Source organism: Rhea pennata, chromosome 1 (assembly GCF_028389875.1).
Source record: "Rhea pennata isolate bPtePen1 chromosome 1, bPtePen1.pri, whole genome shotgun sequence".
Taxonomy (NCBI): Eukaryota; Metazoa; Chordata; class Aves; order Rheiformes; family Rheidae; genus Rhea; species Rhea pennata.
Genome location: NC_084663.1, coordinates 85037528 through 85103529, shown reverse-complemented (window position 1 = coordinate 85103529; position 66002 = coordinate 85037528). Strand labels below are relative to the sequence as shown.

The following is a 66002-nucleotide window of genomic DNA, read 5'->3' as shown; positions in this document are numbered from 1 at the left end:
ACATAATGTTGGCCTCTCTTTAGAAAGAGAGCTTCTCTCCAGATCAACATCTCATGTTGCTATTTTTTGGAATTAAATTCTGTTTGTTAAAGGTATTTGTCCCAGTCTTGATTCTTTGTTATGTCTGTAATTGGGTGCTGTAACATATAATCTAAAAAAAAATCATACTATGCAAGATATCAATGATATCTTGAGGCACAGATAGGATCAGCCCTCCGGCTTATTTGATGGAAGTTTCACAGCCAAAGCAGAGGTCCACCTCTGGCCACACTGGAGCTGCTGCACACTACTGATCAGCATGTATACAGGAGAACCTTTCACAGATGCAGAGTCTATATTCCTTATTTTGCCAGATGTCTCATTTTCTGTGCTCATGTGCATATTGTGCTCAGAAGCTCCTGATCACCCTTTGATTTGTGATATGAAGGAAACTGTTCAAAGCCACAGGAGTCTTACCCAGCTGATTATATGAAATTACTTCTAAACATCAGCAAGAACAGGAGATAAACAGAACAGTACAAGTTGGATTGTATAACCTAAAAGAACTAAGAAGTTGGTTAGTCTTCGGAGTTTCAGATAAAGTTGTGGGTTGACACTAGCAAGTTGATTCAGTGGAGAATGTGCAACTGCCCAAAGCTACAAGCAGGAAGACTGTATCTGCCACACAGATCCCCAGAAGTAGCATCCTAACCTACTCTAGAATCTAACTTACAATATATGCCAACCATAAACACAATGTTTTTTAAGGAAGATTTAGAGGGAAAAACATCAGAATTTGCCCAAGAGGAAGAGAGTAAAGCAGGAGGAAAAATGAGTCAAGAATAGTGAGGGAGGAAAGTGGTGGTGAGGAGGAAAGACAATAGAAGAGAAATAGGAACACAGTAAGAGAGGATGGTTATAATCATGAGGAAAAAAATGGAGAAGTGTAACACAGAAACCTTTCAGAAGGGGCTAGGAAGGAATGGTGAATCCCATGGAATCTTTAGCTTTGGAGGGAGAAAAACAGGAGAGCTAGAGGAAGGGGAAAGGAAGAGAACCATGATGAACTTATGATGGCGTGACAAAGTACAACCAATTTCCCACCATGCTCTCTGCACTTAGTGAACAGGAGCAGCCGATAGCCATGTACTGTGGCTACAGGCACTCATAGTTTTCTTGGACCTGAAATGACTTGTCCTAACCACACTGCACTGTGAGGGAAGATGCAGAAACCATCCACTTATTCATGACAATTTGAGCAGACACCTGCCTATTGAATCATATCACTCAGCGGCTACATCTCCACTCGGGGGTGCTAGAACATAGTCCTGACTAGATTTACAGGAAACTATGTCTTATTTACCGTGAAGTTCATAGAGGAATCATAGAATTGGTAAGGTTGGAAGGGACGTCTGGAGATCATCTAGTCCAACCCGCAAATGAGCAGCCCGTACAGGGATCGAATCCACAACCTTGGCATTATTAGCACCACACTCTAACCAACAGTGCTAAACCAAGATGAGCTTCTCAAAGAAGATTTTTATTCCTACAAACACTTTACTACAATAACAATGTGTCTGCTATGCAGAGGGGCCATACAAGGAATAACAGCACAGACAGTGGTAACAGAGGAGAAGCCCTTTGAACAATCTCAGAACATTGTTCAGTGGGATGTCAGGTTTGCCCAGACAGTGCAACTGACCCTATTGCACTGAGCAATATTGAAAGCTTTGTGCTAAGCCACAGCCATGACAGAAGCCCACAGGCTCGGCTTCAACCCAGAGAAAAAGATATTTGGAAGCTATAGAAATGGTGATGTTGGTTTGGAAGGGACCTGTGGAGGACATTGATGGAAATCACCTGCTCCAATCAGAACTACCTGGTAGAAACTTGCAACACAGAAACAGATAGTTGTGAATGAAGAACCTCTACTGAGTTCCCAGGAACTCAGCACCCTGCAACTGTCAACACTGGAAAAGGTGGCCTGTGGAATGCAAGCTCTGCAAGGCAAGGTCCAACTGTTAGCAATGTCTCTGTATCCAGAGAAAGATCTCTTGTATCTCAAGCGACCAGATTCCAGTCCTGTTCATCACTCAGTGTCCTCTGCACTTACTGTTGCAGATCCCAGTCAAATCAGGAAATGTTGCCCATTCTCTTTTCCACTAGTAAAACCTGTGTGTTTGGTCATGTCTCTCCACCATAATGCATCGCTACTTTCTCCAAATTTTCTTTTTCCCCACTTTCCATTTCACTTTCCACATGCCCAGACAGTGTGCCTGAGATATGTTCATCTTTTGAAATTCCTCTGTGACTACCATGGAAGGTAAAGCAATGCAGCTTTATCACGTGATGCTGGTAAGAGTTTGTCAGGTCTGAGAGCTTTGTTCTAGGATTGTTTCTTCAGCAAGAAGGCTGCAAGGAAATACTAGACCTCCACTATAAGCAAAGCTACCATTTGCTGGTCTGCAGTTTTCCCCTTTTGCAAGTTTTCTGTCACTACTTTTCCACAGGAGACAGATCTGGACTTCAACAATGCTTGTTCCAAACAGTCTACTAAACATTAGTTCTCTTTGCAGCCAAAAATATCACAGTAACTCCTTTCATTGTAAAAGGAAGGTAGCCAGGGTGTTCCTTGAGGAAAGACTCCAGAGAGTAAGGGGGGAAAGAAAAGAAGGACATTTTACATGAAAGCTTTAAAAATATAACCTGTAACCCTGAAAGCAATTTCTCTTCTTCTTTATGTCTTTATGTTAACAACTTTTAAAAAAGAACTGAAAGCTGATTTAGAACCAAATATCTCCATTGAGATAAGCTCCAAGAACCTGAAACACAAAGTTAATAGCTTAAAAGTGGGCAAACTTTTATTGATACCATTACAGCAAAAGAACAATGCTAGAGATCATCTATGCTGAGCTTCTAGCCACATTATGTGGAACCATGCTTTCCTACTGTGGACTTTCTCTTTGGAGTCGCTTTGCTGTTAACTTATGCATGCATATACACAGCTATGAACAAGCAGCCTACTCATCAATCTGTTACTCACAGTTCAGGTATTTCTTGGTTTGTTGGACAGAGTTTTCTGCAAGCTCAGACCTGTAGTAGGGTTCATATGTTCCAATACAGGTTGAGTTATTACAGTTCTGTCTTTGATTTAGTCAAATACATTATCCTCATTATAAGCCTTGACTCCTCTGTGGGTAAAGGGATTGCAGTGATTCAAGGACAGTCACTGTTCTTGTGTTGGACAGTCTTTGTGAACTCACCTCTGCTCAAGTGCCTTCCTCGATATACAGCAGGGGCTAGAGGCTGCAGCCTCATAGCTCATATTCCCAGAGACCCTAGCTCTCTGAAATGCCAAATTATATTGCAATTAAGGCAGCCAAGCAGGTAAGTGTTGCAGAATAGGGCTGCCTCAGTTCTGCTCAGTTTTTCCTGCTTTCCCTGCCATCCATGCACTCCTGACCCTGAGGCTGGTACTAGCGATAAACTTTACCCTTCAGGGAACACATCAGAGACAAAGAGACAACTAAAAGCTGATGTGATTAAGAAATAAAGTATGTTTTTTCTTCCCTTTGATCTCCTTGAATGGCTCACTCTGGGGTCAGATAAGCGCTACGCAGAAATGGATGCACTGTCCCTTTCAGCAACAGAGAGGCATGGTATCAAATTGGCTGTATCAAATAGACATGCTGCCAGTCTTGGGAGCCTTTACAGGGAGTAGTGCTGACATTCCATCTCTGATCCCTATTTCCCTTCTTATAGTACAATCCTGCTTCAGGGCATGCCCTGTCACATCTGCTTAGAGTTACATTTCTGGTCTCCTATGTGATTTGTAACAGTCCTTAAGTACCTCTCTGTCTCCATTCAGATACCCAGAGACAGGATAAGTCTTCCTTTAAATGCCATAATTTGCCTGCTTATGTTTATGGATTTAAAAATAATGCCCTGGTCCAACATAAGAAAGCCAGAGAGCTCTGGTCTCTGATTGCTCAGAGTTCAGATCACAAAGACGGTAATAGACGTATGTCTTGTACAGCCTTGGTACCCAAATGCTAGGTATCATCTAGAAAGAGAAATGATCTGAATCATGGTATTTCTAGTCATATGAGAGTCCATCCTTTTCATCTCCTTGGAAAATCATTTCTATTTCCTCACATGTCCAATGAAGTTTTAGCTGTGAGTAAGTTAAGCTATGCTCTGAAGATATGAAGAACTTAAAAAATTAATGATAACAAAAAATCAACCTAACAACGAATCTTCTCTCCCTTCAGGGTCCCAGTGTTTGTTGGGTTTCACATTTTGATCATTTCCATAGTTTTCTCTGTGAAGATGATTTCTTACCCTTTGGCCAAAGAATGACTCGCAGTCATTCTGTAGAACAACTTGCAACTAGGGAAAAATAACCCTACACACCAGTGCAAGCTGGGGGCTGACCTGCTGGAGAGCAGTTCTGCAGAGAAGGACCTGGGAGTGCTGGAGGATGACAAGTTAACTATTAGCCAGCAATGTGCCCTTGTGGCCAAGAAGGTCAATAGTATCCTTGGGTGCATTGGGAAGAGTGCTGACAGCAGGTTGAGGGAGGTGATCCTGCCCCTCTACTCAGCCCTGCTGAGGCCTCATCTTGAGTACTGTGTCCAGTTCTGGGCTCCCCAGTCCAAGAGAGCCATGGAGCTAGTGGAGAGAGTCCAGTACAGGGCTACAAAGATGATCAGAGGGCTGGAGCATCTGCCCTATGAGGAAAGGCTGCGGGAGCTGGGCTTCTTCAGCCTGAGGAAGAGAAGGCTGAGAGGGGATCTTATCAATATTGTCTAAGTACCTGAAGGGAGAGTGTCAAGGGAACAGAGACAAACTTTTCAGTTGTCCCGTGTGACAGGAAAGAAGAGGCAATGGACAGAAACTGAACCACAGGAAGTTCCTCACCAAATGTGAGGGGGAATTTCCTCACTGTGAGAGTGAGAGAGCCCTGGAACAGGTTGCCGAGAGAGATTGTGGAGTCTCCTTCTCTGGAGATCTTCAAGGCCTGCCTGGATGCAACCCTGTCTAACGTGCTCTAGGTGACCCTTCTGAGTGGGGAGGTTGGACTAGATGATCTCCAGAGGTCTCTTCCAACCTTACTGATTTTTCTGTGATTCTATGATTCTATGACTCTGCGCATCGCTAAGCTGTCTCTGCTTGTTTATGAGTCAACTGGTGCAAACAAACCAAAATCCTTCTGCCCAGATCTGAGTGGGTCAAACACAATCTAGATGAAAGCTGGAGGTTATCTAGTCTAATTCTGCTAAAAACCCTGAGATCCTACCTCTAGTCTTTCTGCACCCATCAGAAGCTTCTTCTAGAGAATGATGCTTGAAAACTGCTGAGGAACCAGGTATGATTGCAAATATTATGGTACCCACCTGCTGTTCAGTGACCCCAGCCTCCTACTCCTGTCCCTGTCAGTAGAAAAGATTGTGTGAGCTTCAAGGAGGGGGGAAGTCAGGCTAGCACAAACTACTTTATTCAGGTATGTACACTTAACCTGCTACTGAATAAAAGCCTTTGTTTAATATAATTTCAATGAATGGCCAGCTGGAAGCCTGGGCAGATGAAAACTGGTATGAAATGCAACTTCTTTTGAAAGTGCAATTTACATCTTGTTAAAGATCTCCAAAACCCCAAGCAATGTGTTCTGGGCTGGGAGGGAGTGGCTGGGACAATGCCAACAGTATCTAGCAAAATCTGCTTTTTATAGCTTTATTTTGCCTCTAGAACTTCCCTCTTTTGCCTCTAGTACAACTAGTCCTGTGACCTAGTGAGTTTGTTCTCATGGAGCTTGCATCATGTCAAGTTCCTAATGTGGGAGCTCCAGAGTTAGCTCAATCCCAATGCAAGTTAGATAAGATGAACTGTATTTCATGTTCTCTTAGAATGAGACTTGTATTTTGTTTGTTTGTCAGGGGTAAAAAAAAGTGCTTTGGGCATTAGTACTCTTGGCTTGGGCTTATTGTGATACTTCTGTGTATCTTTAACTCATGAAGCTGAGAAATATCACTACCTCCACATTATTCAGTTTTACATCCTTTCTCCCCAAGCATTGCTACCTAAGCAATTTTATGTATAGGTGTTTTATGAGTTCCATAAGAAGCTCTCTATTTTTTTTTAATGATGTAAAAAATTAAATGCTGCACATTTGCAGTAGAAACATATCACATGTGATAACAAACACGTCACTTTGCTATTGACCAGTTGGTTGTCCATTACAATTTTTTTCCTTATGAATGCCATCTTTTTTGCGAATGACTGAGTCGTCCAGCTCTAAGTATAGCCTTACAGAAAGACAGTTCATTCCTGTAGAAAAAAAATAATGAAATTCTTACTGTAAGCAGTAAGAAATTTCTAGAAATGCCATAAGCCTGAGAGAGGGAGAGAGGGTCAAATGATTCTCACTCTTGATGGTTCAAACAAGTCTTTAGAAGTCATTTTAATTAGGCTCTTCTTCATTAGCATAGGACTCAGCTTTTGTTTCCTATCTCGGCCAGTAAATAAAAATGCTGGTTTCCACATTGTTTGAAAGTTGCCTGGAGTGGACTTTCTCTTCTGTTTCCCAGGGCAAGAAAGAAAAGGGACATTACTCAAAAAGTAATTACTCAGAGTATGCAGTCTGTGTCCTCCCACAAAGGCACCTATGAAGACCTAAGGCACTGCAAAGGTGTAACAATCTTCACTCTCTTTTAGATTTCAAAAAAATATGTGAAATCCTTGAACCAGAGGAGATTTTTGTTCATATTGCAGAGGAAAAGATGTTACAGTTGCCAGAAACTTCACATAAGGAGTTTTTAGTATCATGAGTCAACGGGTTGTTTTCCGTCCAGCCTCAGAAAAATGTTCAATATTTTTTCATTAGATGCCAGGTACATCATGTTTGTACTCAGCTCTTTAGTTTGTACACATGCACCTGTCTTTTGAGTGTGTATGAAATGGCCCACCTGTTTAGAAGCCTAAATAATAATCTGATTCTTTTAGCAAAAACACTTGGCTACCAGGTAAGATTTTAGGAAATGCCTCCAATTCAGTGACCATTCCAATAGATTCCTCAGCTCAGCCATCTTGTGGAAGCCCTAGATTGGTTCCTGAAGCTATGCTAGACTTATGGCTGGTAGATTTGTCCTGCTCAGGAACCTCTTCCAGAGTAAGAATATGATTCGTTGTTTCACTTTTACTGATTTCTGTCTCTTCTGCAACTCCTTCTTGTCTCCAACAAACAAGTTGTAGAGTTTCTCTTTCCTTTAACCTTTACTCTTTCCTTCTTGTCCAAATTTTCTTTGCATTTATTAGGGAAAAGCAAAGGTTTATTCTCAAGAAGCCCCTGGAGAGAGAGGGTAATTGACTAGATATAGAGGCACGAATCATAGAATGAGGAAAGGACAAATGAAAATAGATCTCCAGTATTTCAAAGGGAGATCTGTATGCCCTTCTTGGGCATCTGATCTAGAATAAGACTCTGGTCTGAAAATCAAAGTGCCATGACCCTAAAACAATCTTACTTTATCAAAAGTTAGCTAGATCACCTTAGTATTTTCTGAACTGTCACCAGGATGTTGTTTAATCTTAAACCTAATCCATGAAACTTCTTCTCTTTGCTCTGAAATAAGTGGAGCAATTGACTGTTGGAGAAAATACATTTCTCCTGACTACAGCCATCATTGGAATTATTCAACTAAAACTACTAAACTAACATCTACTCTGTACCTTCTTGCATGGAGTAACAGGGAGTAGAAAAGATATGTCTGATATATATGCCAGTATAGTATATTCTTCTAAGGACCTACCTTTTGGAAATCAGTCTGAACTATTCCTCAAACCAAGGAACTCTTCCCCGACATCCCTTCTCATGTTCCATGATGTCTTTAAATCTCCAGCCTGCTTGGCTTTCCCAGGCATTTTCTTTCTGTAGCTGTATTAAGTTTTGCTTTTATTTCACTATTCAAAGTGAGGTTTCAAATAGCTTTTGGTACCAGAGAGAAAACTTCTGGAAGAGTCAGAAAAGGCCTGGGTAGCCCCATGACATCTGGAAGAGGCTAGAATTAGTTTAAAGAGAAATATTTAACAAGCCTAGTGGTCATAATTCTTGTCCCAGACTGACTACCTATTATGAGGCACATTTTCAGAGATACAACTAACAATAGAACAAAGTGACAAGATTGTTGTTGAAATTGTCATCCTTGACAATTCATTCCTTATGTAGGGGCTAATCTCTTCTGATAATCAAAGGTAGGAGTCATGTATATCCAAGAAACAAAGAAGAACATAACCCAGAATATTTTATTTAATTTCTGTGCCTTATATCTCCTTCTTAATCTTCACTTAGTCTTCCTTCTTTACAGGATCATGTCTCAGATCATGCTAGTCTGCCATCACTGTTTGTTTGATGTAGAAGCAGTAGGAGAGTAACTTGAACAATGCTAAGTCACTGAATCCCCTCCAAGCATTCACACTCAACGAAACCAAGTGTCAGCAAGAATAAAAAACTCACCAGAGAACAATGAAAAAGTCGTAATAGATGTAAAGCTCAACTAGAAGGGTTTAACCAGTGAAAGGTCAAGGGAAAAAGGCATTGAATGTACAGTATCTGCTAATGATCAAATTCTGCCCAAATGAAGGCACTTCTATTACTGTATACCTTCTTTACTTCAGTCTTTACTGCTAAGGGCAGCGCTCAGGAATCCCAGAGCCTGGGGATGAGACAGAAAGTCTGGAGAAAAGAAGACTTTCCTTTAGTGAAGAAGGATCAGGTTAGAGATCTTCTAGGGAAACCTGACACCCACAAATACAATGGGCCCTGATGGGATGCACACATGAGTACTGAGGGTGCTGGTGGATGTTGTGGAAGAGCTAGGCTGATTTCTATCGTCTTTGAAAGGTCATGGAGAACTGGAGAGGTGCCTGAAGACTGGAAGAAAGTCAATGTCACTCCAGTCTTCAAGAAGGAGAACCCAGGAAACTACAGACTGGTCAACCTCTCCTTCATCCATGGAAAGGTGATGGAACAGCTCATCCTGGACGTCATCTCCAAGCATATGGATGTGGGGTTTGTTAGACACTGAGCTAGGCGACCTGTCCTTCAACTGAGACTAGAAGCAGGTGTGCTGTGAGAAACAGAACAAGAATGCAGAATATGAACCAAACATAACTGCGGTGTCTGCTTGTGAGAAAATTCTATCAAGGGACATAACCAATCGCTTTAGTAGCTGGAGCGCGTGCTTGTCCCTGTATACCCAATCACTGCGCTGTGTATGTCTCGTGCACAACTCGTGCTTGCTGTATCGATATATATATTTTGCCTTCTGATATGGATAAACGTCTTCTGATCAGAACCTATCAGGAGTCCGTGCAATCAATCCCTTCAAATGGTGACCCCGACGTGATAGGGTCGAACAAGCGCTGACAAGAGCGTCCGGAAGGGACTCCAGCTGAACGAACCACTCGCAGCAGGACTGCAGCAAGAAGCCTGGGCAATCACCGTTTACAGGTGAGCAGCTGGAGCATAACTATGGGATCTAATCTGTCGACAGAAGAGGAAGCTATTGTTAAGTTGTTACTGCAGATATTAGCTAAGAAAGGTGTTAGTTATGATGAGAAAGTAGTGAAACTTTTACTTAAATGGTTAAAAGCAAAAGGGGCCCTGTCCACGGTATCGGCGGTGTTTGATCTCAAACATGGGAAAATGCAGGTCAGATGATTTGGGAAGCTGCATCTCGGGGGGATTTGACCGCCCGGGACATAATGATGACTTGGCGTTTGATAATAAAACTTTGCGAACGTGGCAAGCTGAAAAAAGTGAAAAGACAGATGAAACTGCGAAAGCTCTTAAACTCTCGGGAGACCATCCAGCCTCGCTGTTAAATGCTAACTTCATAGATTTCGATACAGAATCGCCACCGTGGGTGCGTTGTGGTCCCCCTCTGCTGCTGTCTATCACGCAGGAGAAAGGGGGGGGCTGAGGCACCTTGTCAATCAGAGACCACTGCAGAGCCAACAAGGACGGATTTAGGGGGGTTTGACCCCCAGACCCGTTGGGCACAATTGCGCCGTGATGCAGTGGCCGCCGGGGATGACCCGTGCCTGGCATTCCCAGTCCAGGTCCAGCAACAGGGCCCTAATGAGTGGGTTCCTTTTCAGTGGGATTTGATTAAAGAATTACGGAAAACAGTGACCACGTGAGGCTTATCCGCTCCTTTTTCTCAATCACTGCTAGAAAATGTTCTGACGGGACAGCTCTTAACACTGTATGATCTCCGTCAACTGGCAGCAATGATTTTAACCCCAACACAGAAGCTTTTATGTGACAAAAGTGGCAAGATTTATGTTATACTGCTTCTTTAGAAAACTTAGATAGACCCGTCAGCGATCCATGTAAAACTGCAGGGTTGATGCAGCTCTTGGAACAAGCGCCTCTAGAGGACCCGTGGCTTCAAGCCTGTTTAGATCTGCAGATTTTAAGGCAGTCTGCGTCTCTAGCCTTACAAGCTATGTTAAAAATCCCAGAGACTGGGAAGCCAGATCATTCTTTTACAAAAATACTCCAAGGAGTTGCGGAGCCATATATGCTTTTAATTGACCGTCTCCGGAATGCATTAGATAAACAAGTTGATAACCGAGAAGCAAAAGAGGCGCTGCTATTAAAGCTAGCAGTAGAAAACGCTAACACAGATTGCAAAAAGGTCCTGCAAGCTATGTCTCCAAAAGCCTCCCTAGTCGAAATGATAGAGGCTTGTAACAGAGTCGACTCCAACGCTCAAGTACGACCCTGGCAGGGCTGTTTATGCTACCTGGTATGATTGATGCTGATTATGAAGGGCAGATTCATGCAATGGCATGGACTCCGTCGCCTCCACTGTTTGTGCCCAAAGACACTCAGATTGCCCAATTAATATTGTTTAAAGCTATAGTACCCAGAACAACTGACAAGAAAAGAGGATCTGCTGGGTTTGGCTCCACAGGAGCCCCAGCCGTTTTTTGGGCCACTGATATCGCACAGCAGCAATCAATGCTTTCTATCACGGTGCATAATACACAGCATCACTCGTTACACATCAAATGTATTATGCTTATAGATACAGGAGCAGATGTGACTGTCATTTCCTCATCGGATTGGCCAGCTACTTGGCCCACAGTTACACCAGCCGTGGGCCTGGTGGGCGTTGGCAGATTGTCTAACACCTTGCAAAGTGCCTCAACCTCACCGACTAATCACGTGGGGCCGAGGGTATGCTTGTGTTTCCACAGGTCACGGGCCGCAATGGGTTCCGGCACGGGGAGTTCGACCCTTCCTGGCCTCGTCCTCCTCGCTGCCATCATCGCCTGCAGTTCAGCATGGCTCTCCGTCTCCCCATGCCCAAATGTTTGGGTCACCCTCTCCAACATGACAGGACAACAATCTTTATGCCTATCACTGGCAACACTGACCAAGCCGTTCACAACATGTCTTGTGGGTGTACCCCTCGGAAGTTGGAGCACGGTGATCCATCTCTCGTCACCAGTGAGTGACCTCCTCAAAACCGCTCAGACGGCGGTTGACAACTGGGATGGTTGGGCGGCCCATCTCCCGCCCACCCCCTGGGAGCCACAGGAATTGGACATTCCAGGAACTGTGCGAGCAGATGCCTGTCTCTATTTTAATTACACAGGCCAGAACCTTCATATGGAGGAAAAGAAGGTGATCAGGAGCAGTCAGCATGGATTCACTAAGGGGAAAAAATCATATCTCACCAATCTGGTAGCCTTATATAATGGAATGACTGGTTGAGTAGATGAGGAATGGATGTTGCCTACCTTGCTTTCAGCGAGGCTTTTGTCTCTGTCTCCCATAACATCCTCACAGACAAACTGAGGAAAGCTAGTTGAGCACATAGTTAGATGAAATGAAAGCTGTCTGCGTGGCCAGAAAGCTCAGGGGGTTGTGATCAGTGGTTCAGAATGTGTGGGCTAGATGATTGGACAGTGAGGTGGATCGAGAATTGACAGAAAGGCAGAGCTCAAAGGGTTGTGATTAGTGGTGCAGAGTCTAGTCGGAGGCCTGTAGCTAGTGGTGTCCCCCAGGGTTCAGTACTGGCTCCAGTCTTATTCAACTTTTTCATCAGTGACCCAGATGAAGGGACAGAGTGCATGCTCAGCAAGTTTGCTGATGATACCAAGCTGGGAGGAGTGGCTGATACACCTGAGGGCTGTGCTGCCATTCAGAAAGACCTGGACAGGCTGGAGAGTTGGGTGGAGAGGAAACGCAACAGAGTTCAACAAGGGCAAGTGCAGGGTCCTTCACCGAGGGAGGAATAACCCTAGGCACCAGTGCAAGCTGGGGGCTGACCTTTTGGAGAGCAGCTCTGCAGAAAAGGACCTGGGAGTGCTGGTGGATGACAAATTGATCATGAGCCAGCAATGTGCCCTTGTGGCTAAGAAAACCAATGGTATCCTTGGGTTCATTAGGCAGAGTATTGCCAGCAGGTTGAGGGAGGTGATCCTGCCCCTCTACTCAGCCCTGCTGAGGCCTCATCTCGAGGTCCAGTTCTGGGCTCCCCAGTCCAAGAGAGCCATGGAGCTAGTGGAGAGAGTCCAGCGCAGGGCTACAAAGATGATCAGAGGGCTGGAGCATCTGCCCAATAAGGAAAGGCTGCAGGAGCTGGGCCTCTTCAGCTTGGGGATGAGAAGACTGAGAGGAGATCTTACCAATGTCTATAAATACCTTAAGAGGATGGTGCCAAGGGGATGAGGCTAGACTCTTTTCAGTGGTGCCAAGCAACAGGACAAGAGGCAAGGGGCACAAACTGAAACACAGGAAGTTCCATCAGAATATAAGGAAGAACTTACTTACTGTGAGTTACAGAGCACTGGAACAGGTTGCCCAGAGTGGCCTTGGAGTCTCCTTTTTTGGAGATATTCAAAACCCACCTGGATATGATCCTATACAATGAGCTTTAGGTGATCCTGCTTGAACAGGGGGGCTGGACTAGATGATCTCCAGAGGTCCCTTCCAACCTCAACCATTCTACGATTTTGTGATTCTGTATTCATTGTGCTCACGAGCCTACCTTCATTCTATATTTGAATACCTATTGAATAGAATCCTAGGGTTCAGATTTCTGATACATTCCATATCAAAGGAATTTTCAGTGATAAGCTATAGCAGTCACTGATTTAAAAATAAAGCTTTTTTGAACACCTACAGCATTGGTATAGCTAAAAGGAGTACATAATGCACTTATTATGGAAAGAACACATACTACAGATAAGTGAAATGTGAATTAAAACCTCTTTTCTTCTGCTGCTTTTTTCTTTTTTATCCTAGATGCCTTTCTTATTATCTTCTCAAAATTATCAATTAATTAGGGGGCAGGTTTAGCTCAGTTGGTTTGCGTGTGGTGCTGCTAATGCAAAGGTCATGGGTTCAATTCCCGAATGGGGCTATGCTGAGGGTTGGACTAGATGATCTCCAGAAGTCCCTTCCAACCTTACCATTCCATGATAAAATGTAAAAGATTTAATATTTAAGTATGATATTTAATGTCATACCAAAAAGAATGAGTCATATGTCTTAACTTAGAACAAACCACTTCCATTCTAGCCCATTTTAAAAATGGAGATCAATGAAAATGAAGGAATAAATCATGATTCCCTTATATAGAAAAGCTGAGAATTCTGGGTTTAGCTCTGCTCTGTGCTCAAGAGGGACTATTCTTAAGCTTTTCTGTGAATTGCTCTCTTTATGTATGAATATAGTAACATCACTCAAACAGCAGGCTGATAAATCCATTTACTGAGCAGCACCCAGAAGGTAGAGATTTCTGTGTCCAAGCATCCCTCACATTATAGTGAAAAGTTAGCTTGTGGAATGTGATTTCCCTCTGGGGTGCCTGTCAGCCACTTTTCTTTGGTCAGGCAGATCATATAATCGCCACTCTGAGGGGCAGAATGCATGTGAATTTTCTGGCATAGATAACTAATAGGTAACACTAAAATGTTATGTTCTAAGAAGCACTTCAAGTTCTAGGTCTTTTACATTTTCTATTATTGAAAAAACTAGCAATATCTTTTGATATTTACTGAAAACAGTCTTGATCCCCCCCCCTTTTTTTTCTGTTGATTTCGAATGTTTTTGCAAGTACATAGTAAATACTGCAAACTTCACTGAGACAAAGCCCGGGAGCATTTGGCGACAACTTTCTATCCTAGTGATCAGGACACTTATCCACTGAGATGAGAAAAATGATTTCTAGTCTTTGCTTCAATCTGTATTTAAATTACCTAGGATACAAGAAGGGAAACTGAGGGAGCTCCACCTCAGGATGCTCTCCACCTAGCGAACAGTATGAGAAATAGGAAATATACAAGTTCAAATTCATGCTATGTCAGATTCAGAACGAAGAGTTGAACCACTGTCTCAACAAACCCCTGAATACTCTCTAGATTCAGGTTAAAGCTACAGGGTGTTCTTAGCTCTTACTACAGACTGGAATGTTGAAATAGTCATTGAATGAAGTGTGGGACACAAGAGATCTTCTGCTTATCTAGTGTCATTCTTTTGCTGCCTCAATGAGCAGCTATGCTTAGCATGCAAAGTAGAAAGTTGCAGATGAAGAGCCTGAGAATCACCTTCACCCTGGGGAACTCAAACAGATGTAAAACTCACTTTATTTCTACTTAATTTTTGAGGGGAAAGAGCACAGTCATCCTTCCCTTTTGTGACTCTGGGCATAATAATGTATGTGCAGCTCAAGTGGTTTAGCAAATATGCAAATATCCAAAGCTTTACCAAAACTGTATGTTTTTGGAAAATAAATTATTCCTCCAAAATAATAATAAAGAAAAAAAAAAGTACTCCTTGGCCTCACCTTTAGAAATGTTGTGTTAGCTTTGGAATACTTAGGAATTTCTTTTTCAAAGTCAGCTGTCTGGATTTTGATATTTAGAACAGGAGAAAGATAAATGGTCTAATTATAGGATCAGCAGAAAGGAGTCATAACATTAGAGCAGAAATAACAACTAGTTTAAATATTTGAAGAAAAAATGAAAAAAAAAACACTGCAAAAACGGTGTAAAAATGCAGAGCATGAGAAATGTAGGCAGTGTTGGGTCCTAAAATTGCACATTTTCTGGATCTATTTGAACATACAAGTCCTAGACACATTCCTATTACTTCTATGGCTAATTCTTGAAATATAAAATTCTGCCAGTGTCAGTGGAGGCCTCACAAAATAGCTTAAAGAGTCAGGTCTATTGGTATATACTGCAGGAAACAAAATGATGGAAAGCCAGAGCAAAGGTGAGCCAGAGAAATCAAGAAGTCAGCAAAGTGGGTCGACCTCAACCCTGCAGAGCTGCCTGTCACTAATGTTTACTTCACTGACTGCTTCTGGCGCTCTCTTGCCCAGTCAACTCTACTCAGCAGGATGCTTGAAATGTTTGTAATGCAGTACTTAGTAAAGTCAATAACCGCACCCTGAAGAAGGGAGTCTGATCCTTACGTAAAGGTTATTTCAATGGCTGTGTTATAAGGACATAACACAGGGAGAATTAGTTTCCTGTTCCAAACACATAAACCTTGGGTTGTATGAATGGGAAGGACAAGTAAATAGTATCGCTTCAGAACTGCAGGCTGCAGATACATTTTTTTTAATTAATGACATTTAAAATTAATTTAAATTCAATTTTAATTGAATATACACTTTAAATTAATACATTTGATGTTATTAATTCAAAATAAATAAAAGTTAAAATCAGTTAAATTTAAATATATCTGATTTAAATTGCAGTTTTATACAATAAATATTAATAAAAATTGTATATGCAAATCAATCTTTTAAACATGAAAACCTTCCAGAGTCATTGTCCCATTTTGCAGAGTCAATCTAATCATGTGACAGTCCCCAGCAACAGGTTTTGCCAGCATCTTACCTTCTTGTGCCATAGCATCCCTCTGGTATTCCACTCCAGGATAGTTTCCTGCTGTTTCACAGTGTCTACAATCTGCATTTGCCATTTCTAGAAGGGAAGAAAGCCTTAAAATAAATAACAACAGTTTCAGAGACACAGATTTATCTTTTCAGGTTCACTTAGAAAATTTTTGCTTAATGGCAAAAACTCATTTTAGAAAGGAAGGTTACAGACACTCCTGTGATTCTGTACCAGTCTAGGTGCCAAGAAGAAAAGGACATAGCCTTAGAGGGATTTACTCTCTATCTAAAAACATTGCTCATTGTTCACACAGGTCTGCGATTTTGTGAAATGATCTTGTTGGAAATTATCACTGACAGAAAGAGTTTTTTTAGAAAAGTCTTTTCAAATACATCTCCCTGTATTTAAGTTTGAAAAACAGCAGGGAACCTTCCCCTAATCCTATTCATCATCACAGTTAATAGGGATCCTTGGCCCAGTATCCTTAAGATTCCTGATTGCTTCATTATTTCCTCCACTGAATTTCTGACTGATGTGTCAGAGATTAAAGAGAGCTCAAGTCTTATAATTCTCATCTGATAATCAGACTTTGAAGGGTGACTGGAAGTTATACCACTATGGTTCTGTTTCTTTTGATTTCTTCTAACCATCATCAACTTTGTTTCTTTTGGTATGTAACAACTGAGTAATATTTCCTTAGATGTTGCCTGAACCTTACTTAGAGAATGTCCTTATTTTGTATTTCAAAAACAAGCAGTTACCAGCCATGGAAGAGGCAGGTATTACACTGAGCCTTGCATGCCAGAATCTATGAAGAAAACACGTTTGGAGGACTCAACAGTGCCTGGTAGCTCCTTCAAAAGAAAAAAGATTTATTATGATTTTTTTAATTATTTAATTAATTCTTAATTAATTAAAAAATTATATTAAAAAATTATGTGCACAGTATCTTTAATAAAGAAATCTTAAAATATTCTAAATTCAAAACAGTTCCTGAGGTATAACTGCCAATTCAGTTTGAGTGTAAATCACAGACCATATCTGCTCAGCTTAGCTCTATTGAACAGCTGTCATTCGTTTCGTTATTGCTGTATCCACCCACTTCTGGAGTCTGGATCCTACTGAAGCCAATGCCAATCTTCCTCTTGACTTTACAGTATTTTGGAACGATTTGAAGTCTGCTGAGCTTTTACACAGGGACACAGGACTGATACGACTAATTGCTCTCCTGTCATAGCCACATTTGCCATAGTTTTGTTCCAAACTGACATGCTCTGTCTTAAAAGCAAGTGAGTTGAGTCATATTTTGTTACTCTGATTACTCTGGCTAAAAACGTGCTCCAGAAACTTAATCCTGTCATTTATCATTCTTTTCTTTAAGTTCCAGTGTAAGAAAATATTACCCATCTGCTTCCATTTCATCCAACATCAATGTGCTGCAGTCCACCTAAACATAACAGGGAAGACTCTCAAAGCTTTCCTCAGAAGGGTGAGCAGCCAGAGTTTTGCCACTTACAGTAACAGAGTTTCCTCATACTTTGTATATTACTAAAGTCCTTGTGCTCACATCAAACTAGCAACTAGGAGTGACATTACACATAGATGAAGTCACACTTTCCAGTCCCTCACTGACCTCTGCCCAGCACCTTCCAGCAGATGATCTTTCCTATTACCTTATGAGCCAGTAACCTTAAAAAATATCTAGTTTATTGAAAAGGAAAACTTTGCAACAAGGACTGTCTCTTACTTATTTTTTGCCTGAAACAATTAAAATGGAGCCCTAAGCCCACTCAGAAGCATCAGATGTTTAGAAAGATAGTAGAAGTTAATAAGAATTGACAGCTCTTCATCAAGGAAGCATTCTCAGCTTGTTCTGTACCATACTTAGCAGTTAATTACGTGGCTGCAAACCTAGTACTGAAGAGGAAGCAGGAATAGCCATTATGTGTGAGGAATAAAACCAGATAACTTGTTAGGCATAAGGACAGAAATGGGAGACACAACCATAGGGTCTCCCTGGCGAGCATCCTTAAATTAGTGCAATTAATATATCAGGTTACATGAGAGTATTGTGGTGCTGCCAAACAGATAATAATAACAGATAAAGGAAGAGAAACCTGCAGGCTCTGAATAACATTTACATATCTCCCATAATGTAATTAGAATTGATTCAATTTCTAATATGTCAAGGTGGAAAAACAAAACCATCTTTGCAATAGATAAAGTGTCTTTGGAGGCTAGAAATTGGTCAATGGCAAGTGCTCAAAATGATGCCTTTGTACTCTTCATAAAGAAACTGCAACTTCCAACATTTACTGTTACCAAACAGAGTACTCCTAAGTCTCTTTTGCTTTTTCACATTAGAGTCCTAGTGATACCATGCCTATACAGAAAACAGGCTTGAAATAAATAAGAAAAGGCAGTATCTGCTCTTGAAGATGTAAGTTCCATTTCTTGTGTTTGTCATCTTCTATGAACTCCTGGTTTTGGAAACATCATAATTTAACAGCTTAAAGTGACTACATCAAGATCCACCCTTTCCTATTCAAAACAGCTGGAACAGACATATAAACATGAAAATATGTCTGAGAAATGAAGCTGAAGGCCTGGCAAATGGTATTTAATTTTGGCCCAGGTCCACACAAGGTTGCATTCATGTAGCTATGTCTGAAGAATTACGTAAAGACATCACACTCCTCTACAGCTCCCTTCTGACAGACTGTCCAATCTGCTCTTCAGACAAGTAATTTGTATCTGTTATCTGAGAGAGCAGCTAATAGAGGCAGCTGACAGATGTAGTAGACTGCACAGCAGTTCAGGTAGAAGGGTGCAAAGGAAGAGTCCACATCTCTGTCCAGAGAAGCACACACATTCTCAGTTATTGTAACAGGACATAGTACACATTCCTCAGTGGTTGCTGGAGTTGCTGCCTCTGCCATGTCAGAGGCTTCAACTCAGACAGACTTTCTGATGAAGACTGTAACTTTGTAAGCCTCGGGCTACAGAGAGCCTCTCCATGCGACTGAGGCTGACAGTCATCTTTCCTGTAGGTGTGCTGTTGTTGATGGGTTGTATTTCCAAGTAAAGGAGACATAGGAGGAAATCAGCAGGCTATGTAGCATCAGACAGGATGAGTGAGAGACAGATAGGATATTTTCAGAGATCTCTCAGCTTGAAGAGCATCAACTCCCAACTGCGGTGGAGATGCATGTAGAGTCTGTGCCTTTACTCTGAGGAAGGTGAAAGCTGGAAGCTGGTGACTTCTCGTATGAGGAGGCTTGAAGGTCTGAATCTACTGAAGAGGTTCGCTGCCTTCAAAGCCAAGGAGGAGCTAGATGCACATTTTAGTGAAGCATCTGGGTTGATGAACTCTGAGCCATGTAGAAGCACCCAAAAGAAGAGGCAAGTGATAGTAGAGGGTGATTCTTCACTTCAGGAGAAGAGGTACCCATCTGCCAACCTAACACGCTGTCTAGAGAGGTTTGCTGCTTACCAGAAGCTTCTGGGAAATCAGCATGCTTCAATACCTCTCTGATGTGTCTGTACACAAATGAAAGCAGCATGGGGAATAAACAGGAGGAATTGGAGCTCTGCATGAAGTTGCAGAAGTATGATCTCACTGTGATTACAGAAGCAAGGTGAGATAGCTTATGATTGGAATGCTGTAATGGACGACTACAGACTCTTTAGGAAGGACAAGCAAGGAAGGTGAGGAGTCACCCTTTAGGTGAGAGAGCAGCTGGAATGTATGGAGCTCTGCCTAAGCATGGATGATGTGTTGGCCAAGAGTTTGTGGGTAAGAATTATGGGGAAGACTAACATGAGTGACACTGTTGTGGTTGTTTGCTACGGGCCACCTGATCAAGAAGAATTAGACGAGGCCTTCTACAGACAGCTGGAAGTTGCCACACATTCACAGGACATAGTCCTTGTGGGCGTCTTGAACCACCCCGATATTTTCAGGAGAGACAATACAGCTAGGCACAAGCAATCCAGGAGATTCCAGAAGAGTATGGATGACAATTTCCCGATACAGGTGATAGAGAATCCAATGAGGAGAGATGCTCTACTGGACATCGTACTTACAAACAAGTAAGGGTTGGTCAGAGATGTGAAGGTTGGGAGTAACCTTGGCTGCAGTGACCATGAGATGGTGGAGTTCAGCATACTTTGAGGAGAGAGCAGGCCAAAGAGCAGGATCACAACCTTAAACTTCAAGAGAACAAACCTGGATCTCTTCAGACACCTGCTTGGAAGAATTCCATGGGCTAGAGCCCTAACGGAAGAAGAGTCCAAGAAAACTGGTTGATATTCAAGTACCACCTCTTACAAGAATGGTCCACTCCAACAAGCAAGAAGTCGAGAAAAGGGGGCAGGAGACCTGCGTTGATGAGCAAGGAGCTCTTGGCAAAACTCAAACAGAAGAAGGAAGTACACAGAAAGTGGAAGCAGGGACAGGCCACTTAGGAGGAATATAGGAGCATCATCCAAGTATGTAAGAATAGGACTACAAAGACCAAGGCCCATCTGGAGTTTAATTTGGCAAGGGATGTCAAGAACAGCAAGAAAGGCTTCTTTAAATACATTGGCTACAAAAAGAAGACTAGGGAAAAAGGGAGGCCTACTGCTGAATGGGGTGGGGGCCCTGGTGATGAAGGATGAAGAGAAGGCAGAGTTACTGAATGCCTTCTTTGCTTCGGTCTTTACTGCTAAGACTAGCTCTCAGGAATCCCAGGCTCTGGAAACCACAGAGAAAGTCTGGAGAAAGGGATGCTTTCCTTTAGTGGAAGAAGATCAGCTTAGAGATCATTTAAGCAGATCTGACATCCATAAATCCATGGACCCTAATGGGATGCACCAACAAGTACTGAGGGAGCTGGTAGATGTTGTTGCTAGGCTGCTCTCCACCATCTTTGAAAGGTCAGGGTGATCAGGAGAGATACCTGAGGACTGAAAGAAAACCAGTGTCACTCTAGTCTTCAAAAAGGTCAAGAAGGAGAACGCAGGCAACTATAGGCCAGTCAGCCTCCATTCCTGGAAAGGTGCTTTTGAGTAGCTCCTTCTGGATGTCATCTCCAAGCATGTGGAGGAAAAGAAGGTGATCAGGAGTAGTCAGCATGGATTCACCAAGGGGAAATCATGTTTCACCAATCTGATAGCCTTCTATGATAGCACGACTGGTCGGGTAGATGAGAGGAGAGCAGTGGATGTTGTCTACCTTGCTTTCAGCAAGGCTTTCAACAGTCTCCCATAACATCCTCCTAGGCAAGCTCAGGAAGTGCAAGCTAGATGAGTGGACAGTGAGGTGGATCAAGAACTAGCTGAAAGACAGGGCTCAAAGGGTTGTCATCAGCAGCACAGAGTCTAGTTGGAGGTCTGCTACTCCAACTAGAGTAGTGGACTCTAGTCCCCCAGGAGTCAGTACTGGGTCCAATCCTGTTCAACTTATTCATCAGTGACCTGGGTGAAGGGACAGAGTGCCTCCTCAGCAAGTTTGTTGACAATACCAAACTGGAAGGAGTGGTTGATACACTAGAGGGCTGTGCTGTCATTCAGAGAGACCTCGATGGGCTGGAGAGATGGTCAGAGAGAAAGCTCATGAAATTCAAGAAAAGCAAGTGCAGGGTCCTGCACCTAGGGAGGAATAACCCTATGCACCAGTATAGGCTGGGGGCTGACCTGCTGGAGAGCAGCTCTGCAGAGAAGGACCTGGGAGCACTGGTGGACAAGTTGACCATGAGACAGCTGTGTGTCCTTGTAGCCAAGAAGGCCAATGATATCCTGGGATGAATTACAAAGAATATTGCCAGTAGGTCAAGGAAGGTAATTCTTCCCCTCTATTTAGCCCTAGTGAGGCCACATCTGGAGTACTACATCCAGTTCTGGGTTCCCTAGTACAAGAGAGACATGGAGCTACTGGATAGAGTCCAGTGTAGGGCTACAAAGATGATCAGACAACTGGAGCATCTCTACTGCAAGGAAAGGCTGCAGGAGCTGGGCCTGTTTAGTCTGGAGAAGAAAAGACTGGGGATCTTACTTTTATGTATAAATATCTGAAGAGAGGGTGTAGAAAAGAGGCTATGCCCAGACTCTTTCCAGTCATGCCCAATGATAGGATGAGAGGCAACAGGCAAAAACTGAAACACATGGAGCTCCAGTTGAACATGAAGAAAGACTTCCTTAGTGTGAGGGTGATAGAGCACTGGAACAGATTGCCCAGAGAGGTTGAGATACTCAAAAGCCATCTGAACATGATCCTAGGCAACCTGTTCTAGATGACCCTGCTTAGCAGGTGAGCTGAGCTAAATGGTCTCCAAAGGTCCTTTCCAACCTCATCCATTCTAGGATTCTATGCTATGTCAATTGAGTTTGCAGATCCATTAAAGGGTTTTAGGGGTACAATTGTGTCAGCAAAGCTTTTGTAGGTTTTTTTGTCTGATGACTGAGATCCCACTGTTACCTAATGAAGGGAAGGAGAGGTAAATAAAAGGGTCTAATGGAGAATCCTGAACAGATTTAGATTAAATCTGTTTTTACAGTATATTTGTGAGGCATTTCTGCAAAGGGAAATAAGAAACAGGTTTTCCACTTAGCAGAGAAAAGTCATTGCAATATGAAAGCCTGGAAGAACTAATTCTTTCTGTGTGTGATTGGAATGAGTTGTCACCTGAAATTAAAGCAAATGCTTCTACATATGGAGTGTTGGTATAGCTCAGAAGAGAGGACAGCTGTGCATAGCTGCGGAGGAGGAACAAGGAGCTTATTTTTCCTTATGGACTGAAATATGAAAGAATATGTTAGGCAATTTTCAGCCTGCTAGAGAGAGCTATTTTAGTCTCAATTGCCATGTTAGTCATAAGAGTGAATATATGGCAACATCACATGTAGCTTGTATAAGCTTTTGGTAGACAAGATTTCCTTGTTCCAACCATGAGTTCCAACCAAGATTTCCTAGTTCCTAGTTAGCATGGAGCTTTAAGGAAAGAGCATACAGCCAATCTAGTTGTCTCACCAAAGGTGAGGAATGCTATGTTTTAGGAACTAATTATGTTTTGGGAGTTATGTATCAAATGTTCCCGTCTTGTTAAGTTTATTTCTCTCCCCTTACTCTTGGTCTTATACCGGTGCAATGACAGCAGTCATTTCTACATGCCTTTGACTGACACTTTTGCCAGAAAAACTGCACAACAAAAGTTGTCTTACTAATTTAGCTTATACACAGTTATTAATGCTAAGACTTCAGCCTCTTCTCATAGGAGGACAATGTCCTAATTTTAAAAGCAGACTCAGGAAGGCTTATCCACACTCACAAGAGTCCCTAGAACAACAGAATTATCTGACTCCTTGCAACTGATGAACCATTCATTACACCTCTCACACTACTGCTTTCTCCAAGAGTGAAATCATCATAGACCATTGAAGTAAATTGCAGCATCACCACAGGCAAACACATACTCATTTTGTTAAATGAAATTCTATCACTCATCAAAATCATTGCAAGCTATGACTTTTATTCTAGAGATATATATATTTTTCTTTAATGAGCTCACCATCTTCTTAACTTGCTGAGATGCTAGAGAGCTTTGCCAGGACCCATATGTCTTGGAACAATGAAAAAAAAATCTTGCATGGTTGACTGGAGAGCCTGTTGGCCAAAGAGAACCTTACCTCTAGTTACCATGTTTCAGCATTGTTTTGCGGACACCTGGACCAAACCAAGCATTTCGACCTTTACTATGCCTGAACAAATTGTTACAATCTAATCTGCCTAAAAAAGGGTTTTATAGGAAGCAGTCATAGTCAAAGTCACAGATTGCTTCAGCTCTTTTTGGTTACTTTTCCTTTCTGTAATGACTAAGTTACTTTGTGTTGATCCTCCTTAGAATGCAGTAATTCACCCATTTATTAGGAAGGTGTCAGTGCTTGTCTACATCACAAAGATACATCTACAGCTCTTGCATAATTACGCAAGTTGGCTTTAGACTGCCAGCTAGGGTGCTGCAAGCAAGGTAAGTATAGAACTTCTCAAATGGGTTTTGCTAGAGGTCATGCCACTGTCTACTAGCTATTTTAAAGCTAGCTCTGATGTGCTGTGTAAACTCTCATAGGATTGCCACTCTCCACTGCTTCAGTCAAGCACAAAGAATGGTTGAAGGAGAACAATAAACTTCAGTAGTAAGAAGAAGTACCAGAAAACATTTAAATGTAAGCACCTACAAACACTGCAGAAGAGAAAAAAACAGGGATGTCTAGAGACCATTGGAATTTTCCTCAAGCCATTTTATAACTCTTATGGGGGGGGGGGGTGGAAGGGCTCTTTGCAGTGACAGTAAGTGACATTTCAGGCCAGGTTATTCCTTTACACAGAAATCACTGTGATCAGGTCTCCATGAAGAAAATTTTGCAAGTGAGTAGTATTAGTGTAATTTATAATCATAACACAGCTTCTATTAGCAAAGATAAGCTTTTGTTGGTAGAATAGACCGAGGGTCTGAAATAAACCAAACCACAATCATAAAGGCACATTCTTTTATAGTTCAGCTATAAACTATAATCAGCAGAGTTGTTTGAGTGGAAGAAAGCTATTTTCCTTAAATACAGTCTCTTGACCTGATGATGAAGCAACAGCTCTAATTTCCTTTTAGAATAAGATAAATGCATGCATAAATGAGGTAAGTGGAATAGGTAGGGCTTGAAGAGTAAGGAGATTCAGTCAGCAGCAAGAACAATCTGGTATTCTGAATGCATAACTTTGATGATTTTGTATATATCTGTCATGAAAAGAAGCATTTTGTTAAATTGTTTTATAAAATGAGACAGTGTTTGCTTTTACTGAAAGCTAAACAGTTCTGTGTTATTGCCAAAGAGATGAGCTGACCTCTATTTTCATTTATTATGATAAAGTATAATGGCATTTATTTCATAAAGGCAATTTTTCAACTGCAAACATATTAGTCCAATAATTTTTGTATTCCAGAAAATTGCATTTCTCATTTTTGCTTATTTTACAAATACACTTACTATCTCCTTTATGGTTAGCAGGGAGTTTAAATTAGTCTTGTGAGTTATGCGGTTATGGGATGCATGGATCATTTCTGTCTTGCATTTAGTTACCATCCAGAAGGCAAATATGCACAGAAGACACTGTGGCTAATGTCAGTTCTTGGAGATAAGAGTGTGGACTTTTTAATCAAGACTGGAATCTAATCTACATTTGGGCCAAAAAACTGTACACTGTAACAGAAGGATACACACAGCTAACTCACCCTATTTGTACAACCTTTGAATATCATCTAACCCACTTGATTTCTTGATTAAACTTTCAAATTTCACCTCAGAAAATTACTCTCTGCATAAGGATGTTGACTGCAATGATTTGTTACCATATTTTTGCAATAAATTCTTGAAACCTAGAAAGAGCAAGCATATGCAACACTGATCACTGGACAGTGTTTACTTATTTTACAATTTCAACTCAAGTTCAAGTCTTTGTCAGTGAATTTCTGTTCTTGAGCACTCCTAGTGCCAGTATATCTTTGGAGAGAAAGACAAGCCTGATACCAGTGAAGCTCATGAACTATTAAAGCTCATGGAAATCCTCTTTAATAAAAATGATAGGGAGATGGGCTTTCAGAGCAGAACATCATAATGTGGTCTGCAGTAGAATTTAAGCAACCACAGCATACCACGGAGATCACTGTGGGACCAATAGTTGCTGCTGCTCTGTTCCAGCTTCATGTGGTTTGATATTCTTGTGAAAAATTAGACATCAATGAAGATAGTTACACAGTTGCCCAGTGATGCAAAGAGTAATGTTCTCTGCATTACATACTGTGAAGTAATAAAAAATGATAGTCACACAGTAAATCAGGAGAACAGAGAAAAGCAAACTCCTATGCAGATGCTTTATCTATGAAAACAAATCTCTCTGGATTCAAATCTATTTTACCATGTTGCTAACATACCAAGAAGAATATAAAGAAAGGAATCACAGTTGTTAAACAACTACTTTCCAGCACTGCTTTTTTTTTTTTTTTTTTTTTTTTTTTTTTTTTTTTTTGTGAGCAACAGAAGAAAGAGGACTGGTGTTTTATTTTCTCTTCAGAACAAGAGAGAACAAAAGGAGGATCTTTATTCTAAAATAAGATCATCAGCTGCAAACAGTTTTACTTTGCCCAAAAACCTATATAGCCTCCATAAAGATGGGAAAACTAGAATTTTAGGGCACTGACAAATCTCTGTGAACCCATCTACTGATTAATATCATGCTGAAATTAAAACAAAAACAAAAACAAAAAAAACTCAGCAACACTGCAAAGAAAAGTTCTCGATGTCCAGGGTAGAAATAACTAAGATCTTATAGATCTCTTTCTGTCTTTTTTTTTTTCGTATTACTCCATTTCATCATTATATTCAATATTCAGAATAATTATGAAGTAAGAAAAAAGAGAGATCATCAGATTACTTCAATGAGAAACAAATGTTTAAATACAGAAAATTAGTCTGCTTCATTCAACCTGTGAATCCAATAGGTGAATGCTGAGAATGCTAGAGAAAACCCTCAAATATTAATCTAATTTGACACAGATGTTCTACTTCGGATCATTTCATGCTTTTCTGTGTCAAGCATCAGTGTAAGAAGCAAAGCCTCTCACCTTGAAAACAAAACCATTACAGATATTTTGCACAAACATTTTGAGAACTGTTGGACAGTTGGTTTAGGTGAAAGGGGAGGTTCTTGAAAGCAGTGGAATAAACTAGGATCTCCACCCCTTGCTGCAAATATAAAGGAACTAGCATCTAAGGAAGGAGCCAGGGAGGAGTTGAAGAGCAGATTCTTTTTCTCTGGAGCTCTTAGTGAGAAATGTTGCAGGCAATGCAGTATTTCTTGGGAAAAAAAATCATCTCTTCCTTCTGTCTTCCTGGGAGAAAAATGTGGCTAAAGTTTCTTTTGGCTGTTTTCCTCCTGCATATAACAGCTGCAAAGGAACCTGAGCTGTAAGAACTAGCAAATTATTGCTAATAGTATTCACTGTAAGGGTTTAAAGATAGTGCTAACTGGTGTCACTGTTTTTACTTGAAATATTAAATTTTGCTGTGACTCACCTTTTATATCTGAAGAGCTAAGTTAAACTGGGATGTGGGTGGCAAGTGAGTGGTTCTCACTTAATACCAAATAGATCTTCTGCCTATTGCAGAATTTCCTTAGAAGGTGATGTTCAGAAAAAGGCAATAGCAACAGTAATAGCAGGTGAGTCCACAACTCAGGTAATGGGCTAAAGGACAGAACTGGGGGGCAGTGGCAGAGCTGTGTGGATTCTATGTTTTGATCTAATCAAACTGAGCAATGAAAAGTAAACCTTGAAAGTTTTCCATTTGTTTCTTGCTGATGAGGCTGCTTTTCTAATCTCTATGATGTGATCAATGTGCTGTTTGGATCTCACAGGCAGTATGTCCTGATGGTGCCTGCTGTCCTCCAGAACAACTCTCCAAGTCAGGTTTGCTTGCAGTTCCTCAACCTCAATCAAACGATATCTGTAAGAGTCATCCTAGAATATGGTGCTGTTAACACTACTATTTTTGAGAAGACCTTGATGGGAAGCAATGGCTTACAGTGCTTCAACTTCACGGTAAATTAATTTTTGTTTATGTCCCAATGGAAAAGTCATAACAGAGAAAGCACATGTTGGAATACCTGATGTCAGATGAATATGAGGAACATAGGGAGGAGCAAAGAATATAGACCAGGGAGCAAAATAGAGGACAAGCAATGAAAGGATTAAGACACACTGAAGGAAAACAGAAGCAAATGAGAGAGATGTAGGGAGAGATAAGTAGAGATTTTTAATAGGTAGTAGAATTGTAAGAACAAGGCTATAAATTGAGCTGTCCAATTGGTTCTTGAGCTAATGACTTCAAGACTAGCAACATCTCCTTTACTTTTTTGTTTCCTCACAGATTTCTCCTGCCACTTCTGACCTGTTAGCTTTCATTTCCTTCTTTGCCAATGGCACCACAGTCAGCCTGGAAGAGCGACGATCAGTGATGATTTGGAACATGGAGAGCATTGTTTTTGTGCAGACGGACAAACCCATCTACAAACCAGGACAGAGTGGTGAATAGCAAGTTTTACTTAATAGTATTTTCTTTAGGAAGCAATTTCTTCAGATGGAATTTCTTTTTTAGGTGTTCTTCAGGTTGAACCATGATAGCCTAGACTAGATTCAATTTCTTAAGAGTTTCTGTTAAAATGTATGTGAGTGTTTGCTGTGGAGATCAGAGAGACACTTTTAGGATGGCCAGAGAATGTCATTCCAGGGCCTATTCATTTTCTTTGTCTCTTCTTCCCGGATGAAGGAAGAGGGAAACTTTTACTGCCACTATCTCGTTACTGATGACAGGCCAAGCAAGTGAAAAGAAGTGATTAGATCACTGCTTACACACCTGGTATAAAACAATGCTCCCACAGTCTCCTGACTGTGATACCAGTCAGCATCAAAGACAGTCTAAAGAATAAGAGTCATATCCATGATTTAAAAATGAAATAAAACTTCTTTAAAGACAAATTTGTGCTATTTATCCTCTGAGTTCTGAGGTTTTCAAACTGTATACTTTCATGGATATTTTTCCTGTGAGAGTTGGACACTAACGCCATTCCACTATCTATACCTTTTATCTGACTGTAGAACAGACCTACATGTATATAAAGAACTGTTTATTCAGATATGCTCCTTAGTTTACTGCTAGGCTTTCAGATTTCTAGACGCAACTGGGATCCTGTAGGAAAAAACAGGAGGGCAGACAAAAAACATAGCAGTTTGCCTGGATCAGGCATATTTTAATTTGAGGATGAGTTTTATCTTAATACATAGCACAAAGGAAAGATTTCCAATCAGAATTTGGTGGCAAGTTCACCTAAGGAGTCTCACAAACATGTCTTGATTAATTGTCAAATTGGTTTTAAGGTGGGGAGCGCAGTATATTAAATTAAATTCTGAAAAGGACATTTTTGAATCATGTTTTCCTATTCTTCATTGTGCTGTAATTCATAATTCTCCTTTCAATTTTTCTTTTGTAAATAAAAGAAAAGTAAGGGAAAAAAACTAGTTCAAGATGAGAAAAAAATGAACTAACAAGAATTACACTTCATTAGAGAAAACTGACACTCCAGCTCCAGTAATATTTGGAACTTGCATATCTTCAAAGTAATAAACCCTATTGTAAAGAGGGGAAATAAAGAGGAAAAAAATTTACACAGAGCATTCAGACAGCCTTTGAAAGAATTATGATTGTCTATGATTGTCACATGAGACAACCTGATTGCACTGCAGTCCTTATTAATCAAGTCATACCCTCTTTCTGATGCTAAGCAAACTTTCATGAAAGAGCCTAAGAACTCAGTACATGTCACTCAATATAGGATTCTTCTGTGCTCAAAGTTTATCACTTGCATCTTCCGCAAGGAGGAGTGTTAGAAGATCCAGTGAAACTGCAAGTACTGATGAAATGAAAACACGTTCAGCCAAACAAACTCCAGCTAATACTGACATCTTGCTCCTTGTCTTTCCAGTGATGTTTCGTGTTGTTGCTCTGGATTTCAATTTTAAACCTGTTCAGGAGATGGTGAGTGAAAAGAAAGCAGAAAGCAGATTTTGCAAGTTACTCCTTCCATTTTTTAACTTATTGAGAGTGACAGAGCACTGGAACAGGTTGACCAGAGAGGCTTTGGAGTCTCCTTATCTGGAGATATTCAAAACCCGCCTGGATGTGATCCTGTGTAATGAGCTCTAGGTGACCCTCCTCTCCTTCAGTTGTAATGCTGAAAAGAGCAAAAAGCTGGTGCTAAATAAGCAGAATGAAGATATATAGATCAAAGAAACTCAGATCATAGCTCATTTACATCCCTACAATTCTATTTATTCAAATGCTCCTGGCTTGCACTAAGTTCAATATGGTCAGAATCTGCTCCAGAATTCTCATTTCATCCGTTCCCTTTTTGAAGTCTTATTATTCAAGTATTTGACCTAACTATAGTAACAGATGAGGTTCTTTTATAACTGGTATTATATTATATTATATTATATTATATTATACTGGTAATTATTCTTTTTATTCAGTTCTTATAATCCTGAAAGAAACTTAGAAACTTATTTGTATTTGTGCAAACACCTAATCTCTTCTCTCTCTCTCTCTCTTTTCTTTCTTTTTCTTTTTTTTTTTCTTTTTTTTTTTTACTTTTTCAGTACCCCTTGATTACAATTCAGGTAAGAGATTTTCTCTTTGTAATGTATTGTACCTATAAAGATAAAATCTAGAGCACATGTGCTAACATCAGTTTGTGTATTTACACACACAGACAAACTCTGTTCCTGAATAACTTGCAAAGATTAACAGTAATGCCATAGAATTCAAGAATGCTGTCTGAGCTTTACTGTCATGGAAAAGATAACTACATTCATCACAGTCATGAATGTATGACTGTGCATACATTCATGCATATCTTTGACTTTCCTCCACCTCCTTCAGTTTGTTCACCTTGTTTTGGTGTGTATCTTTTCATAATTCAAGGCTGCTGAAGATTATGAACAAATAGAGGCAAGGGATACAATTGCTAGCTATGTTAGCATTTACATGGCACTTTGTGGTGTTTTTTAAAAAACAGAAATAGTAGTCCAAATCTAGGTATTCTTTCTGCAAGACTTGATGTTATATAGTGAAGTTAAGTCACCTTTTTGCATTTTTTTAGAGAAATATAATTATTTGGAGCTTATCTGCATCTTTTGCAGTCAGTGCTCTAAACAGTTCAACAGTGTGAATGAGTTTTGTTTAACCAGTCTAGCATGAAATAAAATCAGAGGCAAATAACACCCCACCGAATGTAGAAAAAATGTTTTCTTCCTCCATTTTGGAGCTGGAAAAAAAAATGGACTGTTAAGGGAAAAGATTTGTGTAGAATAAGCTGATCTGAAGGGAAGCACAAAGAAGAAGGAATTTTCTTTCTCTCCTCCTTTTACTAGATATATATACTAAAGATTGGGGAAGGACAATATAGTGTAACTTTCTCTGGTCATTGAGAGTTGTTTCTGGGATGAAAGAGGATGGCTAAATCTGAAATCAACAGACAAAAATATAGTAGTATGTATAGGATTACAGTGGTGTAATTTAGCTCAAAGCATATGCAATAAACAACTTTCCCAAACAATTAAAGCAACTTGCTCTGTTTACTTCTTTGTTTCTCGTTTTGTATGTTACTAGCAAAAAAATTCCAAGGGAAATAAACTGTGAGCCTATATTCTTTTTATTTCAGGATCCAAGGGGAAACAGGATCTTTCAGTGGCAAAATGTGACATCAGAGGTGAACATCGTCCAGATTGAATTCCCATTAGCTGAAGAGCCTATCCTGGGAAACTACAAAATTATGATAGCAAAGAAATCTGGAGATAAAACAAATCACTCGTTCCTTGTGGAGGAATATGGTAAATGTCATCCGCTGTTTTTATTCAGAGTAGAAACATTGCTAGAGATAAGACCCTACCATTCAATCTTTTTTATTGCTAATACTTCCTTAAATTATTGATATTAACAGCTAGAGAAAAAGAGTAAAAGGCCAAAGAAGATAAATTAACCATTTCATACAGATTCAGCCAGGGAAAAAAAATGTGTAACAAATCAGCAAGCTGAATGAAAAATTCACTGTGACAAACTAACCGTCTCTCATGTCCACAAATTTCTTTGGTCACACCTCTGCAAGACATCTAAATATTTCAGAATTAATCTCAGAAGCCCCTGACTTCCCTCCAGAGAGTTGTTAATCTAGTTAAATGGAGCTTTTAATCATCATGAACCTTCATGGATGAAGGTATTTTCTCGATCATTTTGACACCTCAGTTCTGAGAGCTCTCACTCCATCTGTGACTAATGCTGATGATATATCCTTTTCTCTTTCATATTGGGAGGGCCTGCAGCCTGTCAATGTGTTGATGGTTTTCTTTTCTTTTTTCTTCATCCTAGTGTTGCCAAAATTTGATGTTATTGTCACTGCACCAGACAGCCTTACAGTCATGGATACTGATTTCATAGTGAAAGTCTGCGGAGTGTAAGTACCACATACAGAATGATTAGGAAATATGTTAAAGAACAAGAAATTCCCAAAGACAGGGAAACAGAAAGGGCTTAGAGAGAGAAGAGTTTGGTCAGGATTGCCTTACTGTTTGGAACTTCCATCTACTTCTGTTTTCTCACATCTCATTGTATTTTCTGAATATTTTTTTCACATTGGTGTTTGCTGGATTTCCCAAATCTTTTGAGGGGTCCCCAGCTATAGAAAAAGGTTTCCTTTCCCAGTAACCTACAGGAGAAGGAAACCTTTATGCAGCAGATTACTGTTAAATTCTAGCAGTGTTCCAGATGGCTTTACTATTCCGATAGCCTAAGTCTTGCAGAAGGAGCTTGGTTACTCTTATACCAAGATCTTGTAATTTAGAATCCAGCACTAAAATTGTGATCCTCTAACATATGTTAGTTTTACTTTGATTTCAGTGAGTCCAGGACTCACGTTAAGCTGCAGAGTAGAGAGAATAGTCAAAATTTGTTTGATAGACATGTCTAGCCATCATGTTTATAGATATATTTGTTTTGAGGCTTAAGTGGTGGTTTTGTTTCGTGGGTTTAGAGGTGAAATAAAACTCCTCAATATTTCACTTTCCAAGTTATATTACTGTTCTGCAATAGAAAGAGAGTAAGGAAAAAGACAGTGAAACTACTCCAGTCTCTGACTTCCCAGGTCAGTGCTCATCCTGGGTCTATCCCTGCCTAAGTTCACTTAAGCCGATTTTTCAAGCATCAGTTCATGGGCCTATTTCCTCTTTCACTAGGTACACCTATGGCCAACCTGTTGAGGGGAAGGTCCATCTCAGCACATGCAGAGATTTCGATTCGTATGGACGGTGCAAGAAAAGCCCAGTTTGTCAATCATTTACCAAAGACGTATGATACATAATGATTACTTCTCTCTGTGCTTACCCTTTCCTGAGTTCTCTCTTCTCTCTCTTTTCTAACTGCACTTTTCTTTCTTTCCCTGATGCTTCACTTCATTCTATTTGTTTATTGTTCTGATCACTATCCAGAAACTCAGGACACGCAGATTTTCTTCTTTATTTTCTTTCAAGCCTGAAGGGGGCTGACGTGTTCTTTTTTCATGTCTCAGCTTCCCATCTGAAAAGTGTTCATTCTGCTGTGGAAGACCTGGCATCTTTTAGGAACTATTTCCAAATTAAAGAAGATACAGACATACAGAAATATCTTGACTCACAGGTTAATTAGCTATTTAGTTAAACATTGCCATGTTCATACAGTACAGGATGCAGCACTGTATTTCCATACCTGTAGACTAAGAAATTCTAACATAACAATGGGAAGAAAGGAGAACATGGGATGCATGCACAACTGTATTGCATGCATCAGTAATCTCCCAGGCACAGTCAAGTTTTCTCTGACAGGAACAGGAAGACAATTGTCTGCAAGAGTTTCCCTCACTCAGAAGCAGATGGGAGCAGATTTCCTCAGAGCTCACTTGAAAGATGAAGTCTTCCGCTCTATGCAACCTGCTCTCTATCACTGCCTGTCAATGTTAGCCCTCAGGACCTTTCCTGAGGCAGAGCAAACAGAACTGGAATGGACTTCCAAACACTGAATGCTTTAACAACAAAAGATCTCACTAAAGCAGAATTGAATATATTGCCAATATCCTTTGTAAGCTGTGAACCTTGCTACCGGCATTTGTTTTCTTCCCTTTCTAGTTGGAGTCAGAGGGCTGCCTCTCCCAGGTTTTCAGTACCAACATCTTTGAGCTAAACCGCATTGGTTACATGAGGAATCTTGATGTGAAAGCCACTGTCACAGAGAAAGGAACAGGTAATCCCTTCTAAGTAGTTAGAAATAGCAACAGTGGTATGGGCAAAGAAGAGAATAAGAGCCATTCAGTCTCTGCCTGCTAAGCACAAGGATCTCTTCCTGAAAAAAGAAGACCCATTTTTACAAGCACACCTTCAGGCAAACACTGATTCTATTGAAGCTATAGGCAAGATGAAGTACATCTTTTCCTGACTCTGGGCATATTTTTATATGCCTACAGGCCTCCAACTTACTGCTACTCGGTCTATTTCCATAACTCGGGTGATGAGCAGTATACAGTTTGAGAACATGGATCGCCACTACAGAAGAGGAATTCCTTACTTTGGACAGGTAAGCAAGGAGATAGAGAGCACCTTGTGCTAAATATGATTGAAGAGAGATCATATGATGACAGTGACAGAAACATCTAGGGGACTGTTTGAGAGATTTTTTTTTTCTCCTAAAATTTCTCTCTTTACGTATTGGTTGACCTATTAGTAATTCCGAATTCTGAGAAGTATAAACTTATTCTGTGCCTTTTTCATTTTGAATCTGTGAATATTTTGAATCAAAAAACTATTAATTAGCATTTTTCTTATTTGTATTTTCAACTTCATTTAACTCATTGCTCTTCTTTCAGAAATGGCAATGATATCCTTGATACAGATGACTGAACAGAGATGGTGTTTAATGACAAATTCAGCATAACTATTTGTCAATGGTTTAATGGAGAAGGTTAATTCAATTCACATTTTTTCAATGAGGAAGAGAAAAGGGGGACATCTTACCAGTAGCACCGAAGCAGGGGAATCAATTCTCTTTTAAGGATTTCTTCCCCTCTGTAAGATGTCTCGCACCCGCTCTTCAGATGGCTGTACACCTTACCACCTCTTACTGCAGAAGGGAGGTCAATGGGCTCCCGGGGCCACAGTGCCACAGTGAACTTCCACAAAACACGTAAACATTCTCACATATACCAGAGTTTATACATGATAGAAGACACTTAGTAGAAGACTGGGATGTCACATCTCAGAGACGGGACATTGTCAATAAGTTTAGGCAGTTTCTTTGCTTCTGTGTGAAGAAAAAGGCTTGGGGATTGAATCAAGAGAAATGTTACATGGAGCCACTGATACCCACACTTCCTCCAAAGGCAGCAGATCCCAGTCCCTGTGCTGTCCCAGTCACATTTCATTCACAGTTCTCCACAGTGAAGCACTATCTATTTGCTCCTGTCTGCTGCTGGCTTATTCTACAGACCTTCACTTCAGGTGCATTCAGTCCCACTAATGTCAATATCCATCTACATAACTTTTATTTTATTTCTTTTTCCAGAGGTAACTTGTCTCCATGCTGTTTATAGACAGTAAAGTAGTCAGCCTCTTAAGTCTGTATTTAATATGCTGTTACTTCTGCTATCTTTTCTGGAAAAGCTCAAAATAGGTGTTTAGTTCTAGCAGCTTAGAATTTACCTAATGGTTCCTGTATTTCTTACTTGTTAATTTAACACATAAATAGCACAGATAGTAGAGATATAATCATAAAAGCTGTCAAAGCAAAGATCTGGACAAAAGGTCTTGAGGCATGAAAAGTACCAGCAGGAGACTCTAAAGACCAAGAAAGGAAAAAAAGAGAGGACAGGAAGTGTATCCTTAAACTAGAATGTGTATTGAGAAGGGAGTGGGAAGAAAAGAGATGAGAAACAAGTAGTTTTTGTTCTACAAAAGGATGTCATGAATGATGCAATATCTGAGGAAACTCCTATTCCAAATCTCCTACAAGCTGCCACAAATTAAGGCATTTTAATTTTTAAGTATTGCTTGGAAGGGGGAAGAAAAAAGTAGCTTTGCAGTGTAAAGAGCAAAGGTGTGCAAAACATGAGTACAGCTCAGAAAGATGAGTATGTCTGGCATTCTCTTTTCCTACAGATTAAGCTGGTAGACAAAGACAACTCTCCTATTTCCAGTGAGGATGTTCAACTATTTGTGAATAACAAGAACACACACAACTTCACCACTGATGTTAATGGCATCGTTGATTTTAGCATTGACACATCTGAAATGTTTGATCCTGAGATCAGTCTAAAAGTAAGTACAAAACAACATTGAATAAGGAGATAAAGGGCTGATCTCAAACTGAACCCCCCAAAGATGGGATGAAGTTTGAGTTCTAATAAAAAAAAAAATTGATTTCACTGACTTATTTCATGTTCCAGAGCTCTCATATATGCCATGAAAGAACTGAGGAAAATATCTGAGTTGTTTCAATGCAATGATTTGCTCCAAGGCTGCAAGAGCATTATGCTACTTCTTCCTTACCTGTTCGGATTTAGATGCAATGCTTAGATTTGTGAATTTTGTGAACTGATCATTCCGGTGTCAGTTTGTGACAATACTTTGCCATTCCTTAGTGAGATTTTGTTTTGTTTTTCTTCCTTGTTCCCTATCTTGGTCAGGCAACATATAAAACCAGTGACCAGTGCCATTCTGAAGGCTGGATAGAGCCTTCCTACCCAGATGCATCTTTCTCTGTGCAACGCTTCTACTCCTGGACTAACAGTTTTGTGAGGATTGAGCCATTATGGAAAGATCTGAGCTGTGGGCAGAAGAGGATGATCACTGTGCACTATGTCTTGAATACAGAAGAATACAAGAGTATCAACATCATGAACTTCTATTATGTGGTGAGCGTGAGGTTGTTATATCACTTTACTGAAAGAGCTTGACTGGGGATCTATCTGACAATTCATTCACAAAAATTATGGCAGTCACTGCTCCTCTAGCCTTTTGATTACCAGCCAGCCCAATACATCCTTGATCAACACTAAGGTGGCTTGGTAAAGCTGCTTGCACAAGTAAAATCATATCCACTTCTGGCCATGTTGCTCCATTTCACAGTAAAGAATCATTTTCATAATGTCACCCGCAAGGTTTCTTATCCCTTCTCTTCAAGCAGCTCTTTATAGTATTTTGTGCCTCCCTGATACTTGATCTCTTCCTTTTTCTGCTGCTTTTTGAACAGTGTGAACAATGATTAAGCATTTGAAGCCACCCCAATGTACATATTGCCTCTTGAACTGGATTTGTCACTGAAAGTGACAATTTTCTCCCCCTAACATTCACCAACCCAGAAATATGTTGTTGTTCTCTGCACAGGGCATGGCAAAAGGCAAGATAGTCCTTACTGGGGAAATTAAAGTTAATATCAGAGCTGGTAAGTAAGCTGTGTATAGTTCTACATTAAAAAAAAAAAAAAAAAAAAAAAAAAAAAAAGACCAGGGGGAGGAGGGTTGAGTGAACTAGGGACCAAGACAAAACTTCTTGGATGTACATAGCAGATATTGGGAGGGCTTTTTCTCTCTCCATCCTTGAATGTATATATGAACATGTATAGCACTGCCAGTAAGGCCACTATACCGTCAGGTTAAGTCCAACAGCCTAAATATAGAAGCAAAGAAGGAATCAGTTGATACTAGTCAAGGAGCAATGTCCTGTAAAGATCTCCATAAAGGACGGTGGGCAGGAAAGTAGAGTGTCTGGTTTGGGAAGCTGTCTGAACCTGGACACGTGTTCAAACCCACAATAAATCTGAGGGTATTTTTGTCTGAATCAATGTGTCACCTCCAGGTAACTCCATGTCACTCTAGGGTTCTTCAGTTTATTATCCAAGTACAAATTGCTCCACTGACTGGCCATCTATATGTCAGCCTAGGATGGCTACTGTAACAGTAGATTTTGGGGTTTCTATGTTTATTAGTCTCTTTCCTTTTACTGACAGATCAAAATGGCACTTTCACCATTCCACTTGTGGTCGAACAGAAAATGGCTCCAGCCCTTCGGTTGCTAGTATATAGTTTACACCCTGCAAAGGAGCTGGTAGCAGACAGTGTCAGATTTCCAGTTGAGAAGTGCTTCAAAAACAAGGTGAGAAGCACTAAGATACAGCTAGTATTACCTGCTATCAAATAAATGCAAATTCTTTGCTCACACATCCACAACAGATTTCCAGTCTTATTTCTTCTTTCTGGCTACTTCTCTCACTATTACTCTCTTCATTCCCTATTTTTCCCTTGGCCTTGTATCTTTCCCCTACCACTACATCTGCCTGGCCTTATTTCCGAAGGGTAAACCCTCTTTTAACATTAAAAAATACTTTTTCAAGAAACCTCACTACACCCAAACTATGCCTGCTTTCCTTAACCACGTTAGTGTCCTATTTGATTTGGAGTGTCTGTTCTTTAATGTAATAAACACACTTTATTCTTACCTTACTTCACTGTGTAATCTAATTTCTTACAGCCCATAGCTTATTTGCTGCAAAATGCAATTTTGGTTTATCACAACAAAACATACGTAGAAAAGAATGCAAAAATTAAAATCTCGGGTTTTTTTTAAGTTCTATTCACATTTTTTTCAATTAAAATATTTGATTTCTCAAATCAAAATGAGATATTACCTTTAATATTTTTTCTGATCTTCAGTTCTTAAAAGGTAAAGGATATCCAAATACGAAATGAAACATATGGAGAAAACAAAATAATTGGATTAAACTAAATGTTTCCATTTACTGATGTGGTCTCCTCTTCTACTTTTTCCTTCTTCTGCAGTACAAAATTGAAATAGATTTTACTCTGAGTAGATTCAAAGCAGAATCTGTTTTGTATTTCCTCAGGTCTGTCATGGACCTAGTGAAAGTATGATTTGCTCACTGTAGTGCATATTACGTGTCATCAGTGCCATAATAAGATTTGATTTGATAAAAACAGCAACAGAATCACACTTTATTTTAAATCACTTAAAGTAATCTTCATTTAAGTTATCACAATGTAGAAGTCTCTATATGTCTTCAACCTCTAAGTTATCATTATAGCAGAGACATTGGAGACTAGACATCCCTGCCAAGTCAGATGTTCTGTACTTTAATTTAACAAAAGAGCCTTCTGCTCTTCTTCTTGTCCTCCCATTCACACACTCATAACAAGTAGCCCTGAGCAGTTGGGATTAGCCATACCAGCAAGTCTTTGTTCAATTTTAGGTCCAGTTGCAATTCTCTGAAAAGCAGATACTCTCAGCTTACAATGTCAGCTTAGTCATTGAAGCTGCTGCCAACTCCTTCTGTGCTCTGAGGGCTGTGGATCAGAGCATTCTGCTCCTGAAGTATGAGACAGAGCTGTCTGCTGAAACCGTAAGCTACCCAAAGAATGTATCTTCTACTTCTACTGCAACACTGCTTCCTTCTCCTCTATTACAGTATCTCTCCATTTGTGATTGTAAGACCGTGCTTTCTTCTTCTGCTTTTTGCACCTGATGGTCATTCACTATCTATCTGTTATGTGCAATACATAGCTCTTGTTTCTTGGCAGACAGAAGTTTGCTTTCTTGTGGGATTCACACAATCATTCTGGATGCTTCAGCAGATGATCACAAGTCAACAAGTGTGAGCATTCTAGTAAATACCAGAGCTCCATACAGGCATGAGCTCTATCCTGGATATTATATACCCAGAAAGGCCAAGAATAAGAAAAGATATTCCATAAAGAGTAAGAATCCAAAGAAGGAAAAGAAACCCACATATATTCTTCAGGTAGCAATCCCATTATCCTTATGTTATGTCAGAAAAGAGTATGATTTCAAACAGGTCAGCATCTCAGCTCTACTAATGGCCAGCACATGACTGTATAATCACAGTTATGTGACCACAGACTGGTTTTATTTGTTCTTTGCTCTCACAGGTGTACAGCTTGCATCCCCTGCAAGATTTACAAGGCTACATCTTCAACGGGCTCAACCTAGAAGATGACCCCCAACACCCATGTGTCTCATCTGACAGCATCTTTCACAAAGGCTTGTATTACACACCTGTAATGTCTGGATTAGGCCCAGATGTCTCTCAGCTCCTCAGGGTAAATGTCCTACAAGTTACTTAAATCTTTTGCAATGAGATTCCATTGATGAAATTCCAACTCTTCCTGCAAATGGCACTGTCAGTAAAACTCATATGTGACAAACTCTTTGTGTGGATATTCATTCTCAGTTGACTCCTTTGCATATTGTGATTTTCCAGCATGTGCAAAAATCCCATAGGTTTCTAAATAGAATATTCTGTGCTGGGCTTCTCTATGGGAGAAAGGAAATAATGGGAAAGAGAGAAGAGCAGAATGAATCTATACTACATTATATTTGTGGCTGATACCATGATGTGGTTTTTACAGGATATGGGCATGAAATTTTTTACGAACTCAAGGATTTGGCAACCAGTTGTGTGTGCTAGTGAAAATATAAGACCTCAGTCATATTTCTTGAATGTGGGATTCACAGCTTCTACACACCCTGTCAAATCACCAGGTAATACAGGGTACAGAAAAGACTTTAATACAGGGAATAGAAAAACTGCATTTTTCTCCTTAAGTGAACAGATACTTCTGTGAAAAGGAAAGGTAACATGGATAGTACTCATTAATATCATTCAGCGTTATTAAAATCTTTTTTTTTCTCTCTCTCTCTTGAATTCTGGTCTGGCACAAAATGAGACAGCTAAGGGTAACGGCCAATGCCAAAAGAAGCTTTTCAGGTCTAAATCTTTGATTCATGTTCAGTTCCATGCTAGGAAGTGTTGGCAACCAGGAGTATCGCACAAAATTGGCACTGTTGTCACTGATTCCTTTCTGACCATAGCCTGTTTGTAGAGAATTGTGACAGTGCAGCTGGCACACAGCCCTAAAAGCCAAAGGCAACCCCAGTATCATTTTCTTTGTCTGTGATATCAAGTTATACCTACCTCAGAGATCTATTAGTGACATTAGTACCTGTATGCAAATATTGACAGTTTCAAGCAGAAAAAGCTGGGTAAACACTAATTATCCTTCATACTTGCCCAGGAGTATTAAAATCTGTCTTACCTGAGAGTCTTCGCTATGTGAAGCAGGTTTGATCTAACTTCCCATTATCGCTTTGCAGTTGAAGTTGCTAGAGAGGAACTTGGGAAGAGACTCATACATGAAACTATTCGAGAATTCTTTCCTGAAACTTGGATTTGGGATACAGTCCTAATTAAGTGAGTACTGTTTCTTTTTCTTTTCTTTCTTTTTTTTTTCTTTTTTTTTCTTTTTTTTCCCCTTTCTTTAAGAGTTACTAAACATGTCCTCTGAGGTCTTACAAGGTGATAATAAAGGCCTTGAAGGCATGGCTGCTTCAATCATCACCTAACCTCTTGCCCTCCCCTTTTCCATGACAAAATTACTCTTTTTCCAAAGAGAACTTTTCCCACAAGGTGTGGATCATTGAGTCAGACTTCTTTCTTAAAAACAGGAACTCCTCTGGTCTTCAAAATATGAATTCCAAGGTTTTTTGCCAAACTCAGGGAAATGATGGGCAGAAGTATTTTCAAAGGACCTTTCCTTTGATGATTTGGGTGATGAGTTCTGGGGACTTGGATGTGGGATTTCTACAAACAAAGTGAGAGCAGTGCTGATAAAGACAGTGTTGTCTGTACTGAAAACTGACTATATGAAACTTCTCTTTTCCAAACCCATTCTCTACCCATTCCAAACAGCTCTACTGGAAAAGCAAGTATCTCATACACCATCCCTGACACAATCACTGAATGGAAGGCTAGTGCATTCTGTGTGGAAGACTTGGTTGGATTTGGTATCTCTGTGCCTGCCACAGTAACTGCCTTCCAGCCTTTCTTTGTGGACTTGACTTTGCCATACTCTATCATCCGGGGAGAAGATTTCCTACTTAGAGCCAATGTCTTCAGCTACCTCAGCCACTGCACGAAAGTATGTATTTAGGTTCACATTTTTAGTCCCTACTCCATCTCTAAAGAAGTTATAGCCCTTGTAATCTGAAAAAACAGCAAAACAATTGGTGTACATGATCAAAGATGTCTTTGCTCTTGATTGGTGAATTACTCTGTCTATCTGATGAGAGATTATCCTGATTGGTTTTTTTCTCCTAAGCTGCTATCAAGCACAGGGAGATCTGTCTGAAATATATCTAGGCTTGATGCACAAGCAAGCTTCTCCAGAGGTCCATAGAAGAAGGAAATGATTGTTTTACAAAGCATATCATTCTCTCTTCACAGTCCTGCAAGCCATCAATGGTTTTGGTGGGGTCTTTAGAGATATGAATGAAGATATGAAGAACTGAAGGACTTGTGCCTTCCAAAGAGAAAAAAACAGAGAAAAAGCAAGAAGTGGAGAACAGATAATCCCTATTTCTCTCTGGCAAAAGCCCCCAAAAGTATCAAAATAGGGAGCAGAAAAGCCTCAGTACTTCTCCTAGGGAGTGTCTGTTCAGCTAGAGATTCCCTTTTGCTCCCACATTCTGGCAGAGCATACTCTCAGTATTTACTACTCTCCAGAAAAAAATGCCTCCAAACCATAGGTGCATGGCACCTCAGTATTGAGGAAGCTTATACACAGCATAAATGTTACTCGAAGAAAGAAAAGCAGACCTTTTCTGTTTGGCTGTTTTCCTCCCCCCTTTTATATTGTATCTAGGAATTCTGGAAAAAAAAAAAAAAAAAAAAAAAAAAGAAGAGGTAGAGAGTCTAGATTTTGTTTGCTTCATTTGAATGCTGAAAATCAGCTCTCTTGTCCCACAAGGAGATCACCATCAAAGGAAGAAAATCAAGACATAATTTAGAAACATTTTCCCAAACTTTTTCTTAATAATTTGACCTAAAAGGCCTAAGGTAAATATTCTAGAAAAAAATCTCCATTGTTGATGCTTTCATTTCTTAACCTCATTTTTCAAGAATTCCTATAGTAACAAAACAAAACACTAGACAATGTTTTCTTTTGCAAGTCAGTTCAAAGCCATTAGCAGCAAGTCAGCTGAACATAACTTAATACCCTGATCAGGAACCATATGCATGCAAGGGATATTTAACACTGAGAATGCCAATACAGGGAAAAGATAACACTGTTATGGTTTCCTCTGATGGATGATTCGTATAATAGCGGCAACATCCCAGGCCTTAATTCTACTCTACACCTTTAACATCGGGCATAAGCAGAGATCTCACTTCCTCCTAACAATAAAGCAACATTTCCCTGTGGTGTAGAATCTTCATCTCATCCCATTTTTCCTTCTATTCCCAGGTTGATGTTTTGCTGTCAGATGCCCTTGACTATGAACACAAACTCATCTCCCCAGAGGAAGATGTATGTGTATGTGCTAAACAAAGAAAGACTTATGTTTGGAATGTTTTCCCTAAAGAAACTGGTAAGTGCTTGTGAGTCTACCCAGTTTTCTGTCCCGAGGTTGATGCTAATCAATTTATACCTCACCTGAAAGCTGAATCTCCTTTCAGCCTTCAGAACCTGGTCTACCACTATTTCAGCTCTCTTGGCCAAAGAGCTCCTGTAGAATTGCAGTGCAGTTATTGTTCCCCTTTATAGAGATCTGTTCTCTTTCTCCTATATCTCACGTACAGTCACTAACCATTCACTATGTTATACTATTCAGTATCTTTGGAGATTCATTATCTGATGAAACCACTTAGTTTGACCATCATTCTGTAGGAAAAAAGGTCACTTTTTTCTCCTTTTCCTCTACCATTTAAGGTGAAGTGTTACTCAGAATTACCACAGAGACTAAGGATGATGCAGCTTGTGGAGATAAAGCAGCCAGGAACATCAGTATTGACTACAGGGACACTCAGATCAGAACATTGTTGGTGGAGGTACTGTTGACAGCTCTTCCTGTTTTCCCTTTATTACCATCCATGAAGAAATAATAATGCAGCAAAAGTATCAAAAGCAAGTGAAAGCTGCTTCCCTAAAGAACTCCTGGTTTGACTCGATCTTCGTCTAGCTGAGACAGCATCTGTCTGTTCAAACTAAAAGCAAGTCCTTTCCCATCTGATGTCTTCTTCCATGAGGATCTGTGGGTGTTGGTAAATGCACATCTTCCTCCTGCAGGGAAGAAACTGGAACTGAGGGACTCCGTTTGATGGGAACTCCCCATTGGTACATCAAGTAATTTGTGAACTACTGTTTGAATCCAGCCTTCTCATAATGTGGAAGGGGTAGAGTTGGAGGCTGATGCTTCTGGCACTGCATTATTTACTTCTGCATGCTTTCTTCTCATCTGCTGTATGTGTCTCTTTTTCCCATCATCATCCAGCCTGAAGGCATCAGAAGGGAACAGACTCAAAACTCCCTTATCTGCACAAAAGGTAAGGCCCTTACATACTTATGTTCTGAGAGCATCTGAAAGGAAGGTTTGCACTCTTTCCTGCAGTGCTCATTCATGCTGTATCTCTTTTTTCCCTGAGGCACCCAGGTCACTGTGCAAATGGCAACTAGTACGAGTGTGAGTGCTTGCAGATCAATTCCTTGCTACAAATTTGGCATATGATCTGGTGCGTGTCACTCAGTATCTGTGCTGCAGTCAGAGGTGCTCAGATATTGAAGGAAGGCTGCTGTGAAGGTATCTAAGAGAGATGATCTTCCTGCACAGAATCTATTTTGGTCTGCATACACTCATTTTGATTGGTGGCCTGACTTCCAAAGATAATTGTTACTTGCAACTTTCTACTTCTAGTGCAGATGGGAAAATAAATACAGATGTATCCGTCTATGCCGTCTTGGTGATGATTGCAAATGTTTTCCAAAGTTTCCTGGAACTCCTGCCTGAAACAGGCATAAGGGCAGCCCTGAACCTCACCAATCAGATCTCCCCAATGTCTCACTGAAAAGCTCTTCAGCGCTCATGAGCACTAGAAACAGTGAGCACCCTGTTCAATTGGTTTCCATTGCCCAATGACAGTTACTGCACTATTTGGACTGTTTTTCACTGATTTGGTTTTCCTATGCCTCTTTCTGTCCTGACAGCTATGTTCTTGGTGGCATTTGTGGGTTTCTGTCTACTGCTATCTCTTCTGTGTACCTTTTCATTGTGCAATATCTACCAGAAGCATTTTGCTGCTATGATCAATGTTCCTATATGAATGACCACGATATCCTCAATATTTTTTTCTACAGATGATATAGTTTCTCATGATGTTGCTCTAGATCTATCTACAAATGTGGTGAAAGGATCACTCAGTGCCTCATTTTCTGTTGTTGGTAAATATAAAAATAATAAAAATATAAAGTTTTTGTTTTGATGATGGTACCAAGCTGGGAAGAGTGGCTGATACACCAGAGGGTTGTGCTGCCATACAGAGAGACCTGGACAGGCTGGAGAGTTGGGTGGAAAGGAACTGTATGAGATTCAACGAGCGCAAGTGCAGAGTCCTGCACCGAGGGAGAAATAACCCTAGGCACCAGTACAAGCTGGAGACTGACCTTCTGGAAAGCAGCTCTGCAGAGAAGGACCTGGGAGTACTGGTGGATGACAAGTTGACTATGAGCCAGCAGTTTGCCCTTGTGGCCAAGAAGGCCAATAGTATCCTGGGGTGCACTGGGAAGAGTGCTGACAGCAGGTCAAGGGAAGTGATCCTGCCCCTCTACTCAGCCCTGCTGAGGCCTCATCTCAAGTACTGTGTCCAGTCTTGGGCTCCCCAGTACAGGAGAGCCATGGAGCTACTGGAGAGAGTCCAGCGCAGGGCTACAAAGATGATCAGAGGGCTGGAGCATGTGCCCTGTGAGGAATGGCTGTGAGAGCTGGGCCTGTTTAGCTTGGGGAAGAGAAGACAGGGGGGATCTTATCAACATTACAAATATGTTAACAGAGAATGTTAAGAGGATGAGGCTGGACTCTTTTCAGTGGTGCCAAGTGACAGGAAACAAGGCAACAGGCATAACCTGAACCACAGGAAGTTCCGCCTGAATATGAGGAGGAATTTCTTTCCTCACTGTTAGAGTGACAGAGCCCCTGGAACAGGTTGCCAAGAGAGGTTGTGGAGTTTCCTTTTTTGGAGATATTCAAGGCCCGTCTGGATGTAATCCTGTCTAACATGCTTTAGGTGACCCTGCCTGAGTAGGGAGGTTGGACTAGATGATCTCCAGAGGTCCCTTCCAACCTCAACCATTCTGTGATTCTGTAACAAAAAGAAAGAAAATGTGAAAATGAAGAATAAAAGCTTTGCTGGGATTCAAGATGTGATTCACTCTTGGAACACAGAATTTTTGAGCAGAGACTGATTGTTGTCCTGCTCAGCAGTGTTCTTTGCTACATCAGAGAAATAAAATTTCTAAATATTGGTGACATCCTTCAATTTTCTGTTTAAGTTTATTAGTATTTGAATGCTTTGCTCAGAAATATCACATTTTTGATTTATGGCCTCAACCAGACTCATACCAGTAAGATTGTCGTCATTCATCCACCTGCAAATCAGAGCTGTTAGTGAAATCTTTTCAGTTTTTTAGTAGATAGGACCTGGGATGATTACATTACTCATGTAACAAAATCTTTGCTTTGATATGTTTGTGTTTTCTGGTCATCTCAAAAATCCCTTGCTGGATCTGTATTTACTTCCTTTCTTAAGAATAACAATTTAGAGATGGTTTGTGACACATCTACATAACAAAAGTTTCTGTTCAGCATTAGATGTTAATTCTGCAGTATCTCTGGTCTGTTAATCCTCCCTCCCCTCCAACATACATATAAGAAGAAGAATTTCCTGGCAGTTCTTTTTTTCATTTCTAACAAGAGGTATCTGCTTGACATGGCACTGCAATAGCTAGTATTTCTGGTGTGGGCAATTTGGTCTGATAAGAGGTGGGGAAGGGATTTCTTTGTTGACTGTAAAGCAGAACAGAACAAATCACTCAGTATTGAGAATTTCAGGTTTGTTAGAAAGCTGTGTGGTACCCTAGAGGCTTGCAAGCCCAGCCAGGACCATCTAGAACTCTGCATATTGAACTGAAATTACTGTTTATTTCAGTGACCCTGAAATTACTGTTTATTTCAGTGAGTTGTGCTAATCTCCCCTGGCATCTCCTGTTTCCCAGGTGACATCATGGGCACTGCCATGCAGAATGTGCAACAACTCCTTCAGATGCCATTTGGCTGTGGGGAGCAGAACATGGTCCTGTTTGCACCCAATATCTATGTCCTGGACTATCTGAACAAAACAGATCAACTAAATGAGGAGGTCAAATCCAAGGCCGTTGGATACTTAGTAAATGGTGAGAGTACAGTCCTTCCCTTATACTGTGTACTAAAATCCCCACCGAGGCCTGGTGAGCAGAAACAGTAGCATAGCTATCCTAAAAGCTCTGCCACTGTAGCACAGCACAACAACCCAAGGAAATGCCTTGATTATTATTCCTCTTCCTGTTTTTCCTAGGCTCAGTTGTCATGTTTGCTTTGAGGTTCTGACTTTAACTCCCTTCCTCCTCCTCCATGCAGACAGAGCACCTAACCTGATCCTATTAGCTTAGGTAGAGCACAGAAATGATGCAGCTTTGCCTATTCTTAGTCTTAGCATTTCTGCAGGACAAGATGTTCCGTGACTACGTATAAGCTCACTCAGGGCTGCAGTAAGGCTTTCACTGCTTTGTAGATGTATGTTACCTTTTCTTATTTCCCACTATGGTTCCCAATATATCTGATAGCAAACAGAATAGGACTTTCTCTCGAAACTTAGAAAGAGAACAATTCCTGTTGCGTGTACTTGCAGGATATCAGAAACAGCTGTCATACAAACATCTGGATGGATCCTACAGCATCTTTGGCACCAAAGATAAAGAAGGGAACACCTGGTAAGTGACTGGGAGTAGAAATGGCTCAGAGATGAACTTGCATTCAATTCACATGCTGCAGGTAAAAGATATCTTTATTGGCTAAATCAGATGTACAGAGGTGGCAAGGACTAAGACTGTTAACCATGAACAAAGAACAAGACTCTCTGCCCCCTGTGGTGGCTGTGTGCAGAAGGAAGATGATCCCTAAAGGCTGTTGTTTTTTCAATTGCCACTCCACCTGTTTCCTGTAGAAGTGAAACACAATACACTGCAGTGCTCTGTAGCCAGGATCAGATCCAGAGTGTGCTGGGCTTCTTTCCTGGGTCCCAGGTAACTACTATTAAGGAATAGCAGTTACCTGGCTTTTGCTACCCTCTCCTGAAGGAGCACGTGTGGACAAAACAAGTCAGCAACAAGTTGGTCATAACTCTTTAGGCTTGTGTCTAGCACAAGCAGAAGGGTTAATTTTTTTTCCCTGCTCCTTGCTCCAGTGTTCAGGTCACAGCTTCATGTTTCCCTTGCAGGCTCACTGCCTTTGTGTACAAATCATTTGCACAAGCTAATCACTTCATCTATATTGATGCCAACGTCCAGGCTCAAACTCTGATGTGGCTGGCAAGCAAACAGAAGCCAAATGGCTGCTTCCGAAGTGTTGGGACACTCTTCAACAATGCCTTGAAGGTGGTAGACAATTACTTCTTGGTCAAGTTTATCCTCTCATAATTGAGAAGATGTTCTCCTATCTGCTAAATTCTGCTAAATATTATACTTTTCTCCAAATTCCTGTCCTTTGCCAAGGGCTAGCTCTCCACAGTTTACACAGACTATTTGCAACTCAGTCAGCTTCCCCATATGGTATTTAACATCTCATAAGCACAAATGAGAGTATTAGAGAACTGTAAACTTGAGGGAGTAATGCTTTTTGAGGTGACAGCAATGACCTTCTCTTAGTTTAAGAGCTAGCCCAGTTACGTGTGTGCTCTCCTCCTTCTTGGGCTACCTCCAGAGCTGGCCACACTCTTCGGTCTGGGAGACTGTAATTCGTATTTAAAGGCTTCTCACTCATGTCATTCGCTGATTATTCCTCTCTCCATGACCTTTTCAGGGAGGAGTAGATGATGAACTCTCGCTTTCAGCCTACATCACTATTGCGATGCTAGAAGCTGGGCACTCCAGCTCGGTAAGATTTTCACTACTGCTGTTCAGCTGGAATTGGTCCTCTGTTGTTGGCTTGGCTCCAGTGTCTCCTAAAAATTGTCTAGGTACTACAGAGAGAGAGAGAGAGAGAGAGAGCTCCCAGGGGACCTTGCACAAAATGTGTTGCTGTGATATCTCAATACCTACCTTCAACCACTAGTATGCAGGCAACAATTCTATAGATCTCAGTGAGAACTGATCTTCTGCTTGCGAGGTGCAGGATATTAAGTGTCTCTTAACTTCCACTTAAAAAAAGGTAATAGCCTAATGCACTACAGCTTATCCTCAAACATGGTTCACTTATGAAGGTAAAAAGTATTGTAGGTAGATCCATAAAGTTTCCAGGGGAACTACATAGCCCTCTTGGGAAAAGGAGATCCAGCCAAGTGAAAAGCACATGTTTCCTTTTTTTTTAAAGTGACTGGTACAAAGCAGAGTAAAGCTAGGATGTTAGACTTTAGTATGAGTTTTCTTGTATTCAATTTGTCATATTTTTGAGGACGTTCCTGATTAGACAGTGTATTAGTGAGGACATGGAGTCATATTGTGGTCTCAGACTCATTGGCTGAAGTTCTTTCATTTGGTGTTAAGATAGTACATCTTCATAGAAGTAACTGAAGTTACACTAGAGTCACTGAGGATAGAATCTGCTCCATGAAGTTGGATTTGTTCATCAGACAACAGACTCTTGACTGTAAAGCATAGGATTTGAATAATATGAATTGTTATTATAGAGGTAACCAGAAGGAAATAGTTTCAAAATAAAAAGGGGAGTGTTCTATTTATATATTAAAATCTTCAAGAACACATTGAAAAGCTACTTGATTTGTATTATGTTTCAGTCTTAAATCCTTCCCTTAAGAATTCTATATACTCTCTCCTACTTACTATATGAACTAAAGGTCCCATTTTCATTGCTATGGTGGTTACAGGATAAAGAACAGTTTCAAATAAAAGAAATGTTTGGTCAGATGAAAACAACTGTACTCAATTCAGATCCATATACTTTTTTCTTTATAGAATCCTGTAGTCCGAAATTCCTTTTTTTGCCTGGAGATTGCATCTGAGAAGAATATCAGTGATGTTTACACTCAAGCACTCATGGCCTATGCTTTCTGCTTAGCTAGCAAGATGGAAAAATGTGAATCTTTCCTCAGAGAATTACAGAAATCAGCAAAGAAACTTGGTGAGTTTCAGTCATTTAGGGTATGTGGGAAGTAGTGAGAGGGAATAAATCTTATGATAGCATGCGGTCTAACCTTGACAAAATTGAAAATACAGGCACATGCATCAACTATCAGATGTCCCCAGATAATTTGTGGGGTGAATTTACAGCACATCTGTTACTCTGTAGTATTTGTGAGAAAGATCCAAGGACACAGTACATCTATGGAGCAGCATAAAGTAGTGACACCTGTAATCCATTCTGGTTCCTTATCACTCTCTTTTTGTGTTCATCAGGTGGCTCAATGCACTGGGAGCAGGAGGGGAGATCATCAGAAAAATCCCCCTCCTTCCTTGATCATGCTTCATCAGCTGAAGTTGAGATCACCAGTTACGTGCTGTTGGCATTGCTTTACAAACCCAATCGGAATCAAGAGGACCTCACAAAAGCCTCAGAGATTGTGCAATGGATCATCAGACAACAGAATCCCTATGGAGGTTTCTCTTCTACCCAGGTGCAATAGCACTCTTCATCTCTCCCATTATTTCTAGGAATCTAGACGCTCACTTAGTGTGCCAGTGTGGCTGTGACTAAGCAGACCTAGTGTTATTTCTCTCTTGTATCTGCTGTTTCATATATACAGAGACTAAGAGGGCCTAAGATCCTTTCTTTTCTCTTCTTAATTTTACCTAGAAAGGTGAAATTCATACAACAGTAAGTTGACCAGCAACAAGTGCAGATATTCATGTGGGAAATGAGCCTAGTTTCCAAGTCCCAGATACTAGATGACCAAGAAGTGCTCTGCAGTTGCCTAAAAGAGAAGAAATATTCCACTAGAAATATTCAGTTGAAAAAATTGGAAATGTGCTATAGTGCTCAGATTTGATGTTCTTAGACCTTCATTTTAAGTAGAGAGATTTTTTTTCCTCCCTAAAATGTGCATGCCAGAACTAAATGGCACCCTACAAATGGGAACACTGGAATTATACGCAAGTTTAGGGCTTTTTTTTAGCCAGAGTGAAGTGACTTTGCTTTGTATTGGAAGTATAATTTTGATTTCTTCTTTGTCAGGCACACTGAGTAACTAATAATCTTTTGTTATTTTTCATTCCTTCAGGACACAGTCATTGCTCTTCAGGCCCTTGCTGCTTATGGTGAGGCCACCTACAATTCTGTTATGCAAAACGTAGTTAAGATTACTTCCAAAAAGTACTTTGAGAAGATATTTATTGTCAATAATGAGAACAGGTTCCTGCTGCAACAGATTCCCCTTCCTGAGGTCCCTGGGAATTATAACCTAATGGTGAATGGCAATGGATGTGTTCTTATGCAAGTAAGTGTCTGCCCTCCTCTTCATTGTGTCCCACATTCTGCATACAGCACAATCATGTTTCTGATGATTCTCCATCCAAATTTTCTTTATTTTTCTGAATTATTTGAATTCCCTAGAGTCTTTAAGACAGTCTTTTCCTCATCTCCTTCCTCTTCCAGACAGCACTGAGATACAACATTCACCTTCCAGAGGGGGCCTTTGGATTTTCTCTCTCAGTACAGATAGCAAATGCTTCCTGCCCATTGGATCAACCAGAAAAATTTGATATTCTCCTCATAAGCAGGTAATGTGCTGTCAGCAAGTCCAACTACACAGATGACAAGACATGCAGGAAAGACTGATATGTGTATACAGTTCTGTTTAAAGTCAAGAACCATGAGATGATCAGTGCTGAAGGGTTGTTGATATCAGTCTGTACGACATTTGCCCAAATATCTTGTGATACCCCAGGTAATTGATCGTGTTAGCATATACTTGCCCTCTGCATACAGAAGGCCTCTCCAGCATCTTCCATGTCAACCAATCAGCAAGTATGTGTGATTCACTCCATTCTTCCCACATCTTATGAGGCCAGGAGCAGAGAATGACACTGGCTTTCCTGGGTATGGGCCAGACTGATGGAGGCCTCTGTTGTTTTAGTTACACAGGGAAGCGCAGTAGCTCCAATATGGTCATTATTGATGTGAAGATGCTCTCTGGCTTTGTTGCTGTTAAGTCTTCTCTGGATAAGGTAAGCTACAAGAGCAAGATTAATGAGTCACCCCAGAGACAGAAATGACTGGTCATACAAAAGCTGGATGAAAGCAGAGACCTAATTAAGAATAATTTAAACATGAACTGTGTGAGGTATTTACATTGTTGCATTGTCTTTATTATCAAATGGAGGGCATGCCCTGTAGGGAGCTTTAAACACATAATACAGACCTTGCTGTATTAAAAAATAAGAGCTAGAGCCTAGCCAGATGGCAACTGAGACTGAGACTTGGAATTACCAGACTATACAACACTGGAGATGGGCAGTATTTCCATAATGAATTGCATCTCATTTTGGGAAGTGCTCATTATACGCACTAAATCAAGTGACAGTTTTTGCTCAGTCCCCTCTATCTATCCAGCAAAATTTACACTCTAAAAATCAGCTATCCCTCAATATCTAGCTAGGCACAGGGTGAATCCAACAACTAAAGTGATAGATTCTGAGGTAGCATTTGTTTTCTGATGGTCTATAAATATATCAGTTTGTCTCCATTTCCTTGTTTTAAAGCTCATTGATGACCATACAGTGATGCAAATAGAAAACAAGAAAAAACATGTTGTCTTTTATCTTCAAAATGTAAGTTCTGAACTCTGATTATTTGTTCTGAAAGCAGCATGAAAGCAGCATGTAACAGATGCACCTACAGAGCAGAAATACTTTATAAAGTGCATTTATCATGTTTCCTTCCCTATCAGCATTGCCCTCTGTTCACAAACTTGCTTAATCCTCAAACTACATGTAACGTGGGAATGCCCAAATAGCTTCAGACTAATGCCTGTCCTATTACTACAAAGAAATTAATCAAAATTATTTCTCTGTTTAGTCAAGAGTTGATAAAGACCAGGAAGGTGGTTTCCTTGAGTGTATATACCCTTGATAGGCTTCTGCTATATCTCAGGGGTCCTTCTAGCAGGACCTGGATCACTCTGATCTCCTCTGGAAAGATTTCAATTACTTCTCTTCTTCTAATTCATTCTCAAATCTAAAATTACCTCTCTAACCTGTAATCTAATCCTTGGATTAGATTTGCATATCACAAGTTCATTTGCTGGTGGCCCTGCAGGACTAACAGAAGCCAGTATCTCAGTGATACCTATTGATTTCAGTTTCTCTGTGGCACATAATGTTCATGTCTGAAAAGGAAGGGGCTAGAATACCAGACTTCATTGTCCTGACTCTTAGGTGTCCTGGAAGATTTAAGGTTTGTCCTTTGTGACTTTTTCTCTTCCTCTAGCTTTGATGCAACAAAATGTGCAATAACTATAGAATATGGCAACACAAGCAGGGTAAGAAACCTGTAAATCCACTTCATTTTCTCTTCAGACTCTCTAAACAGGCTTTTTGGTCTGCGTTTGGCAGGTAGATAATGGATATCATGCATATCTATGTAAGAAAGCAGTGGGGTTTGAAATATATGCTCTGTTGGTTATCCACTTCGAGCTGCTCTAGAGGCTGTTATATGAATGAAAAGACTTATTACAACCCTGTCCCTCCATTCTCAGATCTTGCAGAAGAAAAGGAAAGAAATCACTTTCTCAGTTGAGCAGGACTTTTTAGTGACCAACCCAAACCCAGCTCCTGTGCAGATCTATGATTACTATGAAACAGGTAGGTTTTCGACTTCACAAGCATAAAGTGTGGGAGGAAGAGGGACAGGAACAGACACTGTATTCATTAAGACAGGCCAAGGACCAATCTTTCTGGAACTAACACTCCCCTGAACTGTTTCAGGAGCTGGAGCTAGTGCCAGGAGGAGAGATTCAGAGATTCATTTTATTCTAGGGAACTTGGTATCATGTCCAAGATGACAAGTAGTCATGGCTAGAGAGCTATGAAAATGCATGTCCAAGGATTAAGGAGATTTCAGAGAGCTCCAACTTAACCTTGTGTGGTGCATAACCACCTCCAGGAACAGGAACAAGAAGTGCCCCAGAATAATGGAAATATTATTTTCCTTCTTTTCCAGAAGAGTATGCTGTTGCTGAATATAAATCACCTTGCAAAGAGACTGTTGCAGGAACGGGCTAATAATTACGAAAGGTAAGTGAAAGTCAGTTAAAAAAAAAAAAAAAAAAGGCAGACATAAGGGAGAAGAATCTGAGAGAGAAAGAAAAGTGAACAGTTAGAAAGTGAGAAGTAAGAAAGTGAAATATGAAGCTATATGAGCCTTGGGACTGATACTGATTGCACGAATCTTGGGGACTGACTGCATGAACCAGAGACTGACTTGGTGGGTAGAGTGATAGCTAGAAAGGAGTCTTCAGTTTCCACCAGGCTTCTCAGGGATCCACAAAAGACAGTGGCAAGATCCCGTCCTGTACCACATGCACTATGGACTGGTGGAGAGCATTTTGCTTCTTATGGGAAGAGCTCACCACCCCTACAGAGTGAGAGCTAAAGCACAGAAAAACAATCAGGAAAACACTTTCAGAGTTTCCTCAAAAGCATCAGCACTTAACAAACTTAATATTCCATCTATGACTTCTCTTTAAAATCCGCCCTCTAAAGCCTATCTTGCGTGGACGTAGGCAGGGTATTTCACATGGAGTCACAGAAAAACTTTTCAGGACAGCTGACACATTTTCTGAGGGGAACATACGAGGTGATATGAATCATGAAGATGGTGCATTCACTAGTCATAGGTACAACATCACCATGCTGCAGGGGAGGTTTAAGCCTGTGTCCTGCTCAACATAGCCATTATGCTGGCTGTTATCTGCTAAAGTAACTCTCTGGGAATATAGGCATAGCTTGCTGCCAGCCCTTGATCCAACTCCTGTCTGTATTGCAAAGAATGGACTGTCTTCACAGTACCTTGAAACCATCCTTTATATTCTGCACCTGTTGGGTTGTTCCTATTGAGCTTATTTTCTTTTGAATTTTCCCTGCAGAACCATCATAAATGTTGAACATGTGATCAAGTACCCTGTTTTCTTCCGTGATTCAGTCTCAGAAAGGGCTATTTTACCTTACTACTCACAGTGGAAGCCTGCGATGTCGTTTGAGCTAGTGTCTGATTCTTTGTTTCTTTTCATAGCACTTATCTCCAGATCTGTACCATAATCATGTACCCCTTTCCATCAATAAACCTTCCTTTTATATTGGGCAATCCCAGAGTCACAGAATGGATATTTTAATGACAGTCCACATGGTTGGGGCAGGAAGAGGAGAGGAACATATTTGCCCTGGCTGTAGCACCTAGCTTGCTCTCCCAGCTACAGTTCATAACTGCTGGCAACTACTATAATACACAGTATATTCAATCACAGCCCAGTTTTCCATTTTCTGAGTTTAGAGCTGATTTCTCATGGCAACTGAGCAGTCCTACCCAGAGATTATCTCTACACCTTTAATAAAAAAAGTATATTCCCTGTGGTGCCTTCCAGGGTCTTGTAGCATGTACTGCTCAGTGCAGGCCTCAAGGCTCATCCAGCCCACAAAGCATACTGTAAATCAGAGGGAAGGCAGCTTGCAGTTCCATCTGCACACACCTGTTGATGAAAAGAAATTGAATGCTGCTAGAGGTATCATTGCTGACCTCTGATTCAGAGAGCAATCAATTTTATACTCCTTTATCAAAGAGTGAGCTGGTCACTACAGGTGCCCTGACAGAAGGGACAAAGGAATGGGAAGACTGGATAATAATGCCTGAAAGAGGGATTTGCACAGAGTGGTTCTGTTCTTGCTCTTCAGGAAATATGAATGCTTCTGCTCTTATCCACGAAGAATAACCACACCTGCAGCCCTTGCCCAAAGCATGTAGGGACCTGATGGCACCTGGCTGGAGAGGGGTGCAGAGCCTGGATGCATCGGGCCGTGTCTGGCAGCGGGTGGCGCCGCAGCTCCATGCCGCGGTGCCGGGCGCTGCGCGGCTGCTCAGGTGTGCTGCGCGCAGCATCGCGCAGCTCTGCGGTGCTGCTCCCGAGAGAGCGTTAGTTCCAGTAAAGCTGATCACCCTCTCTCCTCTGAGCCCAGGAAGCCTAGCATGGCAGCGAGATGGCTGGGGAGCTGGGGGACTCTGAGCAGGCTGTGGTGTGCAAAGCCCTGTGCTCCAAGACCTTTTTTTTTTTTTGGGGGGGGGGGCTGGGGGCGAAATAGGAGTGCTGCAGTGTTTGCTTCTGCATCTTGCAGAAAGAAATTGGTTTCTCAGTTAAGCTAGAAACAGAAGTGCAGAAATAGAACCATGTTCAGCACTGGAGAAAGATTGTTGTGAAACAGCTTAGATATCAATGAGATCCAGCACAACATCTAGTTTATTTTCAGGATTTTATAGGGTAGTGATTTACACGCTGCAAGATTCTCCTTACTGCAGACTGACCATCCACCATGCTCACCTTCAGCGTTGGATGTTAGTCTCATATGTTGTCTTTGGTTAAGACCACTGTACTCGATAATACTGACTAGGTCCTGAACACAGACGTTTCTCAATCAGAAATGAAAAGGCTTCAAGAAAGAGTCCATCACTTAATAAATTTCCTCACAGACAGTTGCCTGTTGAGCTGTTTGAGTATGTGACATTACAAAATAAAGTGTCAAGTCTAAAGCTACCCAGTAAATGGGCCAGAAGCTCTGTATTTATACAGAACACACTAACATTTCTTGACTGAGTGTCGTTGTAACGTGCTTCGTGGTGTTTTCTAGCATGCTGTGTACCACTCAAACTGCAGCCAGTGGTTTCATACTAAACATAATGAACTCAGAATTTGATAGAGTAATTTGTGATTTACAATCTGCATTAAAGAACAGTAAAATGGACACTAGAGAAAGGGGAGAGGAATGGGGAAAAAAAGATGTGTCATTTAGGTGTATAAACGATAGTTTGAGTGAAGATGAGGACAGTTCAAATGCTGAGGACTTATATGTATTTAGAGAAGAATCGAAAAGAGGGATCAATTTCACTGGAGAATTTGAAAATGATGTGTGTACTCTTACGATTCATTGTCTATGTGTGTTTTTTAGAATTGTGAAGAGTTATCCATTCAGGATCTGCACGATACCAATGTTACAAAAAGCCATTTGATAAACTTTCATAGACAAGAGGAATTTGTGGGGCATTAAATTGCTTTGGATAGAGTGCAGATTTCTATCATAAACTCCAAAATTAAGACTTTACTGGCAGTAGCAGGGAAGCAAGGAAGGCTATGAATTTTGCTTTCCTGGCACACTCAAACACTAACAACTAGGCTACATTCTGATTTAATTTACATCAACATCAAACAGGACTAGCAAGTGAAATCAATAGTTAGAACAACAGGGTTGAAGAGGAGAGCAGTATGAATATATGTGGACATAGGATGTGCATCTTTCTGGGGCTTCTGAGGTCATTAAACCAAGGTTACACTTTGTCTCACATGAAACTCATAAAAATTCCTCTTCAGGTCTAGCCAAAAGTTATTCTGTTCAGCCAAACATATTTTTCTGGGAAGAAACGGGATTTGGGGGGGCGGGGGGAAGTAAATTTTTATCATTCTTGTAGAGCCTTCTTTTCTTCTTAGGCCAAAAATGAACTATTAAAGCATCAAAAGCATATTTCCTACTGCAGGCTTTTCCTCTTCATACTGGAAAAGTAATAGTTATAACCTGATTTTACCTTGTGACTGTCCAACTGATAATTGCTGGTTGCAGACAGATCTAATAAACATCCCATTCTCAGACTTCCTCCAGATTTTCACATGCAGGCTATGCGCCTCCTGGCTCTGTGTTTATATAGGGTACAGCAATATTTCCCAAAATATATTCCAACACCTCCCAGAGGTTCTGGAACCTGGATGTCTTGTTTTAGCTACATGCTTCATGGCATGTACCTGAAATCAAAAGAAATTTATTACAGAGACTGAATGCCATTTCTTCTTCCCTAATCCAATAACCTTGAAGTACTGTATTATTCAATCACAGAGATTTAGAAAGTGTTCTAGGCCTCAGAGGGACAGAATGACTTTAATTTTGTCAAGGCTAGACAAACTTGATTTCCCCAGGTATGAGAAAATCAGGCCCACTAGCCCAAGAGGTGCTACAAACTGCCATACTGCTACCGTCTCCATGGCACAGGCGATGGCTTACTTACTGTGCTCAAGTGATGCACTGTTCAGTTTATAAAAGCTCTCAGAGAATGGAGATAGTTATGAGTATCCAGTGAAACTGGTATGCAGATCCTTGGACTAAATCAGCAACACAGACACAGCAACAGAGAAATTAGAAATACAGAATTTCATTGTAGTATTCTGCCAGCCCCTTCGTGCCAGCCATGAAGCTCCTGGCTGTCCTATAGCTTTGTGCATTAAAAACGCTTTTAAAGCTATTCTGAAAAGCACATCCATATGAGTAAGAAAAGGACAAGAAAGCATATGATCACATGAGAATGTCTGTGACTAAAATGCTCCATCATATTTACTTTCCTTTGTGTTTAAGCCTTCTCTGCAGTGATATTTGTGTCATGGGGTCAATGAATTGCTTTACTACTCATGTGGCATTCACACTGAAGAATCTGCTAAAGGCTGATGTGATGGCCTAGAAAAAAAAGAGGACTTGTAAATGCCACACATGTTCTGAAAATTAAACATGACCCTTTTTACTATAGATGATGAGTCTCCCCCACAATGTGGGCAGCAGGATGCAAAATCTAGAGAAAAAACAAATTAATTTTTCCTGGAAGGATGAACTCCAGTGCATTCCCTTCCTGAGGCCTTTCTGTCACTAACCCAATGCTCTCATTTGAAAAATCAGCGCTTGGTCCAGGGCATTTGGTTACTACACCTTTTGGCTCAGACCTACTGTGATCCCCTTCAGTGTAAAATGTAATAATACCAAACTGTTAAACAATAGTACAGCAAATACTATACTGTATGACTTCTCTTGTTTTTCAAATCTTGTTTAATATTTACCAATGTTCAGGTCTTCTCCTGAGCACTCTCAGTCTGTGTCAAATATGAAGTGTGTCAGTACAGACCAACCAATTTGTTGATTAGAGATGACCAGAAACATTCCAGAGGAACCGTCCATCAAAAAATGATGTTGTGTTAAAATGATCTAAGAAAACAACTGAGCTTACCTTGCTCTCTGATCATTCCTCTACTGAGTTCATTTACCAACCCCATGGTGGGCTATTAGGGAGGTATATCCATGTGTACAGTCATATGACCCACGCCACCTGATTCATCAATCAGGTAGCATGGAGGCCTGGCCACTTCTGTGGCACCACTGGCTGTGAAATCACAGCATCACAAAAGAACTCTTTTCCTATGAAAAAGAAAAAGTTTCCATTTTCCTGAAATTATTATTTTTTTCTCTGACTTTCTCACTCATCCACAATTGTAATTGTTTATTCAGAGTTACCATCAAAGGTTTTGGATCTTCTCAATAAATTCCTCACATGGAGAAGCAGCATATTTTCAGCTAGTCATGCAGCTAAACAGTAGGACATTTTTTCTCTGCTCAGTCTCCTAAAGGGTCACTTTTTTAGAGTCAAGGAGATCCTAAAAACAAAACAAAAGCAATATATTAAATACAGGACCTACAAACTTCCTTCAAGGAAAGGCATCACGTGTCCCCTTCCTGTTCTTCTTGTGACTTCAATGCACAGGTCTCCTGCTGCCCTTCACTTCTGCCCTGTAGTCCTCTTCTGCACCTTCCACTATACCAGCATTCCTGATGGCCAAACCAGGACCTCCCTTAAGAACATGATTTCAGCAGGGCTTCCTAACCCTGTGTTGCTACACTGTGTATATAACCTGACAGCAGGGAGATTAAAAAAAATCATGTTTGAGAGTGAAAGGAGAGTAAATATGAACATGACAGGCAGAGCTGGAAGGAATAAAAGTCACCATGCTCTCTACTGGCAGGGCTCTGTGTGCATGCTGTTAAACTGCTAACCTCACACATTTTTTTCAGCCTCCTACTCTCTGGCTCAGTACCCACTGGGAGGTGAAGGCTAGGTTATTACCAGAGGCAATTGCATAACTGCACCACACATTCACCTTTTCTATTTCACTTTACTGGAAGTGACCAGCTTTAGGCCCCCCTGGTTTGACATTGTCAGCTGACATCTATTCTTCCCATTCCTGTCATTCCTGTCAAGACAAGATGTATCCACAGTTACACAGTGACCTAAAGTCTATGCTAAAGTAAAGCACATCTGGGAAGTCTTATACAAGAAGCATGGGATGCACAGCTAGCTCTCTACTCACACCCCTTCCTTCCTGCGCAGCTTAAGCTAAGCCTTGTGCATTTACACCTTGTCCTGTTGCCCACTGAACACTTGCTTCCAGTGCAGGATATTCCAAAACAGGAGGGAAGTGCAGTGTTGTAATGCAGTCAAGGCAGGCTATGTAGTAGGACACTGTGATCAGAAGAGCCCTGCTAAATTACATGTTTTCCAGCTGCATTCTAGCATCGCAGATACTTTCAGGGAAAGCTAATCCTTTCTGTGATCCAAAGGGCTAAACATAGCCAACTCTGTAATGCCTAACAAGATGGAATAGAATAATACAGAGGCATATGGGAAAGGATTAACTATAAGAATATGTGATTTCCTAGCCTTCTACTCCATTAGAACATTTTGTGTTGCTTTCCTTTAGCATCTTCCATCAGAGGATCTCAAGAGTCTGAACAAACATTTATGTGGTAAATCCCACATCACTGCATTGGAGAGAGATCCATGTCAAGAGCACCAGCTGCAGCACAGAGAGAGGCCAGGTCTTGCCTAGTGTTAGCCAGCAAGTCAGAAACTGAGCTAAGCATAAAGGCGTTTCCTCCCATTTGCAAGTGTCTATAGCAGAAAGCCAACATTCCCTCCCAGGACTAATAGAACAGCAATGCCCATGGCACAACCATCAGAGAAAACTTGTATTTCAGAGGGCAAGTACAACTTACTCCAGCTGGCAGGTAGCATTGACACAGCTTACTGCTGTTCTTTTCAGCAAGGCAATTCAGCCAGGAGAGGGCCAGTGATTTTGATTTTCACCTTTTTGTAGCTGTATGAACTAACACCAAAAGCTAAATGAGAAAAATATTTGAGAAGCAAGGTCACACAGGATGCTTTGAAACACCTCTGCCATGTTAGCATGGTCTTCTTTTGTGAAGGCTTTCTTGCTGATGGCATTGTGCCATGAAGTTTAGACAATCTCCAGGGATGGAGATCCCACAGCTCCTGCTTTAGGGCTGCATCACCCTCAGGAGGAAGTGTTTTTCTTCCTGTTGTCTAATCAGAATTTCCTTGGATGCAACTCAGCCTGTCACTTCTTGTCCACTCGTGCACTTCTGAGAAGAGTCTGACTCCATCTTCATTCCACCTGTCTTGAACACCAACTTTGGAAAAGGTGGAGTCAGCTTCAAGAGGTGTCTTTATCTTATCTGAGAAGAAGCTCAAACAAAAAAAATCACAAAGATAAGGCTAAAGCTAAAAATAAATATGGAGTTTTATATACATTTTGAATATATTCTTATAGGATAAAGTTTTGTCTGAAAAGAGGAGTAATATGGCATATGAAGAATACTCTTAATTATACCAATTGCTGTTTTCAGACACATTTGTAAACACATTGGATTTTCCCTTCCTTGGAAACAGTCTGAGGAACATGGATGGAATAACTTTTAATTCTTTATTACAACAGGAACTTTCTTCATTTCTATATAATACCAAATACATATCTCTGAGCATACAAATAGCTATTTTCTTATTTACTTATTTTAAAAAATCACATATATTGTTCACTTATTATCTTTAACGGATTTAATTGGGGATGTAATTGGAGTATTCCAACAAATGGTCTTATTCTGTGTGTATTGTATGCTATAAATCTCAGACAGACACACTGCAGATTTCTAATGTGTTAGAGTTAACAATCTTGTTTGCTGACTGTTTTGCAACATACAGTCTAGGTGTCTGTTAGGGCAAGATAAAATTTTTGCATAGAGGTAATGATTATTATTATTATAGTATAGCTGGGAAAAGTGGATAAAAGCTAATTCAGGTAGATCTTGCCCTACATATGGAATTGCCCAGCATCACACAGAGAGACAGTTACAGAACAATTTATAAAATCCAGCTACACATTTGGTTTGCGATTTATTCTACGAAGTACATTGAAATTAAAGTAATTCATTAGTATCTTTGCCGTAACTGAATTTGCTCATGTGTTCACGCAACACCACAGAAAGATATATAAGTTAATCTGCCACCAGGGCCTTCTGTCAGGTTAAGATATTCAACACAGCACTAAAGTTGATAATCTTTACTTATTTTTTTATGGTATCTCATTTGACTAAAAACTGCATATCTTAATTTATTTGCATGTTGCAATTTGTATGATGTTCATATTTTCTGAGTTTTCCTAGTAAGTTGTGTAAGTGTTTGTCTTCATATGGCCTGTGAAATAGTTTGTTTCTCATCCAGTAAGTACTTTTTTATCGTATGAAATTTGAAATAAATTGTTTGGGATTTGTTTGCTTTAGATACATAGACCAGGAAAAATAGTATCATTATTTGCACTTAAAATAAAAATAAATAAAAATATTTAAAAATATTTAATTGAAGAGGAGGTGTTTTTTCTTAAACCTTTAGTTGCATAGGTAACACAATTTTGTTAATCTGAACTGTTGGTATAACACTGTCCCACATTTTACAATGACTATTTTCTCACCAGTCTCCATGCAAAGTTGGTGCAGTTACTGGAGACATAGAGTCCTTTCCCAGATCCACTGGCTGTAAACAACCACCACAAGGCTTCCACCGGGCGCTCTTACGTGAAACTGCGTTGATCATCTCAAGCATGATAACTGATGTTCCCAAGAACTGTTCCCTGAGCTGCTTCTTTCAGAACAGGTCTCTGATGGAAAGCCGAAGGTTGAAGTTTGGTTTGTTGCTTTGGTCTTGCTTCTAAGGCTGAGTATTATGCTCAGTCCTTGAGGAGGACAGAATAGTAACATAGTAAAGAAACAGTACTCTTTCTTGGGATTATTTACATTTGTTAATAGTAGCTCTAAAATCGCTTAAGACTGTTGGGGCAGAAAAGGATTCCTGCATGTAATAGCACCTTGATAGTACTGAGGATACTTGTACCCACTCACAGATAGTCTTTTTTTCCTGTGGTTGCAGTGACTGGTGAGCCAATTTGTTATTGGACAGCTGGTATTGGACTGCACAATAGAAACTAAAAAGAAATGAGAGGAAAACGTACTCCAACTGGGTTCTGGTAATTAAAAACACACAGCTCAGTATCTTACTTTATTTTCATGAAAAAGAAATGTACTTGCTCTCTATTAGCAGTCATAACCTTGGTGGTATAGAACACCAATATTTTCTGTCTTTTTGCAAGGCACTGCAGTCAAGATTGCATGGTTCATAGCAACTTTTGCAGAATGAGGTTTGCTGTGATCAGGATTTGTCATATTTATGATGGTCTGTGTTAACTTACTAATTGCATCTTTTGGGTGAGTCAGTCCCATTCAAAGTAATATATCTAAAATGATTGGGTGGGAAAGAAGCCAGCCAAGAAAGTATGACAGAGAATAAAACATTTGAGAATATTAAAAAAGATAGTAGCAATAATACATTCAGGCAAATTAGAAATGCTACCATGGCATCCATTTCTTCCTGATCTACTGTCTTGCCCCTGTTCAATATGATAATGCCTAGAAAGAAAACCCAATGTATCAGCATCTATAACTTACCAGTACAGCACTACAGCTTCTCTGAGAATTTTTTAGAATTAAGCTGATTTTCCCAAATATTGGACCAACATATATAACGGAACAAAATAAAGTTTTAGAATAATATTGCATTTTTCATTTTGCAGTGGAAGTAAAGAAGTTTCAAAAACCTTCTATGGAACAGGCAAAAGATATACTACTTTTAGAAGTGAGAGTAAACTTATGCAATCATTTCTTTTCTAGGAGGATGAATCAAAATCTGTTACTATTATTTAGTACAGAAACTGATTCTGCTTGGAGGATTATAGAAATTTAATTTAGGCATTTGGGCTATAGCAACCATTTAATGAGGTCTGACCTAATTTAAATTCTTTGTGATCAACATTTAGGCAAAATGGTCCACTTAGCTCTTATATTCATCTAATATAAGACTAGTTACTTAAAGTATTAGCTGCATACAGAGTGTGCCTTGATCTGTCAGGTGTGCAGTGACCTCTGACACATATGGGTAAGTTTTGGGAAGGGATGCTATCTTAAGAGGAAATATCTTTCTTATGGTTAGAATTATGACTGCCAATTCATTCAAGTAGTGGCTGTGTTTGACAGATATTTTGCACTCCTTTTCCAGCAAATGTTCTGGATTGGTTTTGAGTATGCAGCTTTCAAGTGATGCTTAAAATAGGGTGATAAATTTATTGCAACTGTTGTGATCAAAGGATGTAACCAGAACAGGGTACTCCAATAATGTTTTATTAATCTCAACAATTAATTTTATTAATCTAGTCTTTTATTAGACCTGCTATCCTTGTTGGAAGAAGTAGCCAAACGTTTGGACACATAAACTCTCCTTTAAGTCTGAAATAGACTCAAAATACTTTCAAGATAAATATAAGTTTGAAACAATTGTGCTATGCTTAATGAGATATTTACTTGTTAGACAAGCTGATATAAAAGGCAGTTTGTACTTCTGGAAAAAAGCAGACATAAAAGTGTCACAGTCCTGATAAGCAGTTTCTAGGGGACTGAGAATCTGACATTTTATGGATGATGAATAGGTTAGCAGAAGAAAAAAGATTGTAGTGAGCAGGATCTCCACTGAATCCATTATTTTGTTGATCCTTGAAGAGATATGAATTTCAATTTTGCGTGCTCATCCACTCTTATTTCTTTCTGGTTTCAGTTTACAACATCCTGAATGAAAACAGGCAACTTGCGGTGAGTCATGTTTTCCAACAAATGCTGGAGGCATCATAGCTTTGAAGACTGCTACTTTGCACTAGTTATTTACTGTAGAAGACAGAGATGGGAGTAAGAGGACAGATGATGGGGCATTTCTGGAGAGAAATCTGTATGCATTTTTATAATTTTGTAGTTACACAATCACTTTTTATCAGTATTTTCATCTCTAACTGATAATCTGCTAAATTTTTTGGTTTGCATGAATGTATATGTGTGTGTTCATTCCCTCTCTGTCTGAAATTTATATAGCACTTCCCCTCCCCCAGCAGACACTGGCTGCCTCTTGATTATTTTCCTAATATTTGTGGCATCTGGAAGGGATTATATTTTAGTCCATCAGAGGCTATTCTTGACTTTTAACATCCTTCTTCAGCCTCCTTTCATCCTCAGACATTTTTCCTGCTCCTTTGCAGTGCTCTTCCCTACAATACACTACATAGCTATCAGTCAATCTTAACACTCACACTTTTTCAAATGCCTTAATCTTCAAACAAAGAACAAATAGGGCTGCCTTTGCTGTTGTGATATTTTAGGCTCTTTTACAGAACATCTGCTATTAGTGTGGCTTCATATAAACACATTCAAGGTAGCTTGTGCTGAAGTATTTTCTCCCCTAACCTACTCTTGCACTATGGAACTTTTCACATAGATCATGAATCTCTCTATACAGGAGGATACTAAATTGTTTCACTGCACAAGGAATCATAGGACATGCTGACAGCTTCTCTGTTCATCAGCTGGAACTTATGAATATGTAAGTGTTTTTTTCCGTGGGCTGATAAGAATATCCTATTTAGTCAGGCTACTTAGGAAGTGTAGATAGTTTGGACTGAATATTTCTGTCCATCAGTCTATTGGAATTTCGTACGCTTTTTTCCTACTAGATTCAACTTCTGGATAAGCTGCAACAAAAAGAAGTTCATAGCAGACCAAGTTAAGCAAGCGGCGCTTTTTCTGAGTGACTTTTGTTGCAAAGCTAGATCAGATGAGTGCTGTTCTGAACCTGACAAAGGGAAGGAGAAACCACCTGGAACACCTGACACCTACACTGTTTGGACTACATACAGAAGAGAGTCAGAGTAAGCTACACAGAACAGTGAAAGATAGTCATGATAATGGGGAAGCAAAGATGTCTCCCAATGGCTTGGTATATTATTTATGCATATTCACAGTAGAATTTAATATCCTATCTAGACCAGTACTTCACCTCAGTTTGGATTATATT

At 40.3% G+C, this 66002-nt stretch overlaps 1 protein-coding gene across 1 annotated transcript; it reads left to right on the top strand.

The window, feature by feature from the left end:
* Positions 1–26782: 26782 nt before the first annotated feature.
* LOC134137992 (ovostatin-like) lies at positions 26783–53920 on the top strand. Its single transcript, XM_062571208.1, has 35 exons — positions 26783–26904; positions 27353–27536; positions 27865–28021; positions 29477–29529; positions 30150–30170; positions 31214–31382; positions 31918–32002; positions 32781–32892; positions 33705–33819; positions 34040–34149; positions 35727–35885; positions 36254–36481; positions 36954–37011; positions 37576–37721; positions 38833–38982; positions 39530–39700; positions 40010–40142; positions 40755–40851; positions 41350–41578; positions 42905–43028; positions 43370–43488; positions 43932–43983; positions 44792–44875; positions 46706–46882; positions 47377–47458; positions 47965–48121; positions 48546–48620; positions 49658–49823; positions 50099–50316; positions 50920–51135; positions 51294–51418; positions 51775–51865; positions 52400–52468; positions 53395–53500; positions 53859–53920. Exons 1-35 carry the CDS (start codon positions 26783–26785, stop codon positions 53918–53920), a joined length of 4422 nt encoding a protein of 1473 aa, XP_062427192.1.
* Positions 53921–66002: the final 12082 nt, after the last annotated feature.

Excerpts from the sequence above, each read along its gene's own strand:
- LOC134137992 (XM_062571208.1), top strand. The coding sequence starts at position 26,783 with ATGCAGTATTTCTTGGGAAAAAAAATCATCTCTTCCTTCTGTCTTCCT. Across the intron at positions 38,983-39,529 it reads CAGAGCTGTCTGCTGAAACC|GTGTACAGCTTGCATCCCCT; the intron begins GTAAGCTACCCA and ends TTGCTCTCACAG. Across the intron at positions 53,501-53,858 it reads CTATGATTACTATGAAACAG|AAGAGTATGCTGTTGCTGAA; the intron begins GTAGGTTTTCGA and ends CTTCTTTTCCAG.